This window comes from Asterias rubens, chromosome 6 (genome assembly GCF_902459465.1).
Source record: "Asterias rubens chromosome 6, eAstRub1.3, whole genome shotgun sequence".
NCBI classification, from domain to species: domain Eukaryota; kingdom Metazoa; phylum Echinodermata; class Asteroidea; order Forcipulatida; family Asteriidae; genus Asterias; species Asterias rubens.
Window position 1 is genome coordinate 17,933,306 of NC_047067.1, and position 59,893 is coordinate 17,993,198.

The 59,893-nt window shown below is 39.5% G+C and overlaps 1 protein-coding gene across 1 annotated transcript; it reads right to left on the bottom strand.

Annotated features, from left to right (window-relative positions):
• Positions 1-19,410: 19,410 nt before the first annotated feature.
• Positions 19,411-58,213, bottom strand: LOC117291340 (sodium bicarbonate cotransporter 3-like). The gene is made up of 24 exons (XM_033772984.1): positions 58,114-58,213; positions 56,190-56,289; positions 52,273-52,452; positions 50,289-50,433; positions 42,136-42,296; positions 40,986-41,091; positions 40,412-40,533; positions 39,204-39,340; positions 37,359-37,595; positions 36,615-36,708; positions 35,205-35,352; positions 33,315-33,489; positions 32,433-32,566; positions 31,643-31,855; positions 29,843-30,119; positions 28,992-29,105; positions 28,335-28,493; positions 26,980-27,158; positions 25,947-26,019; positions 24,968-25,036; positions 24,140-24,313; positions 21,816-21,959; positions 20,737-20,924; positions 19,411-19,732 (listed from the first exon to the last, which is right to left on the bottom strand). Exons 2-24 carry the CDS (start codon positions 56,275-56,277, stop codon positions 19,600-19,602), a joined length of 3,450 nt encoding a protein of 1,149 aa, XP_033628875.1. The 5' UTR covers positions 56,278-56,289; positions 58,114-58,213; the 3' UTR covers positions 19,411-19,599.
• Between the last annotated feature and the right edge of the window lie 1,680 nt (positions 58,214-59,893).

Below are 59,893 nucleotides of genomic sequence, written 5' to 3' on the forward strand. Positions count from 1 at the left end.
ATAGTCAGATCTCACGAAGACTCTCGGCAGCTTTGAAGTGAGTTTGTAAAAATGTGAAAAGTTGCAGTGTGTTTTAGAAAGTATTGTGTGCCTTTAGGTCGGTGGAGCGAGCAAACTTTCTGACAACATTCTTGAACGTAAACGGAACCTCTAATTTTAGATTGGCGGTTCCAGATTGGCAGCCAATGTCTCTATTTTTGTACTTGGGGAGGGAGGTTGATCTAAGGCTAATCGCTTTTGGGTTTTAAGAAGCTTTGTGGATTGAGAATTGTTTAATGTACTTACCACCACTTCCCACTCGATGCTGCTGTCGTTTCCTTGGCCAACAAACTGGCCGTCGGGAGCACGAAGAAAGCTACTAGCCACTCTAGTTTCATGGTTGTTAGGTGAATAGGACGATGTCGACCCGGAAAACTCTGCAGATCAACGCGCCTGGCGTCTCCCACGAGAGAGCTCAGTGGTCTCTCGGTGCCCTCCTTTCGCTTAAACTGTTTTTAACGATCAGGGAATCCAGTGAAGTTCAAGGATGATGAAGAAGAAGAAGGGAGTTTAAACAAAAAGTGACAAATACTTTTGCGCTGACTTAATAGCCACGCTTGCTGATCACTCTGAGTTTGAACTCGACTGTGATACACTGACTGCCTGTCTGTCCCACGGAGGAGGTCTTGCTAGTATTCTTCGTGGTTGGATGAATTTTCAAAAGTCTGGATCTTTGGATTGATAACAAGAGCCACAAAAGAGACACGGTGGGGACTTAAAGCCTCTCGTTAAAACGATACCACTGGGAGAGAAACAATGGTGCGCGGTCGGTGAAGATGCATGGACCGGTCTCTTAGATGTGCTTTGAAAGCTCGGGATGTTTCATTCAAGTCCTTTGACGGGTGTGACGGCTACGACGGTACATCAAGAAACGCGTGGTTTGGGGAAGGAAAAGCAGTGAAACGGAGACGGGGTTCTTGAAGGGAATGAGCCGGCTTGTGGCTTTGTCACGGTCGTGGTCACTGGGTCCCTGAACAAGGCCCTCCTCCCGGGCGGTAACTGGACGTTAATGCCCCCGGTGGTCTCCACGCACGTGCCCGTGATGCAAATAGTTGTCACAATGACCCTGTCGGCAGCACCTCCGCGTAATTCGTTGTTAAGGCCAGACAAAAACTAGTACATTGTAACAGTAACTAATTATACCAAGAAGATGCTTAAGCCTATAGCCGGGGTAATTTGTACAAAATGTTTCTTGAAGATTGCTCCACGTGTAACGACTTGCATCCGAGTATGTCTCAAGGGTTTGCAACTATTTCTCCGTCACATTCTCGTCTTTACACTTCGCTCATCATCAATCCGCCACCGGGGAAGATGGAAGTTTCTCGCGGTGCATCTTGGGTAACTCTGCTCGTGATCCCTTCTCTTCACCAATCAGCGAGAAGCTCTCACATACTTAACAAGAAAACTGGGAGAGGTATCCCATGTGAGACAACCCCCTCTCCCCCTTTCGCTATACCCCCTTTCTAGTCCAATTGGTTAGGACCATGAAGTGGTAGAACGAGGGGTTGTTTGCGGGCAACGATTGCATAACAGTTGTTCAATTTTTATTATGATGTGTTTATGACGACGTTTGACCATGTCACAGCGTAGACGTCAGTCTCCGTGTTGTAAATAACACAAGTGGAGTGTGACATGCCGTATATCTGTTATTGGGGTTGTAGAGGTTCGCCCTGAGGTGGGCCCTTCTCGCTGTATGACTTATTGCACTTGCTCCCTACTCGTGACAAGGTCCACTTTATATCCGATTAATTTCATTTTTGTTAAAGGGAAGGCAAAGGCAGTACGAAGTTTGCAAGCTTGAACAAAACCTGAAGTAGAAGAAGGTATCCTTCTAGACTACAATGCTTGTTGGAATGTGTTGATTAATGAGCTGAAATGTTGTATTTTTCTACAAGTCTATCTCCCTATCCGTTGTGTAATGGTTTGTGGCTTGAAAGAGAAATAGTTGCATAGGCCTAAACCGACTCGCAAATACTGTATGTGTGAGCTCATGCAAAATTTATATTATGCTAAAACTTTTATATATTCCGTTCAAAAGATAGAAATTATGGTTATAATGCATCTATAATATAGATATATCGGATTTGAGGCATTGCATGGGAGATACAAATTTTGGTTTGCGTCAAATATTTAAAAGAACATAGTCTACCCAGCGGTAAATATGTACACGTGGTGTTACCTCACATAGAAAATGGCGTGTTCTGTCCGATAACGCTAAATGAAAAAGAATCAGATTGTTGTTCGAGTCCAGCATTTAAAGACACTGGACACTATTGGTACTTGTCAAAGACTAGTCTTCTCACTTGGTGTATCTCAAAATTTGCATAAAATAACAAACCTGTGAAAACTTGAGCTCAATCGGTCGTCGAAGTTGCGAGATAATAATGAAAGAAAAAACCACCCTTGTCGCACGAAGTTGTGTGCGTTTAGATGGTTGATTTCGAGACCAAGTTCTAAACCTGAGGTCTCGAAATCAAATTCGTGGAAAATTACTTCTTTCTCGAAAACTATGGCACTTCAGAGAGAGCCGTTTCTCACAATGTTTTATACCATCAACCTCTCCCAATTACTCGTCACCAAGAAAGGTTTTATGCTAACAGATATTTTGAGTGATTACCAATAGTGTCCACTGCCTTTAAAAGAACTTACTGCATCGGATGGTGTTGTTTTTTTCTCAAGATTCTGAAGACCTTCACTAATGACACTTTATTGGCGTAATTTTAATGGTTCTTGGAAACGAGACTACTAAAAAAACGAAGGAAAGAATTTTCAAAAGACACTGACAATAAAACTTTAAGATGTTTGGTCAGAAGGTTTGGCTTGTTTCCAGGTGATCCATGGCAGATTCGGTGTTACCTGTCAACAATGATTTAATGTTTTCAACTTTCGTTTCAAATCACAGCAGCTCTTAAAAAAACATCAGGAACAACAACAAAACAGACAAATCAAATCTGTTTTTTTTTAGTCTTCGCGCAGATATTTTCAAAATTATGCCCTTTCTTTTATCTATGTAAATCAGAGTAGCAATTTCAGTTCGACTACCAGGAAAGCTAGTGTGAAGTACAAGTAGGCCCATGGCGCTATTTTGCAAACTTTTAGTGGAAACCGTGTGTGCTTAATATCAGCACAATGCACTGCTGATGAACTTAACATGTTTTGATATATTTTTTATATATCAAGTTTTTGGCCATACCATTAATCCTACTCACTGTGAATGAAGACGTATGTAATATAACTTACCGGTAGAAGTTTCAGCTTTATTACTCGTCAATTGTTGTGGGGAGAAAATATGAAAAACACAGAGCAAGGTTATCAGGAGAGTGGTCGCAAGAAGTACATGGCTAAAATAATTTTCGTAATTTGATACGAACATTATTCTCGCAAAAAGTACAGCACCTCAGCTAGTAATATTTTAATGGAAGCTTTCTACCATTACTATCTTCGAACCGTGAAAGTTTAAAGGCCCTGGACATTATTGGTAATTACTCAAAATAATTGTTAGCATAACAACTAACTTGGTAACAAGTAATGAGGAGCTGTTGATAGTATAAAACATTGTGAGAAACGGCTCACTCTGATGAAGTAATGAAGTTTTCGAGAATTTTCCACGAATTTGAAGTTCTCAGAATTAGATTTTGAGGTCCCGAAATCAAGCATCTGAAAGCAAACAACTTCGTGTGACAAGGTTGTTTTTCTTCCATTACTATCTAGCAACTTCGACGACCAATTGTGTTCAAATTTTCACAGGTTTGTTATTTTATGCATGTTGAGATACACCAAGTGAGAAGACTGGTCTTTGACAATTACCAAAGGTGTCCGGGGTCTGTATAATGTAAGTCTGTGGACATGTGTTTAATATCGTACACAAAGTATCCAAACCCTCTAAATTATGCGTTCATCTTACTTCTATTGTAAATATTATAGTATTGTCTTGGAATCTGAAATACATAGACATTGGGGGGCCCTAAAACTGAACCGCAGACTGAACTTTCTTTCTTGTCTCCTATCTAACCTGCGATTGGCGCTCACTTTCCTGTTGGTAAATGTCATAAATAAAAAAAAAACAATGCATATAAAAAAAGTTTACTTTTAACATTCAATAAAAAAAACCTAAAGAAACAACGAGCTATGACAAACAACGAGCACACAAATAGAAACTTTGTATAATCTGAGTCATTTCCTTTTTGTTTTCACATGTAAAAAACATTGTAATTATAGTACAAACATAAACAAATGCATAAATTATGATGGCAAGAGATAAGAGACAAATCTGAAAGCATTGTCGATGGTGTTGTCCAAAATGCCAATTTATACAAAAACATCACCTAACCATAAGCCACAACGATACCACTAAACGAAGTCAATTGCACAAGGAGATACACATTTTATTAAGTTCTTTTTAACGGCTCCGGCTCCAACTTAGGCTTTGTCTCCATGTTTGAAGCCCCGATACCGTGCGCACAGTTTTAAAATTACTGACGGAGCCGTTAGCCGGAGCCACGTTCAAAAGACCCCCTAGTCAACCAAAATGGACCACCGACATTGAGGCCCTGACGCCATTGATATTTGTACATCATGTTTTCAAAATGCCCAGCAAATTTTCTTCACGAAAATATAGTATGTACATTTTTGAAAACCTCTCTCCGAAGTTCGACAAGAGTCGCGCTATCCTACTTCAAATAATAGTACGATAATGTACTGAACATGTACGAACAATTATCATTAGTAGTATCAAGAAAATCTCTTTTTCTTCTCATTTTCTTTTTTTTTGGGGGGGGGGGAGGGTAGGCATGGGGCTTCCCTTTTTCATTTTCATGGGTGAAGTTTAACCTGCAGAATAGCATTTTAAGCATTTTAGACGAAGCGGTTATCGTATTAGAATGATGCCAGCCAACAGCTGTGTGCCAGTTAGTTAAAATTGCATTAAAACAGCTTAATTCTGTTAAGCGAAACTATGTAGTATGCTAACCCGTTAACCTTAACAACAGTTGATTAAATGTGACTTTTGGTGTAAACAATCAGATGTTTGTTCGCGCTAATTTTTGATGAGAAACACTATGTTTCCGCGACTGGAGTTCAGCTTGTTCTGAAATGGGCAAGGGACGTGTGAGAAGTCTAGGTTTAGAGTAACTATGACATTTGCCGGTGGCAACAAGTGCATGGTAATTGTTAACGGAAACAGTCGCGATAATTAAACCGCATGTGTAGGAGTAGAAAATTATACCATGATTAACTTGATTTTTTTATTCTGTATTTTTTTTTTTTTAGAGGTTGGTTGTGCTTGCACAATTTGTACTGTACACAATCGGGCCTGTGCTTTGTTGTTTATGCTGTTGTTTTATTTGTTAAATTTCAGCGTTTTCCCTTTTATATACTATTTGATTGTTGAAAAGGGAATGGGTTAGTTCAGTCATGGAGGAATACGTCATCCATGGTTTAAAGGGAAGTGCGTCCAATGGTCTGAAGGGAAATGAGTCACGTGTTCCGAGGAGGGGTGGGTCCAATGATTTGATCTACGCAGTATAAAAAATGCGTAGGCCTACGGATAATAAACATGTACAATGTACCTGAACATCTATCCCAAACAATTTACCATCCCATCGGTCCTTTCAAAGGGTCAGCCTACGTACCACCGTGATCTTCTTTTATATACAAGGATTTAAGTATCCTGCTAGACAAGAGGATAAGGCTAATCCGCAAGGGTCTCCTTTGTGTTAGATTAATGAAGGGATTAGTCAGATTGGATGGAGATTGTTAATACATGAAGGAGTTGGCACGCATTGATTTCATTCATCAATATGTAGCTTGTAAGTGAAACCAAACAAAACAAAGCTACTAATAAAGAGACACGGGGGAATCCCACGCATAAAACCAGCTTAGTATCAATTAAAGGAAAGGCATGTATGTTCTTGCATGACTCATCGTTGAAGATAAATCCTCCCACTTGATTTTCAAAAGTCCTGAAGTCACATTACTTCTATATGTGCATATTACAGGGGCACGTTGCCTTGGAGCGGGCGAGGTGGTCCATGAAAAGTGTTTGAAACCGTTTGTTGTAAATGCATTCGGATGAGAGAAAGGTGCTTTAAAGTAGAATATAATGATCCACACAAGTTCACCTCTAAACAGCGTGGCTTTCCTTTAAAGGAACACGTTGCCTTGGAGCGGGCGAGGTGGTCCATGGAAAGTGTTTGAAACCGTTTGTTGTAAATGCATTCGGATGAGAGAAAGGTGCTTTAAAGTAGAATATAATGATCCACACAAGTTCACCTCTAAACAGCGTGGCTTTCCTTTAAAGGAACACGTTGCCTTGGAGCGGGCGAGGTGGTCCATGGAAAGTGTTTGAAACCGTTTGTTGTAAATGCATTCGGATGAGTGTTTTAAAAGTATAATACAAAAATCCACACAAGTTCACCTCTAAACAGCGTGGCTTTCCTTGAACTTTTCAAACTACGGATCGGCCATGTTGTGGAGTCAAAAATTGGCGTGCCGTTACTAACAGCTCACGACGTGTAAGATAAACCATGCTATTTCGAGGCATATTTGTGTGGATCGTTTATATTCTACTTTTAAAATATCTTTCTAACCATAACAAACGGTTTCATAGACCAACTCGCCCGATCCAAGGCAACGTTTCCCTTTAATATAGCTCACCAAGTTTTAGAACTTTTCAGGGCGCGGTCTGGCCACTCAACATAAAAAAACTAGTTCTTTTACAAAATAAAACTTATTATACTCCCACGGCCATTTTTCAAATTATATTACGTTACTCTTCTGCCATATCTGGAGAAAACTAGTAATATTTATTTCACCTCTTGCAACCTTTACCAGGAAAATTTAATTTAGTTTTATACTAAATACAACCTGATTCTTCAACACCGATCTCTTTCGTCATTTTTCTTTTCTTTTTAAAGTTAGACAAACAAACAGTAAAGATAGTGCGTTGGATGCTTACCTTATTTTAAATTAATTTGATGAACGGGTCGTCTTAAAAACAAACCTAATGGGAGATTTTTCCTTCCATTTTGAAACTTTTTTCCCCAATTAAACTCGCGTAATGCTTTATTAGAAAACTAGTTTTCAAATTAAACCTGACATAATCTCATGTGAACGTTGTATATTAATTCGCAAAATAGCGAAGTATGACAACATTTTAGCATTTCAACATATTCAAAGAAATTATTATGACAAAAATCTCAAACATGGTTAATTTATATAAACTTGTACTCGGAAGAAGGGAATACGGTAGCACTCGTAAAGTAAAGCACAGATTATAAATATGTTATGTGCAAACAAAAGTTATTTAAATGTGTTCTTAAAAATATACAACGTTTTTTTAACCGTTTGAGCAAAATAACTGATAGAGTTGATGAAGATAAGAATGTTATTTTGTTTCCTAGTATTCTATGAAAGCATTTATTTTCGTAATCAAACTATTCTTGCTCGGCTATACGAATGTATACCTATTACGCTGGGTCATCTCTCTAAAAATTAACAACCGTTTTTTGTAGAAGCCTATTGTATGAAAACTTTATATTTTATATGAGACGCGTAACTGTCAGCAATGCTTCTCAGTTTGTGTTCCATTACGAATTGTTCTTCATGCGGGAATCGCTCCGGATTTGCTGTGATATCTCAGGAACGCGACCACCTTCGGAAATGAACTATCCACTTGCTAGTTGTGTTGTACGACTAAAACGATACACGGTGCAACAATGGTGCAACGCACTGGACAATTTTCCGGGCAAAAGGTACTTTGTTGTTTCCTCTGCCCCCCCCCCCCCCAACCCCCCCCCCCCACCCACCACCACCACTGGTTTGCTCGAGTTAGAGAGGGCGGCCAGATACACCAAGTCGTCGCACGCATTTTGAGGGGACGGTCAATATCATTGATGGTTTACTGACAGATAAAATCGTAGAGAAAAGTACCTCATGACCTTCTCTGTATTCTCGCCTCTTGGTTCGACTACCCCCACCATTCATAACGAGCAAGGCTTTTTTGAGAGGTGGTTCTCACACAGAAAATAGTTCGAAGACGGTCCATCCATGTTCAAAGGGACCCTCCTTGGCATCGGTTCCATTTCGATCGTGCCCTCCCCCGAGGGGAAGATTAATGTCTTAAACCCACTTCTCATTCCATACTTTCTTTAATCTGTTTGCTTATCTCATCCGTCACCTATTTGTCACATTTTATCGCTGCCTCTTATCATGTGTGAAAACACAATCATTTCTAGAGGATTATCCTCTTCAATATGCCCCCAATGTCGACCCATGATCGACCAATAATAGAGTTACAAACCACTCTTTGATACCACCTGCGTGTAAAAATCCGGGTGTAATTGGTCCGTTTCAAACTTGGCAATGCTAGTGTCTACAAGCAGCACGCCCTCTCGTGAAATAAACTGTTTACGTCAGGGACCATACTTCTCCGTTCATAGAGCAATGACGTTCTAGTTTCTAACACTTTATGTTCTCCTTCTGTCCAGTGGAAATATTTGTCAATTTCAAACTTGGCAAGGTGATTGGTTACACACAGCGCCCTCTCGTGAAATAAGTTAAGTACGTTGGGGATCATACTTTTCTTTTTAAAGAACAATTACTTTCTGGTTTACAAATGATGGTCTCCTTTTGTCGCTACTGGATTACGTGTTCGTTATTCATTTGTAAATGTTTCAACACGTTAAAGGATCATACTTTGATTATGACTTCTAAAAAGTATGTAATTTTATCTGAAAGTCCCCTTGTTGTAACGGTAATGAGACGCGTTCTGCGAATATTTAGACTGGAATTTTTTGAAATTCAAATTTCCGTGGTATGCATTTGTGAATGCTGCGGTCAGAAATGCAGTTGGTACTTTGTCACCTCAATTCGACTTTTTTTTAATGAAAATATCGTGGTAGTTTTTCGCTGTTTTCTCAGCAAGTAGACATTGTATTGAAACTTTCACATGTGACTTTTATTGTATCTTAAAGACACTTGACACTATTGGTCACTACTCAAAATAATACTTGGTAACAAGCAATGGAGAGCTGTTGATGGTATAAAACATTGTGGGAAACGGCACCCTCTGAAGTAATGTGGTTTACGAGAAAGAAGTAATTTCTCACTAAAATACTGAATTCAAGGCATCTGACTGAAAGCACACAACTTGTGCGACAAGGGTGTTTTTTCTTCCAATGTTATTCTCTCGCAACTTCGACGACCAATTATTGAGTCAATTTTTTTCACAGGTTTGTTATTGCAGCAAGTGAGAAGACTGGTCTTTCCTTCAAGTGAGATAGGTTTATAGGTTATGTTCTAAGTGATTGAATCCTTGTTGTGCGAAATCTTCAGATATGATGAAACGTCCAGGTTGGAAATTTCAGATTGGTTTACGGTGTGTGACAAGAGATTCTGTCCCCTGTACGGTGAGATGTGGAGACTTCTTCTGATATTATAGTGCCCTCTTTTGAATCATCCTTCTTCCAGGCCGTATTACGGGGGACAGAACAGAAAGACCGTCGTGCGATCTCATGTGAATGGTCGCCGTGTACGAGGAATTTTGTTCCCCTCTTTGGTCCTTGGAAATTCTGCACCCGAAAGGAATTGCTCTCCCTGTAGGTAATGCGTCACATTGGACGTTCTTGACCGTTAAATTGGTTTGGTGACTGTGCAGTGTACACTCAGTATGAGCCTTGCTGTATGATATTGTTAAGCTTATTGGAAAGAAACGGGGATTCTTTCTTCGTGTTTGTTTTTGTGCTCTAGAGGGCGCCCTGCACTTTGCAGTGTTTTGCCCGAATTAACACGTATTTACGGGACAGGTTGAAGCAAAAATAAAGAATAGATGATAACTGTGGATTATTCAACACGTCTAATTTCCTATTTGGATTTTACATAGTTTGAACAATTTTTTCAAAAACAACGGCATAAATAATAATGTTGGTGCCGGTGAAGCCTATAAAGCATTGAAACGAATGTTTTAATTCAAAAACTAATGCTGAAAAAAATCAGCTCTTGTAAACTGCTTACCGACCAAATTAATAAGTTGGTGATGAAAAATACTTGTTGTTTGTTAATGGCCTCACGTTTTGACACATGGCAGAGTTTTCACAGGGTTTGAAAAACAATACATCGCAAGTATACCAGTATATCTAGACCTGTATGATTTGAAACTTTGCATGTTGGAAATACGATGTGGAAAGGTTTGCGGTAACACCAATGAAATGGGGTGGTTCTGAAAAGAACCATTGGTTTCAACTCAACGTTTCGGTCAGTATGCTCTGATCGTCTTCTGGAGAAAGCTGATCGTCTTCTGGAGACAGCTTTCTCCAGAATACAATGGGAGCATACTTATCGAAACGTCGAGTTGAAACCAATGGTTCTTTTCAGAACCACCCCAACTCATTAGAGATAATCATTACATGGTGTACCACAAACCTTTCTATAAAGTAAAGACCTACTAGTGTAACAGAAACAGTCACTTAGCATTCACAGCATGATTGGAAATTTGGTGCAGTGTTTGTAGCAAACATCAGAGAGTTTGAATGATGTACTCAAACAACAACTGACGGAAAACTTGATGCATTTAAAGGGACATTTTGACTTAGATCGGGCGAGTTGGTCTATGAAAAGCGTTTGCAACCGTTTGTTATAAAATGCATATGGTTAGAAAGATGTTTTAAAGGTAGAATATAATGATCACACAAATATGCTTCAAAATCGCATTGTTTTCCTTATCCGTCGTGAACTAACACGGCACGCCATTTTGTTTTGAGTCAAGTTGGCCGACAGTGTTAGTTCGCAAAGTGTGGATTGTTATATTCTAACTTTAAAACATCTTTCTAACCATACGCATTTTATAACAAACGGTTTCAAACGCTTTCCATTGACCAACTCGTCCGATCCAAGGCAACGAGTTCCTTTAAAGCCATTGGACACTTTCAGTAAACAGTATTGTCCAAAGGCCCACTTCGTATATCACAACTTATATATAAAATAACAAACCTGTGAAAATTTAGGCTCAATCGGTCATCGGAGTCGGGAGAAAATAACGGGAAAACCCATTCTTGTTTCCACACGTTTCGCCGTGTCATGACATGTGTTTAAAATAAATCCATAATTCTCGATATCGAGAATTAATAATTGTTTTAATGTTTTCTCAAAAATTTAAGCATTTCATGGAATAATATTTCTAGAGCAGTCTTTCACCATTACCTTCTGTAAACCCTGTAAGTTATTTGTAAATCTGTGAACTTTTTTTTTTGGTTTCTGTTCCAAAAGTGTCCAATGGCTTAAAAGTGAAAACATCCGGATTACAACTAGTCTATACACCACACCGTGAACTGGCGTTAATATCCCTTATTAGTCAGCGACTCAAACATCAGAATAGTTTAACAAAGTGATTTCTATTTTCAAACATTAACAAGCAAAGATCCTACACGGCCCCGGTATGTGGTGCTTATTACATTAAGTTGCGCACACGACCCGTTTGCGACATCGGAAGAAGGCAATTTATCTCAATTGGACACGTAAAACAAACCGCGAGTCGCGAGAATTTGTTCATGGGCGAGATGTAAGAAATTGAAGGCATGGATATGTTTGGTAATGTCAAAGACCAGTAATCTCACTTGGTGTAGGCCTATCCCAACATTATGCCTGTGTTTTATAAATCTGTGAACAAAATGACTCAATTGGTCATCGCTAAGTTGCAAGAAAAAATGAAAGAAAAAAACACCATTAAAGTTGTGTGCTGTCAGATGCCTAAAAAAGGCCTGATAGCTGAAGTATTTTAATATTGGAGTTAAAAATTACGTCATTCTCAAAAGCTATAGTTTAGAAATGAAAATAAAACTCATTGTCTTTGTGGATATTTAAATAAGGACTTGAATAAAATCTTTTTTTAAAGATTTTGGTCGAAATCCAGCTGAACTGCATAAAGCAGACAAAGGGGCTAAATATATAGATACCACTCGCAGACGTTACACATAGCAATATCATTTTAGCGGGTAACATTTTCCTAGCTGGTAAGAAGAGTTGTTTTGTGCTGAGCTTACCAAACTGTCACTGGTAATTACTCAAAATAATTGTTAGCGTAAAAACTTACTTGGTAACGAGCAATGGAGAGCTGTTGATAGTATAAAACATTGTGAGAAACGGCTCCCTCTGAAGTAACGTAGTTTTCGAGAAAGAAGTAATTTTCCACGAATATGTTTTCGAGACCTCAGAATTAGATTTTGAGGTCTCGAAATCAAGCATCTTAAAGCACACAATCTCGTGAGACAAGGGTGTTTTTTCTTTCATTATTATCTGGCAGCTTTGACGACCAATCGAGCTCAAATGTTTACAGGTTTGTTATTTTATGCATTGTTGAGATACACCAAGTGGATGACTGGTCTGTGACAATTACCAAATGTGTCCAGTGTCTTTATTAAGAAGCTCCGTGAAATCCAACCACTGGCCGAAGCCTCACTGTGTGTCCAATGTTGACCAAATGGGCTTTCTCTTTTCACAGGACTCGGGAATTTCCTTCCCGAGTCCTGTCGGGAATTTCCCGAGTCTTGTGAAAAGAGAAAGCCCATTTCAAAGTAAAAACCCAAATTAATATGTATTATCCCCGATGCAAATTTAACATCTATTATATTCTAAAACTGAACAAAATGTTGTCATTTTCATGCCGAAGATTTCATGACTTTGTTGATACTTTTTTGTACAAGAAATGTGTCTCAACAGTATTTAAACAATGCCATTGTTTTGATGCGCCCTAGATTTGATGTCAAGTATTCAAGCCTAATGGCAAGCATGCCGCTTCCCGGCTACATTCGAGGGAAGAGCCTGCCATATTAAGGTCGAATAACGAGTAAAATTTACCACGATGTTAAAAAATAACATGAAAATGTCAAATAAGAGACTGAATGATAACATGAAGTACAAATAACCGACATGATTCACCCAAATTAAATGGATCTGTTTCAAAAAAGCCGTTAGCACGAAGTCCAACTCGGATAACATTTCCCAACCAGAGGTTTAAAGACAGTGGACACTACTGGTAATTGTCTAAGACCAGTCTTCTCACTTGGTGCACCTAAACATTTGAATAAAATAACAAACCTGTGAAAATTTGAGCTCAATTGGTCATCGAAGCTGCGAGATATGAATGAAATAAAAAACACCCTTGTCACACGACGTTGTGTGCTTTCAGGTGCTTGATTTCTAGACCTCAAATTCTAAACTTGAGGTCTCGAAATCAAATTCGTCGAAAATTACTTCTTTCTCGAAAACTACGTCACTTCAGAGGGAGCTGTTTTGCACAATGTTTTATACTATCAACCTCTCCCCATTGCTCGTTACCAAGTGAGGTTTTATGCTGATAATTATTTTGAGTAATTACAAATAGTGTCCACTGCCTATAACTGTGATAGAGCGAATTGTGTACACGTGTGTGATATTATGGGCGAGGCTAATTCGTCGTCTGTGATTGGACGTTTTGGTGGAAAGTCAGATAGTTCTCTCCATAGAGTCGATGGTGTTTAGATGACGGTTAATATTCGCTAATTGTCGCTCACTCTACGTACCGGCGCAACGGAAAGATTTGGAGACTTTGCAAGTAGAATTTTTGAGGCATAGCGATATTGCAGAGCAGCGTTGTTGGGTGACTACTAGCGAAGCATAGATGTCGGCACACATCAATAATCGGACTTGTTTGTCTGGCAATGGTTTATGATCACGGTAGCTACTCGTCTCATGGTTGAAGTCATCCGTCAGAGGATCTCTAGAGGATTGCTGCAGAGACGGTACTGCCGGCAGACGGTACAGGACTGTGGGGGCGTTCTTGACACGCCGCATTGGTAAAGGTCACGGATTTGAATGCTGCGTTTTTGTTGTTGCCGCTGTATCCCTTAAAATTAACTGTTGTTAACAGCCAAGAACTCCACAGAAAAAAAACTGTACAGGGTTAATACATGAGAGATGCTGTGATGGGTTTGCAGCGTTCGTTGTTTTCCTCATCCGACTAAACACCTTTATGTTGTCAAGCTTCTTTTGCGGAAATGACGAGCCTTTGGGATGTTTAACTGAAAATCGTCTTTCTTCGTAGTAAACAGAACCAGTTGTGTCAGCCTAACATAACTCTATTGAATTGGAATCATGGACAACATTTCAGCGTTGGTCACGACGCCACCGACACCGACTGGCCTACCGTCTGCCGAGCCGGATGCCGGGGGCACGATCTACACGGGCCTGCATGAGTTTAGGCTGTTCGTTCACACTGCTGTGATGTTACTCGGCCTACCAGGCAACAGCCTGATCCTGTGCGTCTACTGGACCAAGAGGCAGAAATCAAGCACTCATGTCTTGATTATGAGCCTAGCCTGGGCCGACCTCACCGTGTGCCTGTTGAAAGTCTTGGACATCACCGCTGAGGCGTTTCTCCTCGCCGGACAACGGTACCCGAAAGTCATCTATATATTGTTGCCAATAGAGAACACCGCCGTAGGTGCGACAATCATGATCACCACGTTCATTGCAGCGGACCGCTACGACTGTGTGTGCCGTCCGCACCGGCGTTTCTTCACGACCAGACGGGCTAAGATAGCAGCGGTCGCGTCCACGTTGATGTCATTCGCCATCAATGTTCCGGCCTTCATTCTCGTCTCCACGAATTCCGACAGTCTCGTCCTAAGGATCCTCATCTACTCGTCTCAGTTAGTTGCTTATGTTATTTTGCTTTTCGCCATCGTACTGTGTTACAGACGAGTTTATCTGACGATCCGGGATCATGCAGGAGTCAATGCGATCCGGCCCGTTCCTGTTCGACCTCGACTGCCGTATGGAGTGCCGAAGCCGTCAGAATCAAACAACGGTACGACCGATGACAACGAGCTTTGGATACCCAGAAGCAAGCCTTTATCAAGTTTGGTGCACAATGAGCAATTTAATCCACGCTGTGAAATATCAGAAGAACTGGTTCCAACCCGTACAAAATACAGGACTGAGCACAACTCAAATCAAAATCGAACTAAATCTGTTGCTTGTGACAACGAAATATTGACACCCACCTCTTTGCCGGAGTGTGGCTCACGCACCATAAATGTAAATGAGGTATTTGACCATTGTGATGTAACGCCTACTACGCCCGAATATACGGCTCGAGAAAATGGAATGAATCCAGCAAGCAGCCAGTCCACAAAACAGGACAAAATTGTTTCAGTTATGAATGGGATTGGGACGTCCTCTTGTCAATATGCAGCACACACAAAACACAAGCAAGAATTTAACCCTTACCGCGAAAGAAAGAGACAAAAGGCGGCCAAAGAGATCGGAACGGTTCGAAAACTTAGCCGGGTCGCCGAACACGAAATGGTGCTTCACGAGGAGCGTGTGCCATCAGGTTCGTCTGGTGGGGGAGGAGCGCCGGCGAAGCCCATCACAAGGGTCAGACCAACGGGTAGGTCTACTACTGGAGAGGCCTCTGCGAGCAGACGACGAGTCGTCCCAAGAAGACTACCCAACAAAGTCGGCATCTCTACGAGGCCATGGAAGAAGTATGACGGCTCGTCACTGCTGCAGCGCAAGACTACACGGATGTTGTTCATCACCAGCTTGGTGTTCCTGCTATCATGGCTGCCATATTGGATCTACGTCATCGGGCTGTTGGTTGATTACTTTGGCGTGGACGTCAATGAAACTCTCCAACGTATCCTTGAAGAATTCCAAATAATCATTTTTGTCAACGATGTGGTCAACCCCTTAATTTACGGAATCTGGAATGCTAGATTTAGGAAAGACTGTAGTGAAGTATTTAGAAAGGCGAATATCTGCTAAACTGTCACCATGAGAGTAGCCTTGATTTCAAGTCTTAGATCGCGGTTATTCCTCTGCATCTCAGCCATTGAAAAACGCCCCACAAATATTAGCTATCACGCACCCTAACTCGCAATCTAATAGGCTAAATGACGCTGTTTCAGCCAATAATGTTGCCGCTATCAGGACGACTAAAAACCACGATCAAAGACTTGGAACCAAGTCTACCATCAGAGGAGATGTGATACTCATTCAAATGTCCGTTATTCTCGATAAACACTGTTAGGTTAACTGAGAAAAGTTCTTTGAAAAGGTGTACGCGTTTCTCTTTAAAGAAACCCGTACTACTTCTAGAACACAAGGCTCCAGTGCACAGAACAGTTACCTTTTAATTATCCACACTGGAATAGCATGCCTATTTTCCCGCCGTGGAAATAGATGTTATCATTTGACGCAAGGAAAACCTTGAAGAATTCAAAAGCTATTGAATGTGTTTATTATGTGTTAACATTGTCACCTTATGACAAAATAATTGACCTACTTATAACTGAATTAGCTGTAACTGTGAGAGAGATACATGTTGTTCTCTTATTTTAGATATTCATTCTGAACATCAGCTGGTCATTCATTGATAATGTTAACATAAAAAAATAGACGACAATTGTGCGGATGCACTAAGCCCAAAATGATTCTATAGTGCATGCGTTTAGTGTATATAGCAAACTATACCTGTAACTTCTCCAGTTCATTTTCTTTCGAGGCAGGGACAGGGGCGATAGAAAATTAAAAGGGGAGTAAAATACCAAGTATCAAGTGACAAGTATATACTTGAGGCACACTTGCACAATTTTTAGTAATAAAGTTGTATGTTAAAGGCAGTGGACACTATTGGTAATTGTCAAAGACCAGTCTTCTCACTTGGTGTATCTCAACATATGCATAAAATAACAAACCTGTGAAAATTTGAGCTCAATTGGTAGTCGAAGTTGCGAGATAATAATGAAAGAAAAGAAAAAAACCTTGTCACACGAAGTTGTGTGCTTTTAGATGCTTGATTTTGATACCTCAAATTCTAAACTTGAGGTCTCGAAATCAAATTCGTGGAAATTACTTCTTTCTCGAAAACTACGTCACTTCAGAGGGAGCCGTTTCACACAATGTTTTATACCATCAACCTCTCCCCATTACTCGTCACCAAGTAAGGTTTTATGCTAATAATTATTTTGAGTAATTACCAATAGAGTATCCACTGACCATGTAACAGGTGACATCACATGTTTACTATTAAAGAGTCACAGAGCCTGGGCTTTCTACAGGCACAATTTGTACAGAATAGCTCAATGGAAGAAGACGTAAATCTTGAATTCTATAGAAAATGTCACTGTCTAAAAAATGTTATCAATTTTTGGTATAATGATAAGGCGCACCTCTTAAAACTTGTTCAGCTGTTATTTTGTATAACTCTTTGGTCGTGGAAATCATGAAACAAAACTTAAATGACCAGTGCAACAACGGCTCTTTAACCCTCTCTGGAAACAAAGGTTAATGATCTTAAGAAGGTCCATCATTGTTCATAGCCCCCAAAAATGCTTACTTTAAAAAGCAACTCAATATAAGAAAAACGCAATTTTGCTAACCTTTGTCTTTACCTTCCTTAAGAGATTGTTTTTTTTTATTACTTTACTTTCTCGTTAAACTTACATTATTTACGTGACAATACTTATTCTTTCTTACAAAGAAATCTTACGTGCACTCCGTAAACTCAAAATATAAAATAATTTTATAACAAAAAACGTTACATGTTTAACCCGCAAGACATCTTTGAGTACATACAAATAATATGAGTTATATCTTCGCTAAAAACATTTTTAAGGAGCTGTCACCGATTCGAAGACAAATTTCGTTCATATTAATTGCTATTATCTTTACTTGTAGTATTTAAAAACTAATAATATATATTTTATTTATCACTACTTTTAATTATACGTTGTTATTGCGACGATCCCGGCCAAATCTCACTGGGCCCCACTCCCAGTCATGCGCCTCATTTTGAGTTCACGGCATGAGGGGAGCGAGATGGTGGCAAAGTGCTTATGTCCAAGCATTAAAGGGAAGGTACACGTTTGGTAATCTTGTCAAAGCCCAGTCTTCTCACTTGGTGTATCCCAACATAAGCATAAAATAACTAGCCTGTGAAAAGTTGAGCTAAATTGGTCATCGAAGTTGCGAGAAAATGATGAGAGAAAAAAACACCCTTATTGGACGAATGTTGTGCTTTCAGATAGAAATAAAAGACTTCTAGCTATAAGTCTTTTATTATTTTAGTGGACAATTACTTCTTTCTCAAAAACTACGTTACTTCAGAGGGAGTCGTTTGTTACAATGTTTTGTACTATCAACAGCTCTCCAATGCTCGTTACCAAGTCAGTTTTTAAGTTAGTATTTGTTTTGAGTAATAACCAAACGTGTACCTTTCCTTTCAAAACGTTTCTGGCAGTAACGCTTCTCAGATTCCAATTTTGGTGAACAAAAACCGATAACTTTTCCATAACTACATTACTTTGAAGTGAAATGTTTCTCAAAATGCTTTATACTACCGATAGCTACTGTAGGCTTCTAGCTAAACGTATTTGGCTGTGTATGAATTATTGGCTTCGGTACTGGCTTTAGCTTAACACTTCCTATTCGGCAACGTTGTCGCTGCAGCCAACGGTCATAGCCGCTTGGCTCGTTTACGGCTCACTTGATTCCAGATTTCTACAATACCTTTATTGGATTCTAATCAAATGTTTACTTGTTGTGTTTTATTAGGTTGCAACCCCACTTTTAATCAATTCATAAACTCTACTTAAATTTATTAAATATGTATTATGATATGCTTTGAACCATAAATCACAGAAACCTGCCTGTGAAAATATTAACTTATATATTTCAACAACAAACATAGACGACAGTGAAATATTATATCATATTATCAAACTGTATTATTCTTAGAAATTAAAACCTCTAAAAGCGCTCTTTAAAATGATTGATTATGTTTACTATCATTAAACTTGTATAAAACAAAGTTGTTCTTTGATTACCAAGCTCGGTGGAAAACACCTTAAATAGTTTTTGTGTTAATATTACTTCTCTTGAGAAATTGTCTGCATATAGCAACTAAATAGTAAATACCACCAAAAGAAAAACTAGTTGTTTTAATAAATAAGATTGTGGTCCATTTATTCTAAAACAAAGCTGTTAAAACATCCGAATGATGTTGTAATGGTAAGCGTAATTTGGTAATTGATATTAATTGAATTTGTATAAAAATCAAATGTCCAGTGTTTTGATTCAGAGAATTGCAACGAGTGATCTAATCTTACAGCCACTGGACACCTTTGGTAATTGTCAAAGACCAGTATTCTCACTTCGTTTATCTCAACGTATGCATAAAATAACAAACCTGTGAGCATGTGGACTCAATTGGTCGTCGAAGTTGCGAGAAAAAAAAATGGAATAAAAAATACACTGTATTCGGTGATATGCGCTATATAAGAATGGTTTTATTATTATTATTATATAGTATTATATTGTCGCACAAGTTGTGTGCTTTCAGGTGCCTTGAACATGTTTACAAAGTGGCTACAACATGTGTGTTTAAACTCTAAACAGAACATGACAGTGCTCAGAAGCAATATCTCTCTTTGAGCTGTTGTTGATCAAACTCGACGTTTCGACCCGTCAGGACGAAGTTGATTTTCATTTAGCTTGAAGTATTGGCCGTGTCAGGTGTTGTTTTTAGAATCGAGTGTCGAGCTCATGGTGGTCGGCTGACGCTCCTACATTGTTGTTTCCCTGTCCAAGCTCTATATGAGTTTCGTCGGCAGTCTGGTTCCGGACATCTGGTTCCATACTAGTTGCCCTGCCTCGCCTGTGTCAGAATTAAACACATAGACAAACACGGTGACATGGAAATTCATGTGCTTGAAGTGTGGTAAAAATGACTGTCATTGCATTGTCAAGCGACCCAATCGTTGTCGTCATGTTCCCCGTGGTTGTCACAGCGCCATGGACTACTGATTACCATCGTACACTATTTTGCACTTCAAGGCTTGGTTTCATCACATGTTCAAATAGACCCTTTCCATTTTTGATTTTGGCAAAACAGTCAATCGTGTTGAAAATAGGTTTTACCCAAATTTATCATGTTCTGCAAACTTTGAAATAAATAAAATACCTCTTATAATTGGTTGATTTGTTTCAAAAAAATCATCACTATTGTTAAACAACAAAAACACAGTTTTTGCTTTGTATATTGCTTTCCGTAGTTTTGCAACCCTGGTTGACCAACAAGTTGGGTTATGACGTAACAATAGAAATGTCTATCTGACTGTCTACCCATTATCAGGTGACCCCCTTCTTTGTCGTCGTGTTCCCTGTGGTTGTCATAGCTTCATGGGGTACCATTTACCATTGTACAAAAAGGGCCCGACTATTACTTTTGAATTTTGCTCGATTTCGTCTCATTTCATTCAAACAGAATATTTCACAAAAGACATGTGGATTAGCCGCTGGATATAACATTAGACACTCAACAGTCCTTTGTCCATTTGGGAACTTTTGACATGGGCTAAAGGCGTAATGTCTGTGAGCAACATTTTGTCAGTAAAAAAAAGCTGTCCCTGATTTTGATACAAGGTTCAACTGGGAAGACTCATATAACAATATTTTGCCCCAAAAATTCCGACAACGGCAAACTTTTGAAGAGACACATTTAAACGTCATATTGACCCACGTCTCCTGACGTCATTGGCTGGAATAAATCTTGGTGGCGCCATTTTTAAAATTAGAATGACCCAAGCGCACACTGTAGGCAAAGCGTGCGAAGTTAAAACGCGCGATATGACTCACTTAACTCGATCAGTGTGTACTTACCGATGACGAGGCTGTGAGCTGTTGGACAATGTGCGCAGGGCACGCCCAGTGCCCATGTTACCATCGCTGTCAAGTTCTGCATCTTTACCGTCTTTGGCGGGGTTAAAGGTCACTCTTCCTGCAGGTATGCTCAACATCTGTCCACTTTCTAGGGCGACGGTCAGGGTACCGCTCCGAGTACGTGTGTGCTGCAATAAGAAAAAGAAAAGAGTTTGTATCGTGAACTGCAGTTATGAGCGGACAATTTAGTATTTGAAAAGGTAGATAGCGGTTTTAGGTAGGGCAATTTTATGATCTATGTATTCTTAAGTATTTTCTAGTATTCTAGGTCTGTACACCACCAAAAGTTCATTACCAATGGTAGGATGTTTTTAATATTAGTAAACCACAATCCATTTGCTTGCTGCATAGGTAGCTAATAATATGTCTATTTGATTCCTTAAAAAAACACGTTGCCTTGGATCGGTCGAGTTTGTCTTTGAAAAGCGTTTGGAACCATTTGTTATGAAATACAAATAGTTAGATAGATAATTATTTATTTTAAATAAGTTAAATATTTTGATCCACACTAAACATGCCTCGAAATTGCACGGGTTTCCTTTTACGTCGCGAAGAAACACGGTCGGCCATTTTGTGGAGTCAACATTTTTACACCATAAAATGGCCGACCGTGTTAGTTCGCGACGTGTAAGGAAAACCATGCAATTTCGAGTCATACTTGTGTGAATAATTATATTCTACTTTTAAAACATCTTTCCAACCATACACGTTTCATAATAAATGGTTCCAAACGCTTTTCATATACCAACTCGACCGATCCAAGGCAACGTGTTCCTTTAAGCAATTAAACAACAAAAAACTGCAATAAGTTTTGATAAGTGTGGAATTTTACTACTTTGGATTGTTTACTACAGGACTCGGGGAAATTACTGAGTATGTACAGTGTTTTACACGATTTGAATGAAAACCTATCACATGGTCGCCCATTAAACCAGTGTATGATAGTGTATGAGTCGAGTTTGTAATGACTCAAATAGGTCATTGGATTTTAGTTGGGTCAAAATGACGTTATTGCATACCTCATCCATCTCATCTTGTATCTTTTTGTCTTCGTTCTCCTTCTGTGTCTTCTGACTCTCTGGTATGACGTCATCAAGGAAACTCAGTTCGGGCTGGGAGAAGATGTACTCCAATCCCTTACGTATTATCACGATGGCCAAGACCTAAACAATAAAGAGAGTAGAATTTAATTAAAGTCTGCGTGATATGTTATAAATATATTTTATTTGTAAATCATTTGGGGTTGAATTAAGATCAATTGGCTTGAGTGAGACCAACGAAGAATCGGTGGTTAAAGGCAGTGGACACTATTGATAATTGTCAGAGACTAGCCTGCACAGTTGGTGTATCTCAACATATGCATAAAATGACAAACCTGTGAAAATTTGAGCTCAATCAGTTTTCGAACTTGCGAGATAATAGTGAAAGAAAAAACACCCTTGTCACCCGAAGTTGTGTGCGTTTAGATGGTTGATTTCGAGACCTCAAGTTCTAAATCTGAGGTCTTGAAATCAAATTCGTGGAAATTTACTTCTTTCTCGAAAACTATGTCACTTCAGAGGGAGCCGTTTCTCACAATGTTTTTTTACCATCAACCTCTCTCCATTACTCGTCACCAACAAAGGTTTTATGCTAATAATTATTTTGAGTAATTACTAATGTGTCCACTGCCTTTAACGGCTTAACGTTTCGATCTGTAAGCTCTTAGCGTATATTAGGGGCTCTTGAAGATGATCACATTATACTGATCGGAACATTGAGTCGTTAGCCACTGGTTCTTTTCAGAATGGTGTTACCGCAGACCTCTTAGTTATTAATGACAAACGCTGCTAGCCATATCCGAAATTTGGCTGATTCGGGTGACTTTTGCTGTCGAGCCGTGACATGACTACTTTGTGGCTTTTACTATTTTAAGCCATGGAAAAAAAACTAATCATCAACTCTATAAGCACACAATTTTGATTGATCATTCCAATAGCTTTAGTGAAAACGAGAGGGGTCGAAAACAGGAGACGTTTCTCAAATTGCATGTCTCATGACTATTAATGGGTCACTCTAATGCACTTTCATAAAAAGTACTAGTTCATTAACTAACCTTTGGGTATGCACGATCCTAGAATTCAATTACACTTTTCGGTGTAATTAGGTACTTCTACATTTTTTACGAAGAGGAGGAAAGTGGTTTTTTCCGGACAGGCCTCCCAATTAAGTTAACTTTGTTAGCAACTGACACGTCTCTGCAAACACAACATGTTTATCTTTGCGAAACTAGGTCTTGCCCTAGTTCCAGAAGTACAAAAGTATACACAGCAAAGTTGATAATTTACACATGGTGTTACCACGAACCGAATACAAATTAATACATCACCATGCAATGCCTCAATCATATAGAAATATTTTGGTTGTATTTTCTGAAAACATCGCTGGAAATGCCAGTCTAAATGTCATCAAAAGACCTCCTTTTCTACTCAGCTTAAACAATCTTGAAAGGGTCCAAGCAAAAAATAGTTATCTTTGTCATTTTCGTTGTCGCTCTCCACCAATAGGAATAGCGAAACTGTCTGAGGTATTTATGCATGAAAAATAATAGTTTACTCTTCAAACACCGGTGATGTATTTCACTTTAATAAGCTAATAAATGCATGTTGACTTGCATTTAACTAAACAGACAACATTTTTAATTGAACATCTTCATCATACGCGTTTTTTTAATTAACTGGGTTAATTATTGAGTGTCCTTTCAAGTCATATAATAAAAAAAACATGTCTGTTTTCCTGAGAGAGTCATTTGTTATAAGCATCTGACACTCTGCAAATAAAATATGTTTGTTCTTTTGCAACTAGGTCTGGCCCTATGCTCATAAGGAACACAAATCTACACAGCGAACTATTAATTAAACACGTGGTGTTACCGCAAACCGATTTTACATTGATACCTGTTTTAAAGTTGTTATTTTGCTCTTTTATAATTATTTGCCTCTCTTTTAGTTTTCTCTTTCGTAACTTTTCATGGATATTCCCATTGCTCTGTAGTTCCCTTTTTTTTTCCTAACTGATAATGCTATCCTGTCTCAATTGTGCATTCGTTAACGATCCCAGTTACACGTAACGCTATTAGAGAAAGGGTTCGTCCGGTGTTCCTGGCAGTGGCTGCTGAATGCGCCGTAGCACCTTGTTAACCCTTATTTGGTGCTACATGGGTCTCAAAATTCACAAGTTCAATAGCCTAAGTTTATTTAAACATGTATATACTTCACGCCGAGTACCTTGTTGGTAGATACGTGCGCTATATAAGACTACGATCTTATAATATTGTTGAATAAGTCAATACAAATGTAAATACCATAATTGGGAAGACGATGGCTCCCTTGGAGGTTTTGATGATCCAAAGGATAGCGAGACAAATCGCCTGGATAGCTGTGAATAGATGAACCTTCCAGAGTTTGACGTGGCGAAGGTAGATGTGATCAGGCTGGTGCTTAGCTGGCATCAGGAAGAGCAACAACCGGTCCACGAACTGTGTGAGAATAAGGTATCGATTACGTAATGTGTAAGTACTGGAAGTGGACAATTACAACATAAATGACGTCACATGCAAATAGAACGTTACGTGTTAAAACTAAAGACCAATCAATCAATCATACATAAATAAATAAATAAATAACTCACACAGCGACCTAATCAAATGTTCGTTCTTTAAGGCACTGAGGCCGAAAGAAAAAAAGTTATTGGTAAAAAGCCTCCTGAAACAAGTGGGCTTTCAGAAATGTATTGAATGTGTTGAAGGATGTTGTGTCCCTGATGTGATTCGGAAGTTTATTCCAGAGTTTGGGTCCATATACTGAGAAGGCTCTATCGGCAAAAATGATGTGGCTTTTTCTTGGCACAACAAAGACGAACTGATCACGTCATAACATGCAATTCACAAATAAAGATAACTACCGAGGTGTAACTAGAACACAGTTTATGAACTATTTACGTCACACAAGATGGAAGAAGGATATCTGATGAGCGAAATCTAAGAAAACTAACACAACTACGTTGTGAGCTTACGCAAAACATTGATCGCACAAACCAAAAGCTAAAACGGACATACAATTCAGCCTCTGTTTGGTTTTGGGCTGAATGGGAGTTGAGCAAAATGGCTGCCCGTCAAAGGTCCATCATTTACCTGCACGCCACGAAGGGATGATATTCCCATATACAGGAACACGCCGTACAGCACAGGCATCGGGATAAACTGCAAATGAATTAACGGAAACTATTTGTATCAGCAAAAGCATCTATGAGATTGACATTTTGAAGTCTTTCTGGTAAATTATAGCTATTTATTTCTTCTGGAAAAAATTGTTGGCTCTGAAAAAGAGTTCCTTCTCGACTATTGCTGCGGTGAGATTGACATAGTACACCATAGTTATTCGTTTCGTCCAGGAAAAAATGTTGGCTCTGAAAAAAGGGGTTTTTTTTCTCAAAGTTGTGAATTTGATATTTTGAAGTATTTCCGGTACACGATAGTTATTCGTTTCGTACAGGAAAAAATGTTGACTCTGAAAAAAGGTTTTTTTTTTTCTCAAAGTTGTGAATTTGATATTTTGAAGTATTTCCGGTACACGATAGTTATTCGTTTCGTCCAGGAAAAAATGTTGGCTCTGAAAAAATAAAAGGTTTTTTTTCCCCTCAAAGTTTCGACTATTGCTGTGGTCGTCAATGGGAGACTCACGAATGCGTACACTCTTAACACTTCCAGGTCAAATTCTCTGGGTGGGATGAACCGAAACTGATGTCAAAATCAACTCAGGAAATCGGCCAAACTCACGCTCAAACCGAGTTCAAGTTTCCAGGAGTCAGCGTGACCTTAGACTTTATTCAAGCAAACAAGCCGTATATCGCAGTGTGTTCTCAGCGTCAAAATGTAGCTATGGTCTCGAGAGTGGGACAAGTTGGGGAATGCAGAGCACCACAAAACAATAGTGTTCTGGCGATGGCACAGGATTTGGACTTGAGTAAAGTCTAGCCTGGACCTAGAAACGGGTCAGGCCGTGGACGGGAATCTGAGTCAATTCTGACCCGCTTCGTAGGAGCTGATGGGTTCTTTACACACTTTCCAGCATACGAGTACCAATCAAAGCTTCGGTGTTTGGTTTGCTTACCCGAAGTACACTGGTCATCAAACTGGACACACCCATCATGATAAACACCAGCAGACCTGTTAACCTTTGCTCCCTAAAAGAAAGTGGACAACGAGTGCACAATGAAGTGGTTTTTTTTTTGATGAGGTAAATGCAGCATCATTTTGCATCTATTATAAATCGAAGATATGGTTTAGTGTATGAACATAGAGGAAAATCAGAAGGAAGGCAACTGCAGGCGTCGCATGGGATACAGGGAGGTGTACACTTGGACCTCGGTGAGAGACAGCATGGCGTGTTTCGCTCATTCTGACAGTGTTCTAGTTTATGAAAGAAAAACATAAAAGCAACCAGACGGCTATTAGGTACAGAGGGTGTCGTTTTGAATGCCAAGTACTTCAACAGCAAAAGAAGTAAATTAAGATGTAGATAGTCCTTTGCCACAAGCTACAAAGACAGTGATATAGAGCAAGGGTCATGATGGTAGCAGTAAACTTGGTTTTCACAAACTCAAACTGCCATGATACAGAACTTCGGGTTACGGAACTTTAATGTAACCGGCTCTACGATCTCTCTGACCTCAGGGTTAACAGCAGCGGTAATGGATGGGCAGGACATTGTTCCGTGGAACACAGAACCAAGTTTGACTTCATGTAATTCTTTTCTGGTTGTGAAGTCAAGGACTCTTTAGAAAAGCAAACTTAATCGCTGAACCATAAACCCAATTAAGAGAAGACAAGGAAGGTAGTTTAATTTTGAATGTGGGAGGAAAACCTCAGACAATCATTCCAGGGAAAGCCCATGCAGTCAGGATAGGAACTGAAAACCTAATCCACGTAGTGCCCCGGAGTGATTCGAGCCAGGGTCTACGGGTAAGCAACAACCAAAGATCGTGCAATAGGAGACTTTCCAACGCTAGGTGGCAGCAGACATACCGGGTAAATTTCCATTGTTTACGTAGTTCTGAACATGCGCATAATTCTGAGAACAATGGATTTACCCGGTAAGTCTGCTGCCCTCTATCGTCCCAGAAAGTCTCCCATACTCTACTTACCGACAGCCAACAACCTTTGGCGGCTCTCCTGGAATGACAGTACTCGACATGACCCTCAAACTGTCCACGTGGTTAATGGAGAGTACGGTGGCCGCTACGAACCACGGCATGCCCAGCAGTGACATAAGGAACAACAGCAGGCCGACGATGAACAGATCCAAGTGGTACCCAAAACCTTTCTGTTATGGGAAGTGAAAGTTTGAGTGGTCAAGATTAGTCATTTTTGACAGAAAGTAATTAATGATGTAGTTACAATGAGTATAGGCGCCTACTGTAGTCATCACGAGAGCCTCTCTCTTCGGTTATCAATATCACAAACAGTGCTTGAAGAGCACCTTTTCTTCGTGAAATTAAACCAAAAAAAAATTAAAAATCTAATAATAGTGTAATTAATATATTGCATTGCGTACTTCGCAGGGGGTATAATACAGTTCAGTGGGTATGAGACGCCACTCCCAACAATGACGTCACACAAGTTTATCCGATAGTGATGACGTCAATGGGGGCTTTTGCGAAACTGTGATTCTTTTTCTTGTATTTTGTGAAAAGTTTGTGTTTATTGAGCTCTAGTAAACTTGTCATCAAAAGTACCTGTTTTCATTCAACTTGCTCTTGAAGGCAATTCATCTTGCTAGATAATTTGACAAAGACTACTAAGTCTAAACCTCCTCCTCTAAAATCTGTATGTCATAAACCAATGTCTTTGCTGCTGTGTCGTGTTTCTTCGGAGAGTGAAAACCAATTTGATGCATTCCGTCTTTCCCGCTATGACACTTTTTTCATTGAGGTTTTTAGTCATCTCTCGTCTGTCTACATGTCTAGAAAGAAAGTGAAGTGTTTTTGCACGAGGGGAAATGATTGTTCCGAACTACATGGATAGATCCGTCATATATTATTCCATGCGTGACATTCATTCTGTCTTGCTGGTTTGGTCTTTGCTTCAAGATCATCACATTCATGTTGTAAAACGGGCCATGTGTACACGTATACGCTTTCTATCACGACTCGGATTTCAGTACATGCATGTACGTCATTGGAGAAAAGACGGAGAAAATAGAGCGCCCCCTGTTGAAAAAAGGGTCGTTTTTTGCCATGGTCGAATTGTCGACGCATCATGAAAACACGACTATCCTTAGCCTGAGCATCTGACGTCACTTGAACCTTGGCCCTGAATTACGACAGAGATCTGCCTTGGGCCTACATAATCACCTTTGACAATGCATTCACGTCATAATGACCTTCATGTTCCTGGAGATTCGCGGTTAAACCCGATGTACATATGTATAGATACAAAACCAATACTTGTCTCTATCCTTGTAAATAAAGACAGGATACCAGTCTATACTGCATCTTACCTTGAGTTTGTTCTCGCGTCTATTGACGATGACAGCAGTAATCTGTTGGTCCATGAAGATCAAGATGCCACAGAGGAGGGCTGGAACGATAGCAGCAAAGTACGTCCACCATGGATTTACAAAGAACGGGACGAGCCAGCCCCTGTCCGGACGAGTTGGCTGGAAAGTATCAAACTTTAAGTTAACCAATCTACACAATACACATGTTTTGGGGTGTTTTTTTTTTCAGTATGTATTTTATGACTATCGAGTTGTACACACTTTGATGTTGGGTTTCTACGAGTTGGCTATGCATTGTATCGTTAGTGTGGTGCCCGCTGCTAAAACACAGGATTCGAGCTGCTTCTAGCTACCGGGCTGTCTCGGTGGTCTTTTTGGTACGACACTGCTCTAGAATTGGAAAGATCGTGCGTGGGTTCGAATCACATCAGAGTAAAATGCCTGTGATTTTGTTCATAAAGTTCTTGAAAGTACTAAGTATATACAGTGCTACACACATTGGTGTAGGCTATTTGGGTAAAATAGTTTCATATACATTTTGAATTTCATATCCCGTTTTGCCGCCAATTCGAACGCCTCATTCCAATGTTTTAAACACACCTGTATAAACTCTACGAAGGTTTAAACAAAAACAATTGTAAAATGGTAACATGTTACCTGGAACTGGTTTGGAACCGTCAGTTTGGGTGTTGGCAGGCCAATAAGAATGTCGAATAACGTCATGGAAATAAAGGCCACAAAAACACCGAAGTCACTGATGAAATAACGGATCTGTAGAGTGAAGAAAACAATAGGGAGAACGGATATTAAAACAGTGAATTACTTTAATTGCGGTTTGCTGTGCGGGGTGGAGGGTTGTAACGCTGTGGAGTAAGAATGGCGCATCATGGTGTTTGTTGTCTCCCTGGACAAAAAGAACAGCCAGTGATATCGGCACTGTACTGACCGTTTTGTCTTATTCAATGGATGACATTACATGTGGAAAGCATCAAATTGGAAAGTTTATTTGTTGCAAGGGTTCCTCGTGTTTTACCTTGATGAAATTTAAATGGAATGGCTGATCATTAAAAGAGCGGCATCATCCATTATGTACGTGAAAACCACACTAAAAAAACTGTAAAAATGAACAAGCTGTTTGTGCATACCTTCTGAGACATGTTCCTGCCAAACTTACCTTGGCTTGGTTTCTCAAAGTGCCTAAAATCTCTTTTACCAACTTTGGTGAGTCACTATGACAACTGAGGGTGATAAGCAACTGAGACAACCAGGCAACTTATAGAGGCAACCAACTGCACTGCATGCTACATATTTTGGTAGCGCAGATGTAATTTGTTTACGATCCCCAAGAATAACATGTGAACGTTCATAAGTGAATGAATTCTCTTCTTGTAGCTGGACCTGATTGGCTGTAAACTGCCATGTGAAACCTGACCTTTAGTCCCCATGAGTGCAATCCGACCAATGATTACTTCAAGATTGCAGCAAGGCAGGTGCTGACATATATGTACCTTGGTCGGGAAGAAGGAGGTCAACTTGAACGTCTTGAGAGCGTAAGACATGACAAAGGTTCCGAAGAAGAGGATAACACAGAAGAGGAAGACGTCTGGGACCGGGTGATGATGGTTGCAAGACTCTCCCTCCAGGGTACCGTTGAGGAGACCGCAGTCTTCGAAGGAGATTTCGGTCCAGTTGGAATCCATCCATTCGCCGGTGGTATCATTCGGTGGGACGCACATACAGTCTGATTCGGCGGACATGTTGAGTGGATTGTTTGCAAACGGATGGCTGTGGGAAGTGAGAGAAAACAACATTAACCAAACAGTTCAGTAAGTTTCTTGCGTTTTTCTTGAGTCTGAAATAAGGTCTAGACCTAAGTGCAGGCAAGGAATTACACGCAAGCCACGTAGGCCATGCCCTTTAAAAGTGTCCCATTCCCTAAAAGATTTCCCAATGGAAGTGCCCTTTCCCAATCAAAATGCCCTTGCCCTTTCAACATGTTCAAAGATGAAATTACAGGCCTGTAAGTGTCCACTCAATTATTTTTGTGATGTAACATACCACAATGATTTGGATTAACTTGATTATCGGTTTAGCTACAACAGCATGGATTACAGAACAGGAGGCCAATGGGCCTTTGCAAACATCCTCCTTTGAAAATTTACCAACCAAGTTGCCCCTACACCGACTTTGTATAAAGAGTACTTAAACATGTTTCCTTTGGGAGAGGAGGGCGATTTTGTGGAGTATAGAAGTGATGGAATATTACTTCAGCCACCCCCCCCCCCCCCTCATCCAACCACACACACACAACTCTGTGTTTCACAGTCACTCTGTGGACATTCCTTCGTTCTGTTCACTCAAGGAAAATCATATTCGTCAACACTGGGGAACAGTGGAAAACGTGTGTACGTCGTCCACATGGTGTTTTTATTCTGAAGACCTCTTTTGTTCTCAGGTCCGCACATGTACGGCATTGTGGGGTCCTGCTATTGTTCTAGTATACCTTTAATTGTATTTTATAAGTCGAACAAAGAAAAGTGTTGTGGGTCTATTGTTCAACTTTGTAAGGGCCCTTCTTAAGCCCACCAGCTCTGTGTTTCACACACTATGTGTACATTCTCTAGTTATGTACAAGTCTTAAGAAATTTCCTAATCTTAAACACTTTAAAAAATCACCGAATGAACGGGTGTAAGTCCACATAGTGTTTCAAATCCTTACACGGTGTGGACCTCTTCTGTTCCCAGGTCCACACTTCGTATGTAATATTAAGCAATGACGTATTCATTGGCCTTCAGTTGTGGAAGCTCCTTTGTTTAACTCTTTGTCTTGACAAGCATGGACTCCCATTGTTTTTCTTTCTGAAAAAAATCATGAGTATTTCGTTGGCCCTGTTGTTGTCATTGGTTTGAATGTACAACCTCACACGCACACCCTTGTTGAACAATGAATTGTTGAACAGCAGCGAATCAATCAATACTTATGGCTGGGGGTTTATAGGAAATCGTAATTAAATTTATGGTCGCACTGTAAGATTGTTTTGCTCGTATGTCTTCCTTTTGATGCATACCCTCTCATGAGTTTGGAGTGCCACATTATTTATGTGATTTCCATGAGTTCAGTGAGAGCTATTTTTGTTATTGGTTGATTAGATCAGTATTTGAGCATGGGGACATTCTGGGCGTGTCTTAATAAGTGTAGGCTAACTGATTGGGAGGCTTTGCTGTGATTTTTATTTTTATTTTTAGGGGGGGGGGGGGGTGGTAACTCTAAGGCCAGAGATCTGTCTACTATTTGAACAACAACTTACATCTCGAGTGGATATTCGTGGCTGATCTCAATCAGATTCTCGAAGGCTTCCACAATGAAGATGAAAGCAATGAGAGCAGCGAAGGCCTCCTCCGTGAATCGAGTGATGTACCGCACGAGGGCGCTCGCATCAGTGGCCACCAAGATGACGCAGATGACGCAGGTCCAGAAACCGATCCATAGGCGGAACGACAAGTAGTCCAGACCCGCAGCTCTGGGCACAATACACACATTGAAAAGTTACGTCAACTACATGTTGGTTACTTTATTTATTCTAAACCTTGTTTGACGAGACTTGAAAAGACCCCCACTTTACCATCCTTCCCGGTTGTGAAGTTTAAAAGCTACCGACTCGGAGGAAAGTCGAACCCACCCGTCAATTTCTTCAATAATTGGAGAGCTCATTTACTCCAAAAAAAACCAGCAAATTAATTATCTGGTATTAAACAAAAATAAAGAAATAAGGCATACATCAGATTTCTGATAGTAACCTGTTTTTGGTAAGCAACATTCATCTGCGCTGAGCTAGCCCAGTCTTAGCAATAATGTTACTTTCTCTGGGCCCAATTTCATAAGCTTTAAGCAGAAAAATATTAAGCTGAACAAAATGTCTGCTTAGTGAAAATAACTATAGAGTATGGTCTACCTGTCACTGACACATGCGATGTTGTATTTGGTTGGTCACCTTTTTCTGTGAAGCATTTATTGTGCTTGAGCTTATTTGTGTGCTTAAGCAGCTATTTGAGTTTGGGCCAAGCTAGGCACCTAGGAGTGACGGGTGTCATACTTACGTGCATAGTTTAAACATGATGGTCTCGAATATCAGTATAGGTCCTGTACTTCCTATGATAGTCAATGGTTGCCCGGCGAATAGATGGTACACTACGCCACATATAGCTCCACCAATCAGACTCTCAAATGCAGCCTAACCATAACAAATTAAAAACATGATAGTGCATAGACTAAACAGGGGGAAATGGCCACAAAAAGTAACGTACTACGTAATGTGTTGTTTTTGTCTAAACTTATGTTACATACACCATTTTTTCTGACTGGTATCCTGCTTATTTTTGCTAAGCACACAATTTGTAAGCAACATTTGTTGCTTAAGCAGCTGTATGAAACTGGCCCATTGGGGTAATACCAATAACGGTGTACAAGTTTTGGTTGTTGTAACCTTTTCTGCCGGATAAATGTTTCCATTTAGTATTTTTAATTGTACGTCATGTAGGTAAGGGATTGTGCCTTTGATGATACAAGCATGTAATTTTGCACACAGTCAAAGTATGGCATGAGAAAGATATTTGGCTATAGGGCCATCGCAAATTTGTCATTTGAAAAAAAAAAAATAATAATTAGGCAGAATAACGCGCAAGTTTCAAAACTTTGAAAATGGCTGCTATTGCTTGTTGATGTACCACTTGTACTTTTTCAAATGGGACAACCTGCAAAAGCATATCTGCCAAATATCTTGGCCCCAAAAAATTACATGCTTGTATCATCAAAAGCACAATTCCCCTAAAGATATTTCCCATGATAGTATGCCCCCACTTTAAGGGTTTTGTTTATTTCTAAAGGGTTGTATAATATGTTCTTTCGTTTTGTAATGTTTTGTTTATTGTTCTTTCTTACAAACGAAGACAATTTTCACCGATGTTGATAATGATACTTACAATGTAATCATTGGTAGCGCCCCCTAGCAATCCACCAAACGTAATGATAGGGGTGATGCAAGCGATGTACATGAAGATGAAGGATGCAATACACTGCACGCTGAAGGCATCCGTGAAATCACTCGCATAAAACGGTAGCTTTGTCTTTACGTCGTTTATCAGACCACCAAACAATCTATGCAATTAAAGGGAAGGTATACGTTTGGTAGTTACTCAAAACAAATACTAACTTAAAAACTAACTTGGTAACAAGCATTGGAGAGCTGTTGATAGTATAAACCATCGTGGGAAACAACTCCCTCTGAAGTAACGTAGTTTTTGAGAAAGGGGTAATTTCTCACTAAATAATAAAAGACTTCTAGCTAGAAGTCTTTTATTCCTATCTGAAAGCACACAAATTCGTCTAACAAGGGTGTTTTTTCTTTTATTATTTTCTCGCAACTTCGATGACCGATTGAGCCCAAATTTTCACAGACTTGTTATTTTATGCTTATGATGGAATACACCAGGTGAGGAGACTGGTCTTTGACAATTACCAAACGTGTACCTTCCCTTTTAATCAAGGCAAAAATAAATGTGTATATTAAACTGTCACCGTGGTCAAGTGGCTAGACTGCAGGACGTGCAATCACAATGTTGTGGGTTCGAATCCCCCAGCTAACCACTTATATCACAATGACTAGAATAAATATTGACGTCTAGTTACTGGATCACAGTTTCTTGATTTGTGTAATTTATAATCATAGACGTTCAACCAATGTTTGTATGAGAGAGATTGGTTGTTGCCAGCGTGGGGTTTATATCCCTTTGCGTGAGTTTGCCGAGTTCCAGTGATGCAGAGATCATTCAAACACACAAACAAATATTGCTGTTCTTTTCTGTCCACTACCTGTGGGCCTAATGTTCAATAAAGCTATATTCAACAGAAAATTGTATATAGAGCAAAGTTAGCCCAACCCTACATCTTAGGCCCCAGGGGTGCATCAAAAGATGTGTAAAACCAGACTCCTGCCAACGATAAAAATATAATTATATAATATAAAAAGAAGATTGCACTGAAACATTAAAAAAACAAAAACAAAAACACTTTAAAACACAAGCGTAGCAACAGGAGGAAGGGACAGCAATTAGAATGGACCAACCATAGAATGGACTAAAAACCCTCAAAAACCCAAACAATCCTCTTTTAAAACAATGAAACCAAAAGCATGAATTAAAGGAATAACTCGACCGGCCCAGGGACTCCCCAAATAATTGAGCAGCGGATTCAAGTTCAAGAGTCATTTCATAATTTTCCATTTACTGTAAAAAGCTGTGAGACTACTAAAGTATGTCTTGTGTATTTTTGAACATATTGTACTGTTTGCTAAGGAAGTATAATAGTGGGATGCACTTGGCCGTTGCTACATTTAGGTCTCGTGCGACGGCAGCGCACAATGGTGTATCGTGCTTTATTTGAGCATACTTGGTTCCCGACTTGAAGCAAAGTGGATACAGACTCTGTGGTATAGGGTGCGTTCGATAAAGGAACACGTTGCCATGGATCGGTCGAGTTGGTCTATAAACAGCGTTTTAATAACAAACGGTTACAAACGCTTTTCAAAGACCAACTCGACCGATTGAAGACAACGTGTTCCTTTAAACTTCCCTGGGTCGACCCCGCGGTGCTCACTCGGGTGAGCCCCTGACAAGAGCTAATCAAACGATATCACTCACCCTCTCACGGTGACGTCATGCACCTGGGGCCAGCCCCTAGTGACCCACTCCACAATCAGGGCACTTGGGCTGACCCGGGTGAGCCCATGTAATGACGTCAAAGCTATTCGAACGTACCAGGGGCAGACCGGGGTCGACCCAGGGAAGCTAATCGAACGCACTCATAGAACTTACCTTCCAGTCCTCACTAGTTCAAACTTAGCATCATCCTCAAGGTGAATACCGATTGGTATAGGATGCATAAAGTGTTCCGATTGGCGGCGTTTCTCCTGTGAGGGCGCTGATTTAGGTGGCTCAATCCGAATGCTTGGATCCCAACTTCCTGAAGGAATAGTTGGTTTAAACAAAATGATCAATGTGTAGTGTTTTTTGCTCTCTTTCTGTTGATTTGCTGCTGTTGTTGTTGCTGTTGTTGAGGCATCTCGGGTCGGATTCTTGTTCTTGGGTTCTGTTCAGCGGAGTGTGGGTTCGAATCCCGGTCGTGACACTAACTTGTGTCCCTGAGCAAGACACTTCACTACAATTGCCTCTCTCCACCCAGGGGTATAAACTGGGTACATGTGAGGGCAGAGATGGTTCTATGATAGATTAGCCTTGATTGCGCTACATATTTGGCGGCACAGGCTGCCCAGGGAGCTGAGATGGTTTAAGGAATGATTTAAGGCCCAGTGACCAGGGGTTATAATGTTGAAGCGCCATGAGCGTCACTGCGTAACCGACCTGAGCGCTATAAAAGAAGCCACTATTATTTTTATTATTTATAGTGCAGTATTCATTATTGAAGACAAACGCACTGCCAGACATACCAGGGTGAACCCCTACTCTTTGGACCCAAAGTATGTGCTGTGGTATTTTACGTGCGTTGGTAGTTTTTAGAACAACACACGGGATGTACAGCTGTACGTCCAATCCGAAGGACGAAGCAATGGTTAAGTGTGTTTTGCTCAAGGATACAAATGTCACGACCGGGACTCGAACCAACACTCTGCTGATAAGATACACCAGAGCCTGAGTCCAGTGCTCTTTTCCGCTAAACCACGACACTCCAAAATCATCAACCCCTTGATCGAGGATTAAAAATGGCGTTTTATGGAGAAAGTTGGTCAGAGAGTATATTTTGAATATACTTTAAAAAAAACATTATGCCTGAAATTCTTAAAGGCAGTGGACACTATTGGTAGTTGTCAAAGACTAGCCTTCACAGTTGGTGTATCTAAACTGATGTATGAAATAACAAACCTGTGAAAATTTGAGCTCAATCGGTCATCGAAGTTGCGAGATAATAATGAAAGAAAAATAACCCTTGTCACACGAAGTTGTGTGCGTTTAGATGGTTGATTTCGAGACCTCAAGTTCTAAAATATGAGGTCTCGAAATCAAATTTGTGGAAAATTGCTTCTTTCTCAAAAACTATGGCACTTCATTCAGAGGGAGCCGTTTCTCAAAATGTTTTATACCATCAACCTCTCCCCATTACTCGTCACCAAGAAAGGTTTTATGCTAATAATTATTTTGAGTAATTACCAATCGTGTCCACTGCCTTTAAGCATATACTGAAACAGATAAAATAAGAGAAATGTTTACCTGGTGGGAGAACAGTAACTTGGTCCATGAATTCGTCGATGCCAGCAAGCAGATCGTTCCGGTCTCTGGCCTTGTATGCTACGTCATGGAACACCTATGGAATCGTGTGTGGAAGTTTGAAACTTTTATTAATGTTAGTTCTAAACACTTTTGATAAGTTTATATTCCGTTATTTTATAGTAATTATTGTTGAATAATTATTATGGTTTGAAATAGGTTTGGGGCGACTATGATATCTCACTATTACTGTTGAAGTTGATGTAAGGTCAAAGGTAGCTTTGGCATGATCTGGCCATGTGCTCAAGGCTGGTATCTGGCTTTGTTCGTGAGCCTCTAAGTGTTACGTCAGATGTTCCGCTCTGTCTAGACGAGGGTGCTCTACTCAAATAACGTCCAGTCCACAAGGTCTATGATGAGAACCAGTGATTTCATTGGATACAACCGTTTCATTGGATAAATGTGCAGTGACGTAAGCTTTCTATAATCAAATCTGTGTTTTGATTGGTCCGAGGTGACGTTTGTAGCGGTCGTCTTCAAAGTTACAACCGGACAGGGATTGACCTAGGCTAGATGCCACTCTCTGGCGTTATTCACGAGCCTCGAAGTGTGACGTCAGATGTTCAGGCTTATATCTTGCGTTATTCATGTTTCTCGAGGTGTGAGGTCATGTAATTAGGTTCTCTGGGCGAGGGCGCCCTACTCATATGACGTCATATATATAAGGATCTGGGAAAATAAACTCACCTCATCCGACATGAGAGTGGCGACACATCTTCCGATTTCTCTGTACTTCAGAGAGTCTCCCGTTGGAGGACCTAAGAGGATGAAAATGAACCTAGTAGGAATTGGAACCTCCGTCATGTCTGGTAACAAGACGCCTTCCCTAAGGCGCACGAAGGCGAGGATGGGTTTCTCTAGGAAGTCTACCTCACCGATCAGTACGTTGGACGCCTCGGCACCAGCCGGTAGTTTCTTCAAAAACTATAAGACCGAAGACGGATAGAGAGAGAGACAAGTTTACCATTATTGTTAAAATGCAATTGGCTCTTTCAAATGATCAGCTGTACACACTCTTAATCATTTTGCTATTACTGTAATGCCACGAGCCCACAACTTACATAAACATCTTTATAAAATCAAATCTACAAACACCAGTTTCATTGAGGGACACTAGTAGGCCCCCCTATATAATTTATTTTCTAATTATTTGTTTACAAATCTTAAAGCAGGATACAAACAGAAGCACAACGGCTATTTTACATAATGGTCATGTGTCTTAAAAATGAGAATACGGAAAAACGTTACTTACAAATATACTTACAGTCTAAGTAAACAAATTAATAATAGTATGCTAAGTTGTCGAATGAAGAGGCTCATTTCCAAAGAACCTTGTAAGGATATACAAAGTGGTGCGGACCAATCGGCTGACAGGTATGCTAGATGCACCGGGGAGAACCCCTTCTCTTTTCGATAAAGTGCACCGTGTTCTTTTACGGGCATCATACAACACACGGGACCAAAGGCTTTGCGTCACACCCGAAGGACGAAGCAGTAATGTTTAGATGTCTAACAATAGTGGTTGTATATCTTGCTTTCTCCAAGGACACATGTGTCAAGACCGGGACTCGAACCCAAATACTGCTGATCAGTTTATTGCAAGTTCAGGATGGATTTAGTTTCTGTCTCGTAGTAATAACATCAAAGGTTAACAAAGACATCAATCCGGATAGGTTTGGCCATTGTGGCTTTTCTTTACCCAATAATAAAATGTAACACACATCTGAAAAATTCACTGTCGGTGGGCTGTAAAGAATGCTGCAGAATATCAAAGCTTCCCAATACTAAAATATTTCTATCCGTGAGTACCGTCCAGTCATTGGTTCTGATCTCATAGTTTTAATTATCATGACTTTTTGAACAATCCTAGACTTCAATGTACATTCCAATACTGCAGACGTGTTTTCGTTATAACGTTCTCCAATGGTTTCTAGAGCAGTGGTTTCGATGCATGTAAAATTACATCTCATGTACATTGTACAATGTACGTACAGTACCGATGTTGACTCGGATGTGATCCCTATAGACCATGTGAACTTTGTTTACAATAAGTGTTACCTTGTACATTCTTTGGCTTTTCTGGCAGGCAAGATACTGCACTGGTCATATGGGAAAGTTGACATTTATCGTCACAATTTCCACATAAATCCAACAGTTATGAAAGTAAAAGCTGGACAAGTTTTGAGATGTGCCCCTTTCATCATATCAAAAGTTGATTAAAAATGGACAGTGCAATCTCTATAAAATAAAAGATTTTAAATTTTCTTCCATTAGGCTGTGTACAAATCGTGCTCTGTGGCTCTTTTGTAAACATGTGATGTCACAGGTCACATCGTCTATATAACGATGCTCTTTCAGCAAACTAACCTTGTTAGCGGATTCCTTATAAAAATATAACGTTATATGTTGGCCAGATTCTGTCTAAATAGCGGTGGTTTCGATGCATGTGCACCACACCTCATGTATGTACAGTATACCCGCATTGACTTAGATGTGATCCTATATAAAACGATGCTCTTTCAGCAAACTAACCTTATTACCAGACTCCTTATGAATTTGTTCCGAGCTGTCTGACGTCTCATTCCTCCCAAGAGATCCTTGACTTTCATTCCGCTTCATCTTCTCTAGATTAGAGGCAGAACTATGCTTCTTAGATAACATAGCAGCCGCTGAAGAGGAACACAAAGTAAGACAGAAGTATTCACTATTTATCAGATGCAAAACTTAGATAATTAGAGAACTTTTGTTAAATTCGATGGTAAAAGGCACCAGTTTTTAAACGCTGCATCTGAATCTGAATTAGATAGTTGGCAAAGCATCCTAGGCTAATGGGAACATCACACAAATTTTTTGTTTTGTAATGAAATTTCAGTTTTATACATGGGAGCTTAAAGGCGGTGGACACTATTGGTAATTACTCAAAATAATTATTAGCATAAAACCTTTCTTGGTGACAAGTAATGGGGAGAGGTTGGTGGTATAAAACATTGTGAGAAACAGCTCCCTCTGAAGTGCCATAGTTTTGGAGAAAGAAGTAATTTTCCACGAATTTGATTTCGAGACCTCAAGTTTAGAACTTGAGGTCTCGAAATCAACCATCTAAACGCACACAACTTTGTGTGACAAGGGTGTTTTCTTCTTTTATTATTATCTCGCAACTTCGATGCCCAATTGAGCTGAAATTTTCACAGGTTTGTTATTTTATGCACATGTTGAGATACACCGAGTGAGAAGACTAGTCTTTGACAATTACCAATAGTGTCCACTGCCTTTAATCCCCAGGGAAAACCCACGCAGCCAGGTAGGGATTGAAAAACACAATCCACATGCAACACTCTAAAAACTCCCGCGTCAGACTTGACCCGCATTTGGGTCCTAGGGGGCCAGACCCATTTCTGGGTCACTTTGACCCGGAATCCCTGTCAATGTGTCCCGGAATCCGAGTAAAAATCCCCGCTTTTAACACATTTCTGGTCACAATGACACGGATTCCGGGTCACATTGACACGGAATCCGGGTCAAACCGACCCAGAAGTGTGTCAGGCCCCCCTGGGACCCAAATCCGGGTCAATTTTAACCCGGGAGTTTTTAGAGTGGAGGCTTCCTGTCTGGGTATCGAACCGGGGTCCACAGATGTGAAAGGCAGGGGCGGAATCCACTGAATGGAATGGCTGACAAGAACAACAGCGGTCTCGCTGTTGTCTGATAACAGTTCTACTCTTTTCCATTGATCTTTTTACCTTGCTCCATGCTCACGTTTTGGCCGCCTCCAGTGGATTGACTTCTATCGATTCCTGGATATAAACTGCTTCTTCGTCTTCCCCTTCCTGCTTGCTTCTCCATTTGCTTCTCTCCCTTGGACCTTGAAAAGTAAAACGAGTGAAGAGTTTTTACAATTATAGTTTCACTTCTTAAAAAAATCTTAAAGGTTTGATTTTGATTTTGAGAGATCGCCTAACATTACATCGAACTTCTGAAGACCCTGAAGGGATTCACATTATCTTCTGGTTCTTCTTGTTTTGCAGTTGTGGTCAAACCGATCATGGTTGTGGGTGCACGTGAATGCTTTCACGAAACTACAGCTAAGTGTCAAGACTAGTCAAGACCGGGTCTCGATTCCAACACTCTAACGGTAACACTTGAGTCCCGTGTACTTGACAGCTCGGCTATGCACACCACTTCTTGTCTTCTTATTAATAATCCAGAGGTTTAAATATCATCATTCTACCTTATGTACGAATATTCTGTTTTGTGAAACCCTTTGGGGGAGGGCAAAACATATGCCTATATAATTATTTCTTAATTTGACGTTACTTTTTCTGTAAGTGATGACGATGTTTCCGTATCAGGGCTTCTTTGACATTGGGTCTGTCCTCGTCCGGCAACTGTCCCGTAGCAACCATGTTATCCAGAACCAAATCTGTAAAAGACATGTACAAAAGTAACTTTTAGTCAATGGTTGATATCTCTATAAAAAAAACATATGCTTAATTAAACCGAAGGCCATTGTTTGTTTAAAAAAATACATCATCACCTTTAACGCTCGGAGAGGCTACAGGTTTCTAATAATAATATGTTGAGCATTTTATTAAGCAGAGAAGAAAAATGCTATGCTGCAAAATTGAAAAGGAGAAGACATGTGTCACATGGGGCTGTTAACGGCCACTTTCGTATTGGAAGAACAGAGTCATTGTTTTGATGGAAGTATACAAAACACTACGAGTATACAGTGCTAACACACATCGGTGTATGGGTAAAAACCAAAATTAATATTCTTTATCCCCGATGCAAATTTAACATCTATTATATCGTTGCGGTACCCGCTGCAAAAACATAGGATTCGAACTGCCTCTAGCTGCCGGGCAACCTCGGTAGTCTAGTTGGTAAGACACTGCTCTAGAATTGCAAGGGTCGTGGGTTCGAATCCCACCCAAGTAACTTGGCTGTGAAATTTTTTCACAGGACTCGGGAAAGTACTGAGTATACAGTGCTAACACACATCGGTGTATGGGTAAAAACCAAAATTAATATACTCAACTCTAAGTGTGTGACAATGCTGCTTGTTAACTTCATCTACCGAAGACGGTTAATTTAAATGGTCATGTCTCTTTTCAATGGGAGACTTTGGAACGCTAGGTGGCAGCAGACTTACCAAGTAAATTTCCATTGTTTACGTAGTTTTGAGCATGCGCACAATACAGAGAACCATGGATTTTACCTGGTAAGTCTGCTGCCACCAAGCGTCCCAAAAGTCTCCCATTAACCATAGAGTTGCATATAAGAACATCTATGCCATTAAGGTATGTTGGCCTATAAAGCTAGTCAAGTTGACTCTCTTATCAAACCAAGACTACAAGTTAATTACAAAAGGCAAGTTGTATCAGTGAACAATAAGGAAACCTAAATGATAAGTAAGTAAGCGATTTCCAACAAATGATCAGCAACTATTAGAAGATGTTTTTACCAGCAATGGTCCAAAGGTTATCAGCGTCCATATCCAGCTGCACCGTTCCAGTATGTAGGAGTCGCTTGAGTTCAAATAGACTATGGAGAGATAGCGTGGCAACGTGAGGCTTGCTCCAACGGCCTGCGCCATAGTCAACGTCCTCTTCGTACTTCACCCATCTGGGATTTAAAAAAAAAAGTTGATTTTGTGTTACTCTTCCACAACCATAAACATTTATACCAACACAGAAATGATGTGACGAAGTTCATAAAATTCCAGTTGAAGGCATGGTATACTTTTGGTAATGTTGGTTTGATTTGCTGCTTATTGCGCCACAGCACTTTGAAGAAAATAATTTAAAGAAAATAACGCTCATCTCAGGAGACGAACATTTATTTTTTCACTTTTTTTTTCTCTAAAAACTTGACGACTAATGAAGCTGAAACTTCTACAGCTAAATCATATTACATACACCTGTGCTTTGTGAAATGGTAGGTAAATTTTTCAAAGTAAAAGCCCAACAATACCTGATAGGTAAAAACTAAATGTTGAAGCGCCTGTATCCTCACATAGTGACGGATATGAGCGCTACATGTATAAGAAGCCAGTTTGTATTGTCAAAGACAAGTATTCTCACTTGGTATACCCGCACATTATCCATAAAATAACAAACCTTTAAAAATTTGGTTTCAAACTGGTCATCAAAGTTGCGAGAAATCAACGAAAGAAGAACACCCTTGTTGCATCAAGTTGTGTACTTTCAGATGCCTGAGAAAAGCTTCATGCCTGAAGCTTTTCTCATTTTCTAAATTTGTTGGTGAAAATTACCTCTTGGTCTAAAACTACACAACAACTTCAAGGAAGTATAGTTTCCTACAATGTTTTAAACCATCCACAGCTCTTCAGTGCTTTTTACCAGGTAAGCTTTTATGGATATCACGTGTTGAGTAGTAACCAGATGTGTACACTGCCTTTCAGCAAAGCAAGTCGTGTTCATTTGACAATGGCAAAACTGCAGCTGATATGCGTTGTACGCTAAAAAGACGGGTTTGTTTTGGCAGCAAAAACTCTTTGAACTGCTCGATAAGTTTAAGCCTTGCTCTTTCGAAGAAAAACTTACAGACTCTCAGTTTCGATTTGTATGCTCGACGAAAGTTTTCAAGACAATGTGACTTTTATGATGACTTGACACTCATTTGCTAAGGTTGGCTTTAATCATGCAAGCTGCCTTGAGACTGAGATTTGGCTCCCCGAAGACAAAATTATACATTCAAATCCCAGCGGCAGATCCAGGGTCTTAGAAAATGGAGACCTCGCTCGCATAGAAAACCGTCTCAAGGATGAAGGACTAAATATTAGTAATCGGCAAGAACTGATACTTCTGGTTTGGATATATTCTTGATTCTGATACCGTTTGTAAAAAGAAAGAGAAAAAGGCTGCTGCTAGGCTTATACGCTCTTTGAACAAATATAATGTACGTTGATGAGGGCTATTTCAGACATTTTGTTTGTAGGATGTCTGATGATAACAAGTCATTGGGCATTTTTTGTTATTGCCGTTGGTGGCGACATTGCGATGGTTCCCTGTAAAGACAACCGCAAATTGAACACGAAGACAGAACTTAACCAGTGTACACTTCTAGATAGTATGACGTAACATCAAGGAGGATGTATTTATCGAGCATTATTTTGCGTTGTCTTTGAAAGAGCACAAATAGTTGTTGGCGATTCGGGCTTTGTTTGCTATGATTCTTGTAATTTACACACAATTTATTCGACTCTGCTCTCTAACGTGATGTTCTTTCTTGTCGCGATTCTTTATCAACAATAATTATACATGTGTTTTCGATTGGTTTTCTGTTGCTGTTGTGGGTTTTTTTGTGGTTTTTTTTTTTGCTTTCAGAAATCCGTTTGAAGCCGATCGAATGTAGAAAGTATTTTAGAAGATCACATGTGCGCCCGTGAAGCATTACTTTCGTCAATGCATCCCCGCGCTCATGTTGTGTAGAATTTTGAGTCTAAGTGGAAATACGTATAATACAAAACATGTTTCTGGTTATTCTCATTGTATGTTAAACTTACCATTAACTTTGTTCTACTTCCATTGTCCACCTATTATCGCTTTCCTCATCGACTTATGTAATGTGGTTAACTCAAAGAAAGACACGCCTTTTTTATTGGACAATTATGGTCAACACTGTTTAGAAATTGAATGTTTTAAACTGTTCACTGCTACATTAATGCGAACATCCCAAGGACAAACGGTAATTGACGGTTATTGACTGTCACAGTTATTCATTCCTTGTACAATTTAATAGCCTCATTAGTTTGTTTAAATTTTAGGCAAACAACCTAGAAGGACGAGTCGACTTTACGGGCACCCTGGGCTTTGTATCATTCCAACCCCAAGTTAAAGGCACTTATTGGTAATTACTCAACATAATTGTTGGCATAAAAACTCACTTGCTAACGATCAATGAAGAGCTATTGCGAGTATAAAACATTGTGAGAAACGGCTCCCTCTGAAGTAACGTAGCTTTCGAAAAAGAAGTAGTGTTCCACTAAAATATTTGAGTTTGATATTTTTTTTCGAGACCGAAAAGTTAGATTTTGAGGTCTCGAAATCAAGCATCTGAATTCACACAACTTTGTGTGACAATGGTGTTTTTTCTTCCATTATATCTCGTAAGTTCGACGACCATAATAAATTGAGTTCAAATTTTCACTGGTTTGTTATTTTGTGCATATGTTGAGATACACCAAGTGAGAAGACTGGTCTTTGACAATTGCAGAATCGGTTTTGCTAGCAAAACAGTTGCTGGCAGTGTAAGCGCTTTATTTAGCCCACCATATACATAAACTGGCAAACCTGTAGAATTTTGAGATCGATCGGCCATCTGGATCACGAGAATATAGTGAAAAACCGATTACACATTTTGCATGACATCGACTCAAAAGAAAATTTTTAAAAATGCTCACTTCAGAGGGAGCCGTTTCTCACAAAGTTTTATTATTATCAACCTCTCCCCATTACTCGTTACCAAGAAAGGTTTTATGCTCATAATTATTTTGAGTAGTTACCAATAGTGTCCACTGCCTTTAAAGTTGGCGTATATAGTGTGGGAGTAGCCTACTGACCGACACTTGTGATTCACACGGGACAGGCGCACCTTGTCACTCCCATCAAGAGTGTTGAATGACATGGGCAAAATGTGAATCAGGTTTATCGGAAGGGTTCTTGCATTCGTTTTTTCACGCCCTAAAAAATTTCCCTTTTCTACACTGAAAAGAAGTTAACCCGATCCAATAAACCATTCATCAATTGCAAAAAAAGTAAACAATTTGTAATGAATATCGAATTGGTAGATTTATTATTAGCTTCAATCTGCAAGCTTACTGAGTAGAACGTTTCTGGAGAAAAATAACGAAAGTCGAGAAAAAGCCACAGGAAGATCCTCACAATTATAGCGCTTAAAGCCAGTGGACACTATTGGTAATTGTCAAAGACCAGTCTTCTAACTTGGTGTATCTCAACATATGCATAAAATAACAAACCTGTGAAAATTTGAGCTCAATCGATTGTAGAAGTTGCGAGATAATAATGAAAGAAAGAAAAATACCCTTGTCACATGAAGTTGTGTGCTTTCTGATGCTTGATTTCGAGACCTCAAGTTCTAAACTTGAGGTCTCGAAATCAAATTCGTGGAAAATTACTTCGTTCTCGGAGGGAGCTGTTTCTCACAATGTTTTATACTATCAACCTCTCCCCATTACTGGTATCAAGAAAGGTTTTGTGATGATAATTATTTTTAGTAATTACCAATAGTGTCCACTGCCTTTAATGTTTCGAATGCCGAACGTTTTAAGGGTCTACGTACTTTTTGTAGGACAAAAACCACAATGTCCACAGATTTACACTAAACTTACACAGTGTGAAGATAATGATAGTAGAAAGCTTCCCTGAAATACCCAAATCCTTAAACGTGCACAAACTTCTCTCTCTCTCTCTAGTTACTGATTGTGCCGTTAAAGATTCAAGCATCGACTTTGAAACATATTCAGAGTTTGTTGGCCATCGAAGATTTGCCTTTTAAAAAAACGGTTAGGATAACAGTCAATCTTCAAAGTTTTCAAAATGGCTGACATTGCTTGTTATTTCTTAAAATCGTCGATCGCCCTATAGCCAAATGTCTTTCTCATACACCTAGACTGTGTGCCAAATTCCATGTTTGATCAAAGGCACAATCAAATTAACTACCCGCCGTAGGAATATATTGGTTAAGTTGAAGTCAAGAGAGTGGACAAATATGTACTTTTCCCCAAACCACTGATGATTTATACATTTAAAGCAAAGGAAGACCAAATCAAACGACTTTGACAATTGTTATGAGCATGATTCGAAATTCTTCTTCGGCACTTATTCATGATTGAAATTGGGTTCACAACTTGCTCGATCAGCTACGCAGGTGTGTTTGTTACATCTTGTGCAAACGCTTGAGTGTAAAAAAGAAGAATACATAAAACGTCACTAATACTAAACAGGATTTCCCATCCACTGTCTGAACACGAATGACTCATTTTGAAACTTTGCAGCTCAAAGTCTAAACACCTAAACTGAATGATACCTCCGTGAAATCTGCATTTTGAACTCTGTGCTACATTTAACGCGGGCTCCCCCCCCCCCTCCTTAGCGACGGTGTCTTTCAAGTTGTCACTCATTTTGAGTCAGCCGTTTTGAGAACTTCCTGGCCTTACGACCCCATAATATTAACGGAAAGGTATACCTTCGGCCTTTGACTGTTTTAATCCCATACAACTGTAAATGTACACACTCAACCTATTAAACATCTAATCATTTCATTTCAAAAGGTGGTCGAGTTCTTAAGATATCGCCGCAAATGTGGAGCGAATAAGTCCACTGAGAAAGAAGCATTTCTAACGGGAATGCACACTACGCGGTAACACTTCTCAGATTCAAATTTTGGGGCACAAAACTGTTATCTTCTTACATAACACACAACTTCAAAGTAAAATGCCTCTCAAACGCTGCTGCATGCTCCCCAAAAATCAAACCAAATATTTGTATTGCCATTAATTTCAAGAGTATCAACCTTCACTTTAAAAGTGGGATCATTTTGTAAGCCAAGCTTTCGATGGACAACTGCGAGGGGGCCTTGACGTCACGGAAACACCCCCACGGTCTGCGTTAATCACCGTTAGGTCTTAATTGAATTAAAATGATGCACGGATCTATGAATAACAGGACAAGTAGGCAGAAGTATACTACCAATTTGTGTTGTAGTTCAACTTTGGTTCTGAACAACTATACAAAACCCATAGAGTGGACTCGTCTGAAATGTAAACAACGTATGGGGTCATTTAAAGGCACTGGACACTAAGTGGTAATTACTCAAAATAATTATTGGCATAAAACCTTATTTGGTAACGAGCAATGGAGAGCTGTTGATACTATCACACTTTGTTAGAAACAGCTCCCTCTGAAGAAACGTAGTTTTTACGAAAGATAATTTCTCACTAAAATATTTGTATTGAATTCGAGACCTCAGCTGAGGTCTCGAATCCAAGGCATCTGAAAGCACACAATTTGTGCGACAGGTGTGCTTTTTCTTCCATTATTCTCTCGCAACTTCGTTTAGTGATGTAGTTTTCGAGAAAGAATTGAAATTTTCTGCGAATTTCATGACGAGACCTCTCTCTCAGATTTCGAATTAGAGGTCTCGAAATCAAGCATCTGAAAGCACACAACTTCGTGTGACAAGGGTGTTTTTTCTTTTATTGTTTTCTCGCAACGTCGACGACCAATCGAACTCAAATTTTCACAGGTTTGTTATTTTATGCATGGTGAGATACACCAAGTGAGAAGACTGGACTATTGACAACTACCAATAGTGTCCAGTGTCTTTAAACATTGGTTTCAATTCAATAGGATTTTTGTATTTCGCGACGTTTCTCGCCAATTTCAATGTGAAAATCGTATTCCCCCAACTTTTTTTTAATACAGGTTCGCCCAAAATCAAGCCTAAAGGTCGTTCTTAAAGGGGCTAAAAAATAGCAAATGTCTGTTTAAAATGTCTGCTAAAATCTTATTCACCGTGTTTGTGACAACCAATAAATACACCTTCACGAAGACATACAAGCGTATCATGCTATTTATCGCTCCGAGTCTCGGTTTGACGATTAGAGAACACGTTCATATGAAGAAGACTCAAACTTCATGGTTTTCATCATTATGAAAAAAATTTGATTAAACTGCCAAAAAAATTCAAATAAAACTAAATGGAGTGATTAAAATGCTTCAAAAATGTTATTGAGCATTTTTTTGTGCAATCCGAAATTCCCATTGTCGCGATGCTCTTCAATGGGGATATGTTTTTTCAACATCGATTGGAAATAAGGAATTCTTCAACAAAAACCAGGACATTTTTTGAAGATCACATTTCTATTATGCAGGGGGAAATTGCTATCGGGCAGCCTCGAGACAGTTTCCGGGGCCTTGATGCGGCCCCCATGACCGTATTACCCCTGGTGACTATGTGTTTTCCCCTGATCACACCACCCACATGTACATACATGGATAGAATCAATCTTCACTGTGTGGTAGTTAGAATCTATGTATCACACACTCGAGGAAATGACAAATATTCAGGCTCTTAGTGGTTGCCCCTTTAGAAGGGAACCAAATCAGCTAGCGTCACGTTGCCATAAGCCACGCTGTTAGAGTTCGTATACCATCAGATAGCCTATAACGTGCCCAGAAAAAAAGTTTGCCTTGAACGCAAGGAAACTTCAAACTTCTCAATGAGTCATTTTAGAGCGATGAGACTATAAAAGGAAAACATATTTTCCGGGCAGTGGTATGATCATATGGGTAATATTGCTTTTTGTAACACCCCTTACAAATATTCTGCCTTTTCATTGGTTCAGAGCGCGTCACATGATATGTCTTAGTTTTACTAGAAACGGCGGCCGTGTGACAGTGCATCGTTTGCCGTGTGACGGCGTGCAGTACCCAGACGTATTTTTACCCACCTCGAACCCCAAAAGTTGTGCATCTGTGTATCTTAAACGCGCGTACGAACGTTACGTGTACGAGGATTATAAATAGTCTGTTGGGTTTATAAAAATTATTGAAATAGGAAGGTATATTGGGTTAGAGTCAAGCCAAAGAATTTGCCCGCATTGTCACCTTGATGTTGAAACAGAAATCCATTTTCTGCAAGATTGTCCATTATACAACGACCTTAGGAATATTATGTTGGCTTACATTATTGATCATTACTAAGGCTTTGAAACTCTTTGCAGGGAAGACAGGTTTAAGTTTTTGATGGACACTCCCGAAGAAGCTATTATTATTTGCGTTGCCAAGCACGTCTTTTTATTTACTGTTTTAAAAGAAAATCAAACTGTGTGATTATTTGTTTTTGTTCTAAGTTAAATTCCTTTCCGTATGACTTATTCATTAACTGTATTTTGTTTATATAATATTGTTACCCTCCCCAAGGTTACGGGGTGTGTTCCAGTTTGGAATAAAGCATAATACAATACAATACAATACAATACAATATAAAACAAATATTGACTGCTTTGAGTGCTATGGTTAAAACTCCGACTCCCTCGGCTGCGCCTCTGGAATATAGAACGCTCCGGGGATCACCTCGGGAGTCGTAGTTTTAACCCTAGCACTCGGAGCAGTCAATATTTGTGTACTAGCTTCCAATGGAGGCAACATAAATAGATACCAGTTACACACGACTAAAATAATTTAGAAAAACCGTTTTAATATCAAAACAAATAAAACACCATTGATGCTTCGAAACAATTAAATCGGGGCAAGTTCTTTTGTAGGTTGGTAAATAAAACGAATTTTAGGAACGTGTAGTCTTCATAGATGAACAATAGGAGTTTGAATGATGTAACTATTGCTTCCAGGATGGCATTTACATAATTGTTGTAGTAAACACAACAATAAGTCAAAACGTACAATCATTGTCAATTTTCGAAGTGCTCTTCGACAGAGGTTTACAATACTTTGTGTGTGATGTTGTTGTTGTTGTATTTTTTGTTTTGTTTTTGTTATTGTATACCCGCTTCTACTTCTGCCCTCTGGCTTTTTAAAATATGTTTTTTTGAAAAATGGAAAAGTCACGCACCTCGCAGTTTCTTTCCATTCGAGTAGCTTGCCATCTTCATCGTAGAAAAGTTCCTCAAGTTCAGAGAAGACGTCGTGTGTTTCAACACCGAGTTTCTCCCCGTCTTCACCCAGGAGAAACTTCACTCGCTGAGCGGCAGTTTCACCTGAAATCATAATATTTTATTCAGATTGTTGAGTTGACGCAATCTGCCTACTTTCCTCTAGTAACTTTTAAAGGGGCACCAAGGCCAAGACCAGGACAACTTAACTTAATCATAGTCAGTATTGTATTTATTTATTTGTTTAAACAAATACATTAACCCAAACTTTATTTGTTCCTTATGAACACAAACAATCAACGAGTTGGACGGGCAATCTCGGTCTAGTTGGTAGGTACTACTCTAGAATTGCAAAGGTCGTTGGTTCGAATCCCACCCGAGTATTTTGCCTGTGATTTGTTTACAAAACTCGGGAAAGTACTGATTATAAAGTGCTAACACACATCAGTATATTGTGTATAACCAAAATGAACGTTCTTTATCACCGATGCAAATTGAACATCTTCGTTATTACGTTTACACACTCTAAAAACCTCCTGGGGTGGATTTCAGATTTAGGACGAGTAACTCGTCCTAACTTAAGTTTTTAATATCTCTTAGGACTAGTCCTAAGTTAGGACTAGAAAATAGTCCTTACTCTTTGTGAAATCGACCCCTGGTCAGAATTGACATGGATACGGGTCCCGTGGGGTCCATTTCTGGGTTAATATGATCCGAAATCTGGGTCAAAATTACACAGAAATGGGTCGAGCTGACGCAGACTCTTAAAGATAGTGGACACTATCGGTAATTGTCAAAGACCAGTCTTCTCACTTGGTGTATGTGAACATGTGTATAAAATAACAAACCTGTGAACATTTGAGCTCAATCGGTTGTAGAAGTTGCGAGATAATAATGAAAGAAAAAAACACCCTTTTCACACGAAGTTGGGTGCTTTCTGATGCTTGATTTCGAGACCTCATAAGTTCATAGTTTGAGGTCTCGAAATCAAATTCGTGGAAAATTACTTCTTTCTCGAAAACTACTTCACTTCAGAGGGAGCTGTTTCTCACAATGTTTTATACTATCAACCTCTCCCTCGTACTGGTAATAAAGAAAGGTTTTGTGATGATAATTATTTTGAGTAATTACCAATAGTGTCCACTGCCTTTAACTAAAATCCCATTCTTAAAACCACTTTCCGGTCCAGCCTTATACCTGGAGAAGGGTCACTCGTCTGGGACCCCGAATCCTTTCAATTCTGACCGAGAGCTCAGTAGTTGATTGGTGTTCAGTCTATAAACCTGTATGGCTTATTTTTAAAAGAACTAGGCCTAGTGGCCGAGTGGATAAGAGTGCCGAACTCAAGCTCTGATGCTTCTGTTCAGCAGAGTGTGGGTTCGAGTCTCGGTCGCGAGACTTGTGTCCCTGAGCAAGACACTTTACTGTAATTGCTTCTCTCCACTCAGGGGTAAATGGGTACCTGTGAGGGCAGAGATGGTTCTTGCGATTGATTAAGCCGAGTAGCGCACGCATGTTGGACAGGCTGTATACTCCCCAGGCTGTGTTCATTTATGGCAGATCTTGAATAGCTTTGAATATTAGACCTTCATTAATCGATAGTTTGTTAGCGATCCATACACCAACAAATGATCGACAAAGTTGAATTCATTGTTTAGTTGTGGAACATCATTATAATTGTGTTTACCACAGTAAATTCAGAGACTTTAAGAATTATATCTCGTGGTGTATTGCTATTCAACGAAAGGTTTCAATATGAACTCTTAAACATTATTTGTGCATTATTTACGCTTTAGAGGCAGGACGGCTTTGTACTGATCACCTGTTCCTCCTTGCACTTACTGGCTTGTATATTTTTATGCCAATGTAAAGTGTAATAAAACTTTCATAGTGCATATTTTCGTAAGAGGGCGCTGTGCTCGAAATGAAATATCCTATACCTACCATCATAGAGTTGTACGCCGTTTGGGGTTACCCCGTTTGACATCACAGGCCCGGAGCTTTTCCTCACACCACCATCTCCAATGGTCACCTCAGAACCTCTCTTCTGTCTCGTACTATGGTTCCTGCCCCTAGTTTGGAGTGGCATATGTACTCCAACGTACATGTCATGACGACGACGTGCTGAGGGGAAATGCAAAGATTAGACACCGTGAAATCTATAGTAAATGTTAAAATGTAGTGTATGGGTGGCATGGTTGGCCTGTCGCGTAATAAAGCGCTTGCCTCTCACCAAGGTGACCCTGGTTCGATACCCGGCCAGAGCCATATGTGAGTTGAGATGTGCGTTGGTTCTCTGCTGTGCCACGAGGGATAAAGTTCTGTGTTACTTTGAAAATAAACACTTCTTATACTTGTTGGTGTATGAACAACACTTCGATAAAAACGTTCTGCGTATATAGTTTTTGGTTCCCCTTTCGTGTAGTGTTCAGCACACAAAATGTCATTGCCGCCAGCGTAATTTCATCTATTGGTTTCGAGGAAACAGCAAAATTATTCTTATAATTTGTCTTCGCTGCTGGATGGTCTGTTTCAGGCCTGAGAAAGTTTATTCATTTTGTTTTGCGCCATTTGGACACCATTCCATCGTGAACATTGCTCACTGGGTCACTCTGATACTATAACTTGGCAAATAGCCAACCACTCTTAAAGAACCCCAACATGGATACATATAGTGGAGACATGAAACATGAATCGCTGGTAACCGCGAGGTAATCAAATTAAGGAGTGATCGCTCCCTGTGCTAATCCCTGTTGGCTTTTTGGTACAAGAATCAATCATTTTGACAAATTGGTCAGTCATATGTGGTTTGTTATCTTGGTAGAAAGACTGGTACTGTCTCACTGATAAACCCCCAAAAGGAACTTGTGAATGCCTACTTGAAAAACAAACTCGTCTATCCGTCTATTTATAGAATAATTTATTTTTTATTTTTTAATGTTTAGATTTCTTGTTATTCAATATTTATTTAGTTACTCAACAGCACTAGTTGAGAAGTTAGAAACATGCTGTATCAAGCTATTTCATTGCATTCAAATTCAGTCTACAGTTCGTCTGGACAACATGGATGCCCTCTATGTTATCGTTATCTTCCACCGTGGTCGTGTCCCCTGTGTTAAATAGCAACAGGAACACTGACCCTAACAATCCCGTCCATATTTCGTTGCCCCCCCCCCCCTGCCCCCTTTCAATGTTGGTTTCGATTGCCGGTCTTTACAGTCGACATTCAGCGGGGGAAGGGGGCGGGGAGACAATGTTTTTTGTCAGTGGGAGGTGGACAGGGAAGGTTTAATATAACGTTAGGAAGGGTGGCCCAAGACAGACTACATCCGCATTCAGCATCGTTTTGAATACATTTTTCTTTTACAACGGAAAGCTTTACACTTCACACGCCCTCACGAACTAATTTGTCGAACACTGCTCCTTTAAACATAGTCCAAATTCATAGAGCTGTTTTAAAGACAGTGGACACTATTGGTAATTGTTAAAGACAAGTCTTCTCACTTGGTGTATCTCAACATATGCATACAATAACAAACATGTGAAAAATTGAGCTCAATTGGTCGTCGAAGTTACGAGTTAATAATGAAAGAAAAAAAACACCCTGGTCACACGAAGTTGTGAGCTTTCAGATGCTTGATTTCGTGAAAATTACTTCTTTCTCGAAAACTGCGTTACTTCAGAGGAAGCCGTTTCCGCAATGTTTTATACTATCAACCTCTCCCCATTACTTGCTACCAAGTGAGGTTTTATGCTAATAATTATTTCGAGTAATTACCAGTAGTGTCCAGTACCTTTAATACCGGTAAGCAAATACAAGGCCTGATATTGGTCAGAGACAACCCCCCCCCCCACCCCACCCCATGTTCATATTCTTTAACGCACTATTTTCCTCTCGTATACCGAATTACCGAGTTGCTGACTCGTACGATAAAACATAGTTGTTTTACTTATTTTCTTAAAAAATAATAGCATTCCATGCAAAATATAATATATATCAAGTGAGTTCCCGCCACCATCTTTATCTGTACCTTTTAAAAAGTTGTGTGCAAATCTGTGGAATTTAACATAATCACTCTTGCCAACAATTATCGTGCACACCCTTAATTCTTAAACTGAATTCAAGAAATGACCAATCGATCAGATACACATAGCTGAAGCTATTTATAAACCTGCCTAAGCCTCACCAAGGCAACTGGAAATTATTAATCAATTCTAAATTTAACACTCACGAAGAGTCTTTAAACAAAAATTTATTAAGTTGATCTGTTTTGCATCAAGTCTATGTATTGAAAGTTATTTGTGGCAGACCGGGGTTAGCGTTTTTAAAGTTAAGGGGGAAAAAAATGAGTGTACAAACCCTTGGAGAGTGGACCAGTGTGCCCAAAGTGTCGCCAAATAACTTATTTATATTTCCAGGCATGGTCAATTGGTTTATCTAACATCTGTAGTGCAGAACTTGTCAGTTGTGTAACATCATGTAGTGCCTATGATACTTGTCAGAATTCCTCGTTGCAGAACTTAAAACGCAAGCATTAAATGAACGTTATAGAGTTGGTAAGAAACAAAAAGCGCGAAGATCACAGATTTACATAAAACTTACGCGGTCTAATGATGATGATAGTAGAAAACATCCCTTGAAATATTTCTGTCTGAAATGCCATATTTGATGAGAAATAAATAATCTAATTTCGCGTATGGAGTTTATCGCTCAGTGAGCGTTTTATTCATTTTTATTTTGGCATCGATGCAATGCAAAATTTGTAATAAGTTTATCACTATTCTCTCGTAACCCTGATGGCCGATCGATCTCAAACTTCTACAGGTTAGTCAGTTTATGTATATGGTGGATTACATAAAGTGCTTACACTGCCAGCAACTTTTTTGCTAGCAAAACCAATTCTGTAATATTCCTTTAAGAAGCATGTTTTCTAAGAAACGAAACTTGATGGGCTATCTGGGGGCGGTACCAGAACCAGTGGCTTTTACCGAGATTCAATCAGGCTTAGGGATAAGTTCATGTAGCTTGCTGTCTGACCTATTTGGCAAAATGTTATGAAACTTAAATGATTTCTGTAAAACCATAAGAAATGTCTCTCTTTGAGTTGTGTTGATGTATAGGCCTACTGTACACCTTATGTGAGATACAATTTATAAGGTTTGCAGTACATCAACGCAATTAAGAGAGACACTTCTTATGTTTTTACAGAAGAGTTTCAAAGCATACATGGTGTTTCAGCAAATCTTACACTAGATTGTATCCTCACCATGCAAGGTTTCAATCCTGCCAGGGCTGCTAGTTAAATACAGACAAATACAAATTGGTTATTGCCGTCCAAATTACACTAAATATTATACTCGTTTAACTATGTTATGTTGGATATATTTTGTTACGCAAACACCTTTGACAAATCATAGTAAAATCTTATGCCATCAATTATTGTCGTGTCACGATTGAAAAGTGCCAAATTCCACAGAGAAGCTTACACAAAAGGTAGCCAGGCAAAACCAGGAACAAGGTTACCAGCCAAAAACACTGTTTACCACACTTACTATGTGTGACTGGTTCCCTGCCTAGCCTTGCTTAGCAGAAAATGACTAGCACAGTTTTATGTTTAAGCAGCTGTGAAAATGAGCCTAGCTATATAAGGGCATAATCTAAATGGCTAAACTTATGGCCTTTTCGCAAATACCGGGGCGCGCGCGTAAAGCTTTGAATTAGGTGCATTGTGGTCTAGCTGGTATTCAAATTTGATCCATATATATCCCACAATGCACCTCATTCAACAGTCTGCGCTTGCGCATTGGTATTTGCGATAAGGTCTATGTGCAATTCCCATTAGGCCTATTAGTTGACTTACCGATGTCGCCATCTAGTGTCTTTGGCGTGTTCTGCTTAGATCCCTTATCTACCACTACCTCCTCATTGTCAGACTGACCGACGTTCATCTTGGCACCAGACTAAAACAAAATCAGATTCAAAACATCATCACTATTTTCGATTGCGTTAGATTTTGATTTTAGAAATTGATCAGTCAAAAAAGAATAGTTGTTTTATTGGTTATGTCAAGATTAAATTCACATATGAATAGACTGATTTTGATTAAATTTGAATAAATTTGACAGGTTTGATATTTTAAAACAATTTTGACGAGATAAAGACATTAGCCAAAGTTGTAATTAATAGTTAAGTATGTAATCCATCTAATCACCTTTGAGTCATCGATTAATTGGTGACTATTGACTTGATCACTTACTAATTTAATATGACGTGGTTATCAATGATTATCAATGGTTCAATTTGTAGTAGGACAACGATTAGCGATTTGGACTAAATAGATAAGAGAGTTGTTAAAACTTAAAGCAATGTTAAGGTACTAGTTCTATACATCTTTGATAATGATTATAAGCTTTTTAAAGGCAGTGTAGACACATTGGTAATTACTCAAAATAATTGTTAGCATAAAAACTGACTTGGTAACAAGCAATGGAGAGCTGTTGATAGTATAAAACATTGTTAGAAACGGCTATCTCTGAAGTAACGTAGATTTCGAGAAGAAGAAACATTTCCACCAACCTGATTTCGAGACCTCAAAAGACCTCATAATTAGATTTTGAGGTCCCGAAATCATGGCATCTGAAAGCACACAACTTCGTGTGACAAGGGTGTGGTTTTCTACCATTGTAATCTCGCAACTTCGACGACCGTTTGAGTTCAAATTTTCACAGGTTTGTTATTTTATGCATATGTTGAGGGACACCAATAGAGAAGACTGGTCTTTGACAACTACCAAAAGTGTCCAGTGTCTTTAACCAATATATGTAGACAAAAACTATTAAAAGCAACTGTGAAAGGTCCATTGCTCATAGTTCTGTTCGGCATCAAGTTAATTTACTATGAATGATACATTTTGATTATGTTTCTTTCTTCTTGCATTTATATTGAAACCACTTTATGAAAACCTATATCACTTATAAAATCTAACACCTTGATGGATAAGTCGCTTTCCTTTAATACAAATCAGATATCCCTGAAATAGTTTGTGGAAATTTCAAAAATCCCTGAAAAAGTTTAGTGTAAATTTCACAGGGGTTCCGTTAAGCATTTGACTTTACGCTGGTTCCGTAAGCGTATTATACCTTATCCCTCAAAGGAGACTAAACTTGGGGAGAGGGTACCAGTGGCTGATTTCACAAAGCACTAAGATTCATCTTAAGATGGGTTGTCAGTATTTCCATAGTGATTTGTATTGTGACATCACACTTTGTTTAGTAATTAAGAATGATTCCCGGTAAGATCAGTCTTAGCAGCTTGTGAAATGGAGCCCTGCCGTCGATTTCACAAAGAGTTAGGACTCGTCTTATCTCGAGTTAGGACGAGTAAACTCAGGATAAATGTTAAGGTCTGCATGCTACAGTGCAGGGTTGGGACTCGTCCTAAGTCCTAAGATTAGTCTTAAGTTAGGAAGAGTTTCGACGGCAGGTACTGTACTTCCATTCGTTGAAGTTCTCTGAAACAATATAGTCCTAACCTTTGTGGAAAAACGGAAGAAGCTAACTCTTCTTGTTGCACGTTTCTAGGTTCTCTTTTTCTCAGGAAGAGAGCTCTCCAACCGGGAACTTACACATAAACTTTGCAGAAATTTGAAAACAGCTTTTGGATGGCTACTATGCAACGATGACAATTCATTGTCTTTCAGAAACCAGTCACAATTTTGACATTAACTTGTTACGGTGTATAACCAACTTTAGCTTATAGCCTTTTGAACTTCAAAACAAACTTACCTTTTAGTGTCGAGATATCGTCAAATCGGTATCCTTTCCAAGGGTTGTGTTTGAGGGTTTTGGAGAAATTAATGTTTTAATCTTCTGTACTGTCAAAACAGAAGTGATCCGGTGTGGGGACTGTTAGGGGTGAGCCCGCAACAGGGGGAGCCTTGATGGAGTTGTCCCCCGGACGAGTCAAGACACTGAGAAGGAGTGAGCGAGAATCACGCGAAGTTTCTTCTTGTATAGGTCACGCCATGCGTGGAACTGACGTGCCCCCGGTCATTTTCATTGAGTCGATGCGCTGTTACGGGATAATTTCTCATCTCCTGCCCACATTTTCATAGCTCCCCAACCACATTTTCATTTTATTTAAAGGACACGAGGCTCACTTTTTGTTGGCTCGAGGGTTACTTATAGAACCGGGCATTCGCAATCGCTTTACACAGAAAAGTATAAGAGAGCTGCCTAGTTGACTCGGGTGGAGAGGTGATGTTCTTTTTTGCTGTTGCTAACAACAATCAGTTTAGGATTTGTTTAGGTGTGTGAGATTTTGTATAATATTGCCCAAAATCGGCATTACAGAAAATATTGAAATGTAGCTCAGATATCAGTGACTTTTACTCAAGCAACAAAAAGCCTACGTAGTTGAAAAATAAAGGAACACGTTGCCTTGGATCGGTCGAGTTGGTCTTTGAACAGCGTTTGTAACCGTTTGTTATAAAATGCATATGGTTAGAAAGGTGTTTTAAAAGTAGAATACAATGATCCACACACATTTGCCTCGAAATTGCGTTGTTTTTGCTTTTACTTTGCGAACTAACAAGGTCGGCCATTTATGGGAGTCAAAAATTTGACTCCCATAAAATGGCCGACCGTGTTTGACGAGGTAAAAGGAAAACCGCGCAATTTCGAGTGCTACTTGTGTGGATCTCTATATTTTACTTTTAAAATATCTTTCTAATCATATGCATTTTATAACAAACGGTTACAAACGCTTTTCAAAGACCAACTCGACCAATTCAAGGCAACGTGTTCCTTTAAGTATTGTAGATGGCGATTTGAAATCATCATTATGCCAAAATGTTATATGAGTTACTTAGTTGAAACAATAGAACACAGACATTTGTTGTTCTAATCATAATAGGTATTTGTCTGGTGATATATTCACTATCTGTCGTGTGCCTCGTATGCAATAACAATAATGAACAGTGATGCACATGAAACAAAACGGGGCTAGACCATTTTGTTTTACCCTCGGCCTTGTTTTGATTGTATCCATTTGAATGAGCGAAACAAGATGGCGACTTCATGATAACTACCTCTTTGTTATCACAACACATCGCCTGTTTTCCCCCATGTGCCCAACAACAGGTCCTTTTTTAGTTGTTTCTGACTGGTCACGGAGAAAGTTTCCACTTATTCTTTCATTTAATCCATGGGTTTATCTTTTCTTGTAAGAACGGGCAAAGGTCAAATTAAAGGCTGTATCCGGGACTGAATTCTTAACTTTGTGCGGGCGGAGAGAAGGCTATGACTAACTGGGGGCTAGCATTTGATGTTGACTCACTGTGTGTCCGCGGAACACATCAGCTAACCAATTAGTCTCGATTCCGGTGTGATTCTGAACAAACATTTAACAAATATGATGCACTTCATATTTTAGACATCTGGGAATTTTTTGTTTCCCAGTCATACCCGTTTCCATGGTAACTTGACAAACCCAGGCTTTATATAGTTGAACTTGGACCCAGATTAGTTGAAATGGTATATGAATAGTACTAGTCTCGGTATCTTC

Coding starts and splice junctions, on each gene's coding strand:
- LOC117291340 (XM_033772984.1), bottom strand. CDS start 56,277: ATGAACGTCGGTCAGTCTGACAATGAGGAGGTAGTGGTAGATAAGGGA. Junction 39,341..40,411: donor AAACGTGAGCATGGAGCAAG/GTAAAAAGATCA, acceptor GTTCCTCTTCAG/CGGCTGCTATGTTATCTAAG. Junction 29,106..29,842: donor CCTCCTTCTTCCCGACCAAG/GTACATATATGT, acceptor TTCACTCTACAG/ATCCGTTATTTCATCAGTGA.